At 53.6% G+C, this 61,610-nt stretch overlaps 2 protein-coding genes across 2 annotated transcripts in view; both read right to left on the bottom strand.

Moving 5' to 3' along the window:
- LOC140902467 (dnaJ homolog subfamily A member 1) overlaps positions 1-5,810 on the bottom strand; it is an 11,618-nt gene extending 5,808 nt beyond the window's left edge. Inside the window, exons 1-3 of the mRNA XM_073322571.2 lie at positions 5,745-5,810; positions 1,303-1,451; positions 1,032-1,221 (exon numbers count right to left, since the gene is read on the bottom strand). Coding sequence (XP_073178672.1) covers positions 1,032-1,221; positions 1,303-1,434 — 322 coding nt within the window. The 5' untranslated portion in view covers positions 1,435-1,451; positions 5,745-5,810. The remainder of the gene's footprint in view (positions 1-1,031; positions 1,222-1,302; positions 1,452-5,744) is intronic.
- Positions 5,811-30,232: 24,422 nt separating this feature from the next.
- NES (nestin) lies at positions 30,233-52,364 on the bottom strand. Its single transcript, XM_073323039.2, has 4 exons — positions 51,498-52,364; positions 44,081-44,205; positions 38,926-38,999; positions 30,233-36,558 (listed from the first exon to the last, which is right to left on the bottom strand). The coding sequence occupies exons 1-4, from the start codon at positions 52,299-52,301 to the stop codon at positions 32,276-32,278; spliced, it is 5,286 nt and encodes a 1,761-aa protein (XP_073179140.1). The 5' UTR covers positions 52,302-52,364; the 3' UTR covers positions 30,233-32,275.
- Between the last annotated feature and the right edge of the window lie 9,246 nt (positions 52,365-61,610).

Below are 61,610 nucleotides of genomic sequence, written 5' to 3' on the forward strand. Positions count from 1 at the left end.
TTAACCCAATGAAGAGTCAATCTGCAGTCAATCCATTTTCCTCCAAGGCTTATCAGCCCCTGGAAACTGAGGCTGGCTCAGTCGCTTTGCAGGGCCCGTGTCTCTATCTTGGCCTGTTCTCCAAACAACTCACTGGCAACGGCCCCTCCTCCACTCCCTGCTCTCTAGACCTGTCAGTTCCCAGCCTTCGCGACACAGCTGGGTAACTTCAGCATCTTCACGATTACTAGCGCGGGTTTTGTTTCTTGGCTTCCTGCTTGCCGGCTGGGGTTTGATCTGGAACCCCTGTTCCCTACCATGGTTCCCAACAACGCTGCTATTAAGCAGACCCACCTATGCACCCAGTAAACATACCGGTGTCGTCATACAGTAATCATTTCCCATGGTCAGGTCACACGGTATTTATACATTAATACAGAGTGGCCCCTTCTCCTTCACACCCTGTAGTTAAGTGAAAGCCCCAGGGGAATTTAGAGAGTCAGGATGTAATTATCTGAGTGGGAATTTGGACAGCAGCCCGGGACTAACCTCCGTCCAGCTCCTGGCTATAGGGCTGTAATGAATAGGAGGGGCTAGGGCCTCATTTGTAAAGGGGTCACCCCTGGCAACACAGCGCCCCCTAGAGCTATGCGGAGGGACCAGTTCTGTGAGAATTCCTGGGGAAGAGAGCCCTCCGCTGACTTGCCAACGCCTCTCTAGGCAGCATCCCGGTTTAATGCAGGACCAGATCACAACCCAAAGTGGCTGTGGGGAGGCCTCACTGCCTAAGACCCCCCAGCTCAGCAGAATGAATCCGGACTCACTTATCCTTTCTTAGGTTGCCTTCAGCAGGGACAATACACAACATCAGTGCAGCCTCTTGCTGCAGGACCTGAGCCTCCGGGGGCCTCCCAGAGCCAGATCCCCACCGTTTCCCTTGAACACCTGTCCCTCCCAGCTCAGGAAGACCTGAGGGCTTAACCCTGATCTCTAGCATGGGATCCCATGCAATCAGCACCAAGCCCTGTGTCCCAGCAATCCATCCCAGGTACCTCTCCTCTCCGGCCGGCCAGGCATCCGCACCCCTCCTCCGAAGAACATGTTGAATATGTCCATCGGGGACCCAAATCCTCCTCGGCCTCCCGCGCAGCCTTCTTTCATGGCCCGCTCCCCGCCCCGGTCATACAGTGACCTCTTTTGGGTGTCGGACAGCACCTCGTAGGCTTGTGAGATCTGCTTGAACTGGGGAAGGGGAGAGGGTTAGAGACGCCGCGTGTTCCAGCGGGCGGGCGGCGCAAAGGGGTCGCTACCCTCTCTACCTACCCGCTCTCCTTCGCTGGGGTTCTTGTCGGGATGGTATTTCAGCGCCAGCCGCCGGTACGCTCGCTTGATCTCGTCCAAGGTGGCGCCTGGCTTGACGCCCAAGAGGTCGTAGTAGCCCGTTTCTTTCACCATCTTTCCCCTCTGATGCGCTGGTGGAGGAGGAGAAAGCGGGTTCAGAGCGGGCCCCCTGCCAATCCAGCTCTGCACATAGGCACTGGCTCCCCCACACTGCCGCACCCAGTCGCGCCCTGAGGTGGCAGACTATATACCAGCTCAAGAAACCTGTAGGCCCCAACACTGCAGTACCTGAGCGCCTCAAAATCTTTAACCCATGAGGCAGGGCTGTGCTATTATCCCCATCGTACTGATGGGGAAAGTGAGGTACAGAGAGGCTAAGGGACTCACTCAAGGAAGTCTGTGGCAAAGCTGGGAACTGAACCCAGGACTCCCAAGTCCTAGGTTACTGCCCTAGGCAGAGGACAGACCCGCAAATGGGACTCTAGGGCTAGTGGCAGGATCAAGAGCCCTGGAGGCTGGAGTCCTCTGTTTATGCAGACAGCAGGACATGCTCTCCCTGCCCTCCAGTGGATCTGCTGTCACCGCTGGGCCAAACCCAAGTGGCCCTGCGACCCCACATGGAACAACCCCAGAGTGGGAAGCTGGGTCCAGCCCTGCAGAACAGGAGCTGAGCCACCATTGCGGGTTCACTCTGGCCTCCACCCATGGCCTCCCCGCAGCAGTCATTTACTTGGGAAGAGAGGGGAGCCTCAGTTTCAGATTTTGCCCCCAAAAACCTCTCCGCAGCCCTGCTTCTGGCCTTGAAATCTACCAATGAATACCAGTGGCAATGGTGGTTTTGGCAACATGGATACCTGCCCGCTGGGAACTATGGTAAGTCCCTCTCCGAATTTCCTGCCTACACGAGCCACCAGGCAGGAATGCCTTTTCAATTACTAGGGACCAGGGCTAATTAAGGTTGGGTTATCTAAAGGCAAAAGGCTCCATACCCTGTTACCAGCCCAGCTAGTCCCTGTCCTTGGCAATATGCTGGAAACAGACAGCATCTGCTGCCCTATGGACTATTGCAGCCTGTGTCTTTAAGCACTGGGGTGTGGCGTTTTAAGTGTGACCAAGGCTCAGAATGGGGACATCCCTCCCTTTTGTGTTCCCCTATTTAATCCCTCCCCTGCAAACCAGGGCTGCTAAGCCTGTTTAGTGCCTACGTCCAGACTGCCAGTGGAATAGAAAAGGCTCTTGGCTCAGGTAATTAAAAAAGCGGACCACCGTGACTATTAGCAGCAGATTGGCCCAAGTCAGCTGCGCTCGCAGCACCACGAAGGAGCAATGCAGCTGACCTTGGGCACTGGAAAATCCACTGCGATTATGTTACCAAAGGGGGATGAATAACACAGCACTGGCAAACTTTGTTGCCTGATTCTGTAAGAAGCTGAATGCCTCCCGATGGGGGACAAGCACCCTCAGCTGCTCCGGAAGTCCACAGGCGCTGAGGGTGCTCAATAGCTCCCAGGAGATGCTCAGCTGCTGGCAGGCTCAGACCCTAGATTGGGTGCACTGCTTCTGGACCCGCTCCCAGAGTTCAGGTCAGACAGAACCCAGCTTTGACCGAGTTTGTGGGATTCCTAGATCTGTGCCCTTGTTACAGATCCCCGGCCCAGGATGCCTGAGAAGGCAGAGGGCACGGTGTAAATTACACGCCCACTAGCTTGGACAGGGTAAGTCTGAAGCCAGCGTGATCTGTTCCCTTGACCCGCACCCCCATCCAATCCACACAACGCATTCCGAAGCTCACGCCCTTATCCCAAAGGCTGCAGCAGGAACCTTGGTTTGGACCAATTTAAACCGGCTTGGCACCAGTGCAGTCTTCCAAGTCCACGTGAAGCCCCCTCCCTAGTAGGGTTAGACCCTTGCCAACTTCAGCCATTTTGAAACACAGTTTAAAGGGCAAAGAGACTGCAGCGCGGGCTACAAGCTTCCTTCCACAACAACGGGGGCCAGATGTTGGAAGATTCACCACGGACAGGTTAAACTGGCTTGCCCAGGACTAGGTATGAATGATGGTGAGGCTGCAGGATCAACGCCCTGGTGACGGGCCCGGCAATCCTCAGTTGTCGGCAGTTTCAGCAGGGTGCTGTCCCTGGACCCGGCTGGGGTGTAACTGCCTCGGGCTAGCAGAGGACTAATAAGATCAAAGCTCCACCATCCTCCACTTGCTGGTAAGAGTTTACTCTCTTCTCCTCACTCCAGAGCCTCTTGTCCACTGCAAGTGGGGAGGGTCTTCACTACTGTACCCCTCCACCCCAACCTCTGTTTTTAGGGTTCCCTTCCTCCATGAATAGCTACCGCACCTCTGCTGCTCCTCAGGGCTCTTCTGGGCAACAGCAAATCCAGATCACCCACACAGGGCTCTGAACAGCAGTTGTGAAACTGACCGGAATCTTGTTAATTACAGGGTCAGCAGAGCTCCCAGCCACAACTGGGAGAGGCCTGTCTGCAGATTCAGGCTTTGTTCACACTTGGGTGGTTTCTCTTTGTAACTTTAAGGGCTGGAAAAGTCTGTTCAAATGAAAGCAGAGGGTGTTGTGCAGATGCTGCTGGGGACAGCACCTTCAGCTCAGGGGGGTGGGGCTTTTTCAAGATAACACTGGGAGTATCTTAGGACAGCTCTGCCAACAGGTGCTCGGAGACGAAGGTGCTGAGGGCCACATAAGAACCTAAATAGAATAGAACACCCCTCTCGCTCCACAACAGAGACCCTGAATACCTGCAGCACAGAGCTAGCCCTGCAGAAAGTACAGTGGGCCCAGCAGCACACAAGAGTTCAACCAGGCCAGAATTTGGGGCTGGGGCTGGGCCTCCCCCCTGCATACCACTGTAGAGGAGTCTACGGGCTTGACTTCACTGCGGCATTAGATCGAGCATCACCCCCAACCTGATGCCCATCCACACACAAAGATCTTTTGCTCGAGTTAAGTGGTGTTTTAAACCCATGCTAGCTGGCCCAGCGGGGTGGGTACTTGAAGCTGGAGTGGTGCTGATGAAGTGGGGACTCTGTTCTGTTCAAGTTATTTCACAGTGTGGCTGCTCTCACTTGAGCTAGGCTCACTCACGGTGGTGCAAACCCCGATATGGACCCCCTTATATCGGTTTAAAACTGGCTACGTCAGTTTAACTCACACGTGTAAATCTACCAACAGAAGCGAAACCAATAAGAAATAGTTTGCGGGCAGTTACACCGGTTTAACTAAATCTGTTTAAAAATGCAACTTTAATTAAACGGGGGCAACTGTGTGCCTAGTCCAGGCCTTATTCTAGTTTCAAATGGAAGCGACACCACAGCACAAAAGCATTTCTCAATTGGCAGTGTCAGCAGAGAGCGCAAGGGCAAGGCAGGGCAGGGGTCACGGGCGAGATGCTAGCAGGACGGCATTGGAAAGCGCGTCCTGGTGCCAGCAATACTGCATCGTTTCTGGGGATGAACGAAAGATCCCAGTTTCCAGGGCTGTCAACTCAGAGGGAAGTTCACTAACTCCAGCGAACTCTGCAGTGGGTACTTCAGAGGCTCTGAGAGACAGGGCCCAAGCCCCCGTGGGTTGGGGGGCGGGGAGGCACTGGTGAAGAATGAATCTTCTAGCCATACGGAGCAGGGGCAGCGCCGATCAGCCCCATCCCTGACGCTGGAAGGCGAACGGGGCGCTCGGTCCCCGTGGCCCATTCGGACATTGGCCTCTCTGCTCAGGGTGCCAACAGGGAAGGTGATGGTGTCCCACCCCGCAGCACCTGTCGCAGGGTGGGGCTGCCCTGCCTCTCCCAGCCGCCCTTAGCATGGGGTGCTGATCTCTGGGGTGACACAGTACACAGCCCTGACCCTACCTCGGGGTGGGGGGCGGCTGGACCCTGGGATGGGGGAGGGACTCAGGCATCTAGGGACTGGCCATATCAATCTCTGGGGTAGGGGAGGAACCTAGGGGACTGTCTGGGATTTTCCCCAACAGGGTAACAGCCCCTGGGGTGGGGAAAGGACCCAGGCGTCCGGGAAGGGTGTAAATCCATGGGGTGGGGGAATGTCTGGGGGGGGGGGGGGAGGAATCCCACGGGGGAAGGACCCAGGCGTCCGGGGAGGGCTACTCGGAGATCGCAGACCTGGGAGGGGAGGGACCCAGGCGTCCGGGGGGCGGGGAAGGGACCTAGGCATCACGACGGGGGGGAGGGGGGACCGACGATGTGCAGGGGGGGAAGGGACCCAGGCGTCCGGGGAGGGCTACTCGGGGATCGCAGACCCGGCAGGGGAGGGACCCAGGCGTCCGAGGGGGGGGAGGGACCCAGGAGTCCGAGGGGGGCTACCCGGGGGCCGCAGTCCATGACGGAGTGGGGGGAAAGGACCCAGGCATCCGAGAACCCCCCCCCCCCGGTAACTCACCCACCTTCAGTCTTCAGCTTCTTCCACCCTTCTCTGTCCGAACTCTCTGGAAGCCCGGACACGCCCCCTCCCCACCCATTGGCTGCAGCCCAGCCCCGAGACCCGCCCCTCACGGCGCCCGCATCGCCCATTGGCTCGAGTTCCACCCGAGCTCCGCCCCCAGGAAGGGGACGGCCCCGCCCCCTCTCCTCCCAGCCACCCATTGGCTGGCGTTCCGGCTGGGCTCCCACCTCCCTCCCCCTCCCTGCAGGGAGCTTGTGACCCCGCCTTCTCCCTTCCCTGATTGGCTGCCGGGCTGGCCTCTCACACTGCCGCATGCGCCCCAGACACTGGATGCAGCCACGCCCCTCCAGCGGCATGAGCTGCTCTGATTGGTGAGACTGCTGGCAAGGCTCCGCCAATCGCATGGAAGGATGGCAATTTCAAACTCTTGACTGGAGCAGGGGGCGTGGGAAGGAGGGGGAGGGGAGGGGAGGGGAAGGAGAGGAGGAAGGGGAGGGGGAGGGGGAGGGGAAAGGAGGGGAGGGGATGGGGAGGAGGAAGGGAAAGGAGAGGAAGGGGAGGGGAAGAAGAAGGGGGAGGAAGGGGAGGGGGAGGGGAAAGGAGAGGGAGGGGGAAGGGAGGAAGAAGAGGGGAAAAGGGGAGGGGGAGAGAGGAATGGGGTGGGAAAGGGGGATGGGGAAGGTTCAGGCCAGGGCTCTCCTAGGCTTCCCACAGGCTTTACTCTGGCCGGTTAAATGTCATTGCCCAAGCCCCTCTCTGCGCCCTGTCTTTCTCTTGCTGGGGGCGTTCCCTGGTTGCTGATTTAATGGTGATCCGATAGCTGAAGGATCCTGAAATTGTGAGCACAGCAAACGCAGAACGAAGCGGTCCCAATGGCTGTAACGTCCCGCAGCCCAGGAGAGGCGATGAACAGCCCAGATCCAAAAAAAGGAAGGTGTGGAACTAGACAGCTGCCCCCATAGTTAGTTTTTATACTTACATAGTTAACAGTGAAACTCAATGCCACAAGATATAAAAGGCTAAGTCTTCAGCAGGATTTTTTAAAAAAAAGGATTAGGCATTTATATGGATAATGAGAACACCCACAGTTAAACAGGATACAGGTTTAGAAGCGATATAAACCTTCATGCTCCAGGGCATCACACAACCACCAGTTGCCAGGGATCAGGAAGGAATTCTAGCTATGGGCCTGGCCATTCCATATTTGTCCAAGAGGGGGTTTCTTGCACCTTTCTCTGCGGTGGCTAGTGTTGGCCCCTGTGGGAGCCACGATACAGGGCTTAGATAGACCACGAGTCTGATTCAATCTGGCAATTCCTTGAGACTGAGTTTACAACCATCAGTAAACAGACGAAGGTGACACCACAGGGCAGCTGGAATGGAACAAGAATGCTAGCAACCCGAGATATTGCAGGAAAAATGCAGCCGGCAGCCGCTATTTGCACAGAGCAACAATATGGTGAAATGCCAACTGTTTCGCTATGCCCTAGCATGCTCATTGTGGGACTCTGTGAGGTCAGTGACCAGGGAAAGCTGTCTCTCCTAGGCTGAGAACATTTTTTTAATTAACTGGGCTCACAAGGAACATAGCAACTTTAGAACAGGGTAGGAAAGATCAGGGGAGGGAGACGTAATCCGTGGTTGACTGACAGTTCCCTGGGAGAAAGGCTGCTTTTTTAAACAGCTTGCTCTGGCAGCGTAAAAGAGCCTTCAGGTTGGTGGGAATGGCCCCCTGAGAATCTGCACTGGCTGGGGGGGGCTCCCTGGTGGGTGTGGAGCAGAGGTAAGGTCGTCCCCTGCATCAGCCCCTCTTCCAACCTCCAGTGTCGATGGCAGATCAGGAGCGCAGTTGGAACTTACTGCATTGTGGCTACTCTCTGCTTCCCAGTAGCCCTGGTCCAGAGTAAGTTAGAGCACCCCTGAGACTGCTCTTACTTACACCAGGATCCAGGGAGGGCCCTGCAGGCTCCCAGAAAACAGGGGTGCAAAAGGGATCTTAAACCCACCTTAACGCCCCCACCCTTCCATATCCCAAGCACAATAACTGAGAATATTTGTATAGATGTAAGAATTACTGCTGGAACTAAAGCTGGAATATAATAGTATTGCTCACACACTGCAGTGGCAGTCACATTAGAAATAACTAATTTAGACAGCTAGGTTAGATTTGGTGGCATGGCTAGATAGAGAGATCAGATTATCTCCTCTCAGCTACAGGAGGATGGTTGCAGAGAGAGAGAGAAAATTGATTACTTTACATTTCTATAGGACCACGTGCCCCAAAGCGAGGGCAATAAATTGGCTGGGCACAGGACTGGAACTCAGTAGACCTGGGGGTCTCTTCCTGGCTCTGCCACTGATTGGGTGATCTGGGGCAAGTCACAGTCCTGCTCTGTGCCTCAGTTTCCCCATCTGTAAAACAGGGATAATGCTACTGGCCTCTCTCGTAAAGCAGTTTGAGAGCTATGGAGGAAAAGTGGGGAATAAAAGCTAGGGATTATTATTCTGTATCAACATGTATATTTTATAGGGTATGCTCAGCACCGCAGTAAGATTTGGCCTTAGAACAGCATGGGCGATATAGTGTATTTGGATGACAGTAGCAGTCGGGTACATCTACACACAAAACCAAAACAACCTGCAGCAGTGAGTCAGAGCCTGGGGCTACAGACTGGAGCTTGCGCTAAGATGCTAAAAATACCCATGTAGACACTCTGGCTCGGGCTGGAGCTTGGGTTCTGATGCCTGGGGAGAAGGGTGGCTTTCAAAGCCTGGGAGGGAACACCTGAGGAGGTGAGGCTCCAAACAGCCAAAGGGTGGGGGAAACAGATTATTAGCATCCATTGTACAGCTGGGGAACTGGTACACCAAGAAACGAAGTGACTGGCCAAGGTCTGTAGCAGAGGCAGGAATTGAACCCAGGTCAGTGTCTTAACCAGTGGCCAACCTTCCTGCACACCTGGCGGTGGTATTTAAATCAGACCAGACAACCCCCCACCCTCCTTCCTCAGGCTTTTGTTGCAAGTTGGACCCAAACCGGAGAGAGGCCCGTTTCCTGGCTCCGGTTTGTACGCCTGGGAAATCCTGCCAGACGGCCGATCTTGCCAGACTTCAGCTGCTTTCATCTGAGATCTCCCAAGAGTGCTCCCGTCAAATCCAAACCCTGCATCCCAGCCTGGAAGCCCAGCTCTCTTTCCAACCTGAAACTCCCAGTGGTGCCATGCAAAAAGCATTCCCGGCCTTTGCAATGTGCTGTCAGAGGCTCTAGGGGGTGCCCTGAGCATTGCCTGAAACAGGGCCTGGCAGCTGTCAAGGCTATTGCTCCAACAGCTGTGACAAATCCACAGGAGGGTTTTAAAATACCTCCCGTGGCCAGGCAAGGCAACTGGGCCGAGAGGCAACGCTTTGGTTTGGCTTATTTATTATTATTCTTTTTTAATTTCCCTACTCGGTGTCTGCAGAAGCGGATCCAGAGGAGGAAAAGACAGACTGGGATGGAAGTTGCTTTATGGCAGCATCCAGGGGCCTTCAGTGAGATCAGGGCCCCCGCTGCGCTTGGTGCCGTACGTCCCCACAGTGAAAGACAGTCCCTGTCCTCAAAGAGCTTCCAGTCCAAGCAGACAGAGGAAGGATTATTATCCCTATAGGACATTATCCCTATTATCCCTATAGGGGGAAACTGAGGCACAGAGTGATGACATGGCTTGCCCAAGATCACAGAGGGAGTTTGAGATGTTGAACCCAGACCTCCTGAGTCCCAGCCCAGTGCCTTAATGGCAAGGCCAGAAGGGCTGCTTATAGCCCAGGGTGGGTGTGACAGTAATTTGCCACTAGCGCAGCTGCTCAACAGCCTATGTGAAATGAGTTTGTGGGATCTCCTTTCATTCTCTAGTGAACAGATCAAGGCCTTTACCCCAGCTGGGGGTATGTCTGTACTGGAAAAAAACAAAATCCTGCAGCAGTGAGTCCCAGAGCCCTAGTTTACAGCCTTGGGGAGGGGACTGGTTTCCAGAGCTCAAGATCCAGCCGGAGCAGGAACGTCTACACAGCTGGTTTTAGTCAATCTGTAGATCCAGGCTCTGAGATTTGATGCCGCTGGGTTTTTTATTTTTTGCAGTGTAGACATACCCTTGGAGACAAAGGATTGAACAGTCCATGCTCAGTGAACTCCCTCCTCTGTCCTAAACAGGGTGCCTCCGGGGATGGCCGGGGGGGTGGGGGGGGCTGATACACAGGTTGTGGGGGAAACGCCACCCTGCTTCTGCCCATGCTGGACCTAGAGAGGAGACTTCCTGCTCTCTGAGCTGCAGCCCAGATCCCCTTTTGTCCCCCCCCCGTCCCCCCCGCATCCCTGTAGCTTCTTTTTTTTGGGGAAAAAAAATGGTGTGTGTGAAAAAACTCCCTTCCCGGAGAGAAACATCTTCTGGGTCAGCTGTTTTCCACCTGCAGCAGAGTGGGGTGAGAGCTTAAAATAAACCCCTCAATTCCAGCCCTTTCTTTCCTCTTGCGCTAGCTCGTTATTTGGAGAGGCTGGCTCAGGAAAGAGGCATTTCCGCTCCCTTTCAGAAAGGTCTTAGTCACCCAGCACCAGGCCCTGATGTCATTTCATTATCTGCAAAAGCATGTCTGGCGATAGGGCCGGCAGAGAGCAAGAGCCGAGGCTGTCTCTTCCCTGCACGGAGAGATACGCTTTGCACACAGAGATCCCGCATGAGCTGTACAATTCTAGTGGCTACGAGGCCCAGGTAGCTTCTACCTGGCCGCAACTAGCTCCAGGGCTTAATTTATGCTAGGGCTGAGCCCCGGCACTTCTGGGCCGGGCAGTTCAGGGCCCCGGCACCTCTGGGCCTGCTGCATTAGTTACAAAAGTAAAAAAATTGCTGGTGTCCTGGCACCTCTTTCGTCACAAATTAAGCCCAGTCTAGCTTCGTGGATGCCTTGTCTCCACTAAGGTTTTGACACTGAGATGGCTTTTGGGATGGGGAAAAACACACCCTCCTTTTTGCAGCAAAGTCGAGGGGGAAAAGAGCGAACGAGAGAGAAAGCACCCGAAAATGAGAGGGGCAGAGAGCGATGGAGAAAGAGCCAGTTGTTCTGTCTTCCCAGCACTCTGGAGACTGGTGCTTCCCCCCCACCCCGAGCTGCATCTTTACCCCCGATTAGAAGCAGATGGAGAATCTGGAAAGAACTGGATTTTCCCCCCTCCGTGGGTCGGAATTTGGTTCCCCTGGTCTCCGCGGGAGGTGGGAGTGGGTCAGAGCCAGCCAATGGGCGGCTGATGGAGGGGGAGACCCTGCCTGGGAAGAGAGGGGGAAAGAAATGCTGTACATTTAAAACAAAACGCAGAAGGATCACAAAGGGAGAGCCTGTAGGTTAGCTCTTTGAGGGGAGCTGGGCTAAGGAGCGGAAGAGGAAGGAGGTGGAGATGGGGGGTGGGGAATAAAAGTGCAGCCTTTTATTTTTATTCAAGTGAATTTAGCGATGTTGTATTATGCCACCGTGGGTGCTACTCACCTCAGCAGTTACCTTTCCCACTTGTGTCAGATCTAGAGCTTCTAGGAACATATGAAGACCAGGGAAAGTAACACAGACAGTCACAAGAAAAATATCTCCTGTCCTCTATCAATTTTATTAACATCACTAACAAAGTTATAACTATCCAAGCACAGAGAAATCCTACCGATATTCATGTACAAGTTATAGGTACGGCCAGACTCACATCCTCTTAGGTGGTCTCAGGGTGTGAGGGGTCTCTCGTGGATTGATGAGCAGTAGAGGGATGGTTCCTGCTGGAGTTTTCCCCTAGGGAGCTCAGTTTCCAAAACCCTCTTTTATAATGGGATTCTGACTACACCTCGTACCCTGCGCACGTGCGTGAAAGTGTCAGGTACCCCCTTTTCCAGAGGTTGTGTATCGTTCCTTTTATTCTCATTAGCGTTGACGCACAGCCTGTATCCTGTGGGGAAGGCACTTGTTAGAAAAATAAAAATGCCTCTAGGGCATCTTGTGATCTAAAATTAATCTTATTGCGAAAACTTCACCCTATCACCCATTGGTACAGGTTTTCCCCTAATCTTGTGGCATTGGGTTATTCTTTGGTCACTTATGTCAAGCATTTCTTAACTCTAAGGCCTGATATGGCTAAGTTAAAATCTTAACAGGCCTCAGCCTGTAGGCCTTGCATCTTTACTTAGATACCTAATACTTACTTATCCCTTCTAACTACTGATCAATCTTATACTTCTATAATCCTCGCATTACACAATAAATGAATGATAAAATAAAGTCATTGGCCACAGGAGGGAACAGATCCCATCTGAACCAGATAAAAAGAAACGTTTTTGCGCACAATGAGCCTGTGGGACTCATTGCCACAGGGTATTGCCAAGAGCTTAGCACAATGCAGAAAGGGTTGGGCATTTATATGGATAATGAGAGTATCCAGGGCTATAACAGTGAGGGTTTAAAACATAAGCAAGGGCCTGATGCTCCTTGGCAGAGTGGTGTAAAGGGGTCCCGGTGTCAAAGAGAATCAGGCCCCAAGAAGATCTGAATTCTCCAGTTCCAGAGCATCAACCAACCTCTTGCTAACAGGGCACGGCTGTGGTAATTCCACAATTGCCCACTAGGGGAGTTTCTTGCACCTCCCTCCGAAGCAGCTGGTCCCAAGGGTTTCCAGAAGTGATTTCAGGGAGGCCACCTTGAGACACCTGAAAGGGGCCCGATATTTCTCTGAGATCCAGGCCCCCTTTAAGGTGTCTCAAGTTGTGGCACCCAAAAATTATTAGGCAGTTTTGGGAAATCTTGGCCGAGGATCCTGGTCTCTACGGCCAGCTTGTCTGAGCTGAGGATCTTTGATGTTCCTCCCGGGAAGAAAATCAGCAGAAAACCAGGCGACTTGTCTTTACTCCCAAGGCCCTTCACGGCTTCTCTCTCATTTGTTAGCGAGAGGTCACCTCCAGTCTCTGACTGGCGCCAGCCTCCATCACCTACTGGTTACATTTTCAAACAAGCCCCTTTGTGCTTTTCCCCGCTGCCCCTCACGCTCCCTGTAAATGCCCGCAAAGCTCCCTCCTTACCCTCCAAACCGCTCCTTAAAACTCTCCTGGGCAGTGATGCCAGTGGAAAAACCTTAACAGTGGGTAGGCCGCAGGTCTGTTGTCGTTGTTCCCTTGCTCTCGATCTGTCTGTACCCACCCATTGTCTCTTGTTGCTTCATATTTAGACTGAAAGCTCTTTGAGGTGGGGACTGTCTTTTTGTTGTGTGTCCATACAGCGCCTAGCATGCTGCGGGCCCGATCTGGACTAGGGCCCCCAGGGGCTGCTGCCAGCTCAATAAATAAAACAAGAACAGTAACAGAGTTGTAGGGGATTCAGACAGGATAAGATCATCTGGAAGCCGACCCAACAACTCTGAACTGGACTCCCACCTGCATCTAGAGGGAGATTATAAATCTCTATTTCCTGACACTCCTGATCTGAAATCCAACCCAGCACCACAGCTGTCAGCCAACTGGAGTTCCAATGACCCCCTTCTCCCCTTTGCTAAATGGGGCAGCGGGGTGGGGAAGGAGCTGGAATCTGCAGAGAGTTCCACTGGGATGCTTCTGCCGGCTTGTGATATACGGCAGAGGGGCTGGGAATGCCCCCACTCGCACCATCCCGCAGCCTCCCCTTGCAGGGCTGAGCCATGCTGCAAATCCTGGTTGTTGCTGGGATGCGAGAGGTTGGATGGAAGGTGGGGTTATGTGCAGCATGGGGGCTGGGCAGGGAGTGCCAGGAATCCCATGGGAGTCCATCCCCTGGAGATTTCTGGGCTTCAGTCTTAAGGGCTGGAACTAGGGGTGCGGGGGGTGCTGCAGCACCCCACCGGCCTGGAGTGGTTTCCATCACATACACAATTTACAGTGTGGTTCAATGGCTCTCAGCACCCCCACTATACACATTTTTCCAGCAGCCCTGCCTTCAGTTCCACTCATAGGTTTGGAGATGCAGCTGAGTTTGGGGGTTTTGGAGACGCAACCTTGAGTCACTGGATGAGAGGCAGCCTCCCAGATCCCCAAAGGTATTTAGGTATCTGAGGCTCTGGCCAGTGTGCTTTAGCAGAGGGAGCTGGCTCGGAGCTCAGGACACCTGGGTTCTATTTCCATCTTTGCCACCAATCTGCTGGGTGCCCTTGGACAAGTCACTTCCTTGCTTGGTGCCTCAGTTTCCCCTCTCTGCCTTGTCTGTTTAGATACGGAGCTTTTTGGAGACTGCCTCTTGTTCTAGCTGCGCAGCACCCAGCTGTACTATGGTGCTACTGGAATCGACAAAATGAAACTTGCCTGCTGTACTTTACTCCCCTGGGTGCTCTCAGTCACCGCGCTCGCCTTCACTTCCCATCCTAAACTGGGCAACGTTTATGATTCACATTGCAGGAACATCTAGGAACCCCAGTCATGGGCCAGTGTGTTAGGTGCTGTACAAAGAACTCCATCTGCCTGGTACCGATGGCTACATCTGTGCTCAGATAAATCATAGAAGGCAGCCGAGGTTTGGCCGCTGGGTGGGAAGTGCTTTGGGAACCTCTGGGGGAAACACCCCCCGAGAAAGGCAATCCTACAGCCACACAGGTTTGAGGTATGGAACCCCCCTCCCATGCATCGCCGGTGGGACCTTCGGCACTAAAAACATGGCCCGCTCCCACTTGGATCTTCAGGAACTGACAGCTCCATGCACTGGTCCATTGAGGCCTGGGGGTGCTCAGTAATCCTGCCGAGCCCTTAAAAGCACAGTCCCCACTCCCACAATGGGAGGTGCCAGGGGCGGGCTTCTTATTTATCTTGCGCCACCTGTGAGGAGACGGGGCCAGAGAACAGCTGAATGGCGAGGAAGGAAAAGCAGGGGCTTTGTCCCGGCTTCCTCCTGCAGATGCTGCGGAGGTCACGGAAGTCAGTTCCGTGCAAAGAAACCTCGGGCTGCTCCCTGCCAGTTTCATGTCTAAGGCCTGGCCTCTCCTGAGCTTGGTTTGGTTAACCCTTTGGGTGCTGCGCCAGTGTGCGCCACCCAGACGCTGCCCCAGGGTCACTTCAAAGCCGCTCAGATCCGGCAGAGAGGATCCAGCCTTCGCCCTGCACCGGAGGCCAGTGCCGCGAAAGCCCTAATCCGGGCTTCTGCTTCATTGGCCCCTGTGGGCCTTTGCCGTGGTGCAGGATAACCAGGGGGCACAGGCTGGCCCCGCTTCTCGCTCCGGAACGGCTCCCTGCCGCGCCAGGGCTGCGGGGGAATTGATGCCCTGCAGGGGCACAGGGCAGCCGTGGGTCAGGTCCCTGGTGCCTCTCTATGGCCACACCTGCACAGCAAACTCAGGCCTCCTGCACTTGCCTCCACTGCTCCCCTTCCTCCCCCTCCGCCCTCCTTCGTTGCCGTCTGTCTTGAATCCGATTTCCTCCCCTAACAGCACATGCCTGGCCCGTCCCCGGGGGGAGGGCACTCCGGGGCCGCATTCCATCCCCTCCCCCACCATCAGACTCGGGGGGCGGGCAGCAATCAAAAGGCATCAGTTGTACTGTTATACCCCACCCCCCCCACATTTCTCCTGCTGGCCCAGATCAGCTGTGGCGACTCTGATGGAGGTTGGACAAATACAACCGAGTTGAGCACTGCTCGGCATCAGAACAACATGCGAGAGGCAGGGTGGGGCTCTAAGGGGCCACCGCTCCCCCTGGGGACACCCAGCTAGGGGCTGGTCTGAGCAGTTAGAGGCAGGGCCCGATTCCCAGATGGGATGGGAGGGCAAGGGGGTGAAGGGAGCTTGAAGCCACTTTTGCACTTCCCTTTGACATTTTTAGGGGTCGGCAAATGACAAAAGTTGAAAAAAACTGTATTAAGCCACCTTAAACCACTTTGGTGCTCCCTCGCCCCACTACTCTTAGTCTGCCCAGACTTTTCCAAGCCCCTGGGATAATTTAGAGCAGCCCTAGGGCTGCTCTAACTTACACTCTGCTCCACGTGGCCTCTGGGAATAGCCACATCGCGGCGCCCACCGGCCACTCCCCCGACACGCCACCTACATTGCTAGCTGGGAGCAGGGCCCTTATGCCCACTCCGTAGCGGTCAAGGATACCCCCTGCCCAGCATGTGAGTTCTCAGGGGCTCCTTTCCACCCACTTTGAGGCCCCTTGGAGCTGCCGGAGCGGCCTCCGCGTTGCTAAGAGCCAGGCCCAAAAGCTCTGAGCTGCCAAAGCACCGGGCCCCATAGAAATGGCCTGAGAAAGGAGGACAAAGAGCCAGGGATGGGGGGAGGAAGAGGATGATGGAGGATTCCAGGGGGCTTTGGTGCAGCCAGGGGATGATGTCATTCTTTCCCTCCCGACTGGAGGCAGGGGATAGGGGAGGGAGCTGCTGTTTTCCTCGTTAATTACCAGCTTGATGGAGGGTGGTTGACCGCAAGCCAAGAGGGTAGGGGGGAGGCAGGGGAAGCCGCATGATGTAATTCCTTTGCCCCCCACACACGCTAATTAAAACGAGACCGTTTGGGAGGCTGGAACAATGCTGATGGAGAAGGGGCCTCTGGGCTCTGATCAGCGGCTCTTGGCAGCCCCTGCTTGTAGTCTGCAAAATAGCCGAGGAGACCTGCAGGGCGCTGGGCCACTCTCCTCCTCGCTGGTTCATGGAGTTTGTCAGCAGCAGCTGCTGCAGCAACCTGCTTGGGAAAGTGGAATGCACAAAAATTGCACCCTGGGGCCAGTGGCCCGCACAGCGCCGGGGAAACTGCACCTCACTTGCATCGTGGTGCCAAGTTGCAGCAGCCACTGCTGGGGCGGGGAGCGGTGGCGGTTTATACAGGGATCGCTCACCTGGCGGTCAGATGCAGCCACTGCTGGGGCGGGGCGCGGTGACGGTTTATACAGGGATTGCACATAGGGAGTAGGGCTCCTTTCCAGCTTTGTTGGTGCCGTCAAGCTAGTCTCCAGCTCCCGACCCCATGCCTCTGGAACACACCACCTTTCACCCTCCCACTGATCCATTATCTCCCTTCCATCCATGCCTTCCTTGCACCTCAACCCTGCACGCCCTGCTCTCCCCCATGGCCCAGGCTTCCCTTCCTGTGCTCAGCAAGCTTCAGGTTGCTCTAATCCCAGCCCTGGGGCCCCTTCTGCTGTTATCGGCCGAGTTCAACCACAGCCGTGGCGTTCACTGCTTTGGAAATGGCTGTTTATGGATGCCAGGGCTAGACTGGCTGGGTTTGCTCATCCCAGCCTCTGCTTACCAGGAACTCTTCCTAGACGGAAGAGGTTTGCAGGGGGCAGGGTCATTATTTGTATGCTGGTAGCGCCTCGAGGCTCCATCTGCAAGCAGGGCCCCACCGTGCTCGGTGTGGCACAGCCTAAGAAAGGAGATCGCATGGAGCAACTGGAATGAAGTGACCGTCTTGCCCGAATCCATTGTCCTCGTGGGAGAGCTCATCCCCTTAACTGACAAAGGGCAGGAAGGGAAACAGAGGCAGAGAGTTCACCCCTCTCACCCCCCCCCCAAAAAAAAACCACAGCAGCTGGGAACACCACCTCCTGATTCCCAGCCTAGTGCACCGACCACTGGGCCGCGCTGCCTCTTATCCCCTTCCTTAATGTCATCCTCACACCCTTAATTACAACCTTGACTTCCGTCCTAAATAACACCCCCCCCCCGCCTTCGGGTTTATCCCCTTCACAAGCCCCTGTAGACACGTCCTCCCTCAAAGCCACCCGTGAACCAAGCTGTAGAAATATCTAGCTCTTTGAATCTGATCTTAAAACAGCCCCGGCATGGACCCCCCACCCAAAACACACGGGCCTGCTGCAGCAACAGAGCGTGACCTGCAGGGGGGACGCACCGTTCAGTGGTTAGAAATCAACACTGGGAGTCAGGACACCTGAGCTTTTATTCCGGACTCTGCTGACCTTGGCCAAAGCACCGTGCCTCAGTTTCCCCATGTGGAAAATGGGCTTAGATCATTTGGGCTTAGATCATTTGTGTCGAGAAAGTACCATGAGATCGTTGTGCAGAAGGACAAAACAGAAGATTCTTGGGGTGCTCGAGGGAGGGTGGCTAAGGGGCCGGGATCCCACCGCGGGCCAGCGCTACGAAATCCAGCAGCAGCGTCTCGGAATGCGAGAGCAGCAGCCGGCGTGACTGGTTTTTGTGTAACATGAGCCAGCGCTGGCCAGAAACGCCGCTCGGTTATTCCAGAACCCCCCCTTCGCTCTCTGGGTTCCCCCCCCGATACATCCCACCTCTGATGGATGGCTCCAAACAGACATTCCAGCAGCTGCCCCCATCCCCGAGCTGACAAATTTAATCTGCCTCTGGTCAAAGGTCCCGCCGGCTGCATTCTGGGGTGAGAGCCGGAAAATCCCAGCTTGCTGTTTTCAGACTCGTGCTGGCAACAGCTGTGACGGTGGTGGTGTGGGAGTGGGGTGGGGGGGACGCACCGAACAGAAGTATTAACAGAGCAGCTGCTGCTGCTGAGAAAGCCCCCCAAGTAAGGGGAGATCTTATTATAGAGCACGGGGAGCTGCCTTTCCTGGCTCCGACCTGGGTTATTCTCAGCTGTGGCCATCGGGGGCACGTGCCCAGCCGGGGCGGCATTGAGGCAGGGGCTTGGGGGAGGGGCAGGAGGAGGGGTGAACGCCAGGACCTAGCTGGGAACCTCTGAACGCAGCGCTTGGGTGGGATAGAGTCTCCCCCCACCCCAGCGTTGCCAGCCATTCTGATTTTTAGGGGTGCGGGTTGTACTAAACTGAGAGCACCCACTGAAGCAGGCCCGGGGGGTCAGGGGTCAGATTGGTGTCATCAGGGGATGATGCAGTGGCTGATGACATCACGGCATTGCCGGGTTATGAGGTCACCTTGCGCCATGACATGATACGATGGGATCGCGCTGGGCTGGGACAAGCCAGGATGGCCGGGGGCAGATCCACATCATCCCATGGCGATGCAGTGACACATGGCAGGGCGGCTTTATGGCCACCCCCATACAAGAGGATGGGGTGACCCCCAGTGGAGGGGATAACAAACTAACTCACCAACAGGTGCACCCCCTCGTGGCAGGGTGGGGCCTAGCAGGGTCTCCTCCTCAGGCGCCCACCCCGCTGACAGCCGCTCTGGTCCTGCAGTTGTCTGGTTGGTGGGACTTGACCCACCAGCTTGGTGGCTTGCAGTCCTATCCCTTCTGGGGTAAACTGAGTCCTGTGTGTCTATAACCCAGCAGGGTCACCCCAGATCTCCTGCCCACCTCCAGAGCCATTCATCCTTTCTAGCCTTTGACTTCCATGCCCCCTTCATCAGGGGGCTGGGCAGGGGACCGGGACCCTGCCCCTCTTTTTACTCCAGGTTCCAGCTAAGGTCGGTCTGCCTCTAGGCCTTTCCACCAGGCCCTTCCTGGGCCCACTCCTCCGCAGAGCCCCAGAGGGAAACCCGCAGTTCCAGGGAACACAGAACAGTCCCACGGCAAGCCTACCTGCCCCGAGGAAACTCTAGCATGCAGCAGTCTCTAGCTGTCCTCTGGCCCCAGCCAAGCCTTCTTTCAGGGGTTTAGCATGAAGTCCTCTCCTCCTCCCACCAGCCCCTATTACCTGGGCTTCCCCCCTTCCCCACTCCCTTTTAACCCCTCTCTCCAGGCAGGTGAAGCAGGTTGGGGCTGATTGAGCCCACAGGCTGCCATTAACCCCTTCCTGCCGAGCACAGGGTTGGCACAGAGGATCGGGGCCGTGCTGAGATCCCAGCATGGCGTGGCCACTCGATGAGCTCACCTTCTGCTGTGACACCATCACGGTGAGATGGGGCGGCCCAGGATGCTCGGGGGAAGCGGGGGGCCGATCTGCGTCCTCACATGGTGCGTTGACGTCACTGCCCGGCATTGCTAGTGGGTGGCAGCACCCGGCACCCTGATGGGATGCGACACAAGCCTGCGGGGACGGGAAGGCTCAGGCTTGGGATGATGGAAGCCCTCTGGAAAATGGCCTGTTTTTTGTGGGGCTCACTGACAGGGACCAGTGACATCCTGGCTCCATTGAGGTCAATGGGAATTTTTAGTGGGGTTAGGATTTCACCCACTGGGGCCCTGGGGACCATCTGAGAGCCTTTCATAACAGGATCTCCCACCCGCTTAACGATGCACCAGTGAATTTAAACTCCCAACCTGCACCCCTGCTGTCACCTCTCTGTTTTGTAGGTGGGGAAACTGAGGCACAAAGAAAAAAATCAACTTGCCCGAGGTCATGCAGTGGGCCAGCGCCAGAAGCAAGAATGGAATGCACATCTCGTAGTACCCCTGCTGCTCCAACCACCAGGCCGCACTCCCTCCCCAAGCCAGGGACAGCATCCAGGACTTCTACCTACCAGATCCCTCGCTCTAACCATGAGACAGGGCCTAGAACCCAGGCGTCTGGATTCCCATCTCCCCCTGCTCTAACCACAAGACTCCACCCTCATTGCTCATGCCCACCCCACCCAATGCTCTCTCTCTCTCTCTCTCTCTCTCTCTCTCACACACACACACACAACTAAATTGGAAAAAAATAAAAGTTTTTTTAAAAAATTATTATGTGTATCGATTCTCTCCCTCGCCGCATTCCTTCGGGGCTGCAAGAAGCCGCCAGCGTGCTCCGCATTTCCTCGCGTTCCAGCCAGGGCCTTCCATTGTCTCTGGGAACACAGCGAAGTCTTTGGAGTGGGGACAAAGAGCGGGAGAATAAATAGAACGGTGACATACACCCATGATGCACGCAAAAAAAAAAATAATAATCAATTTCATTCAGTTGCAAAAGGGGCCTGGGCCAGGCACTTTATATTTAGGCTCCCCAGGGAGACCGGGGCTTTTTTTGGTCGCCCCATGTGGGAGATAAGAGAGATTTTTTGGTCCTTCCCTTATAAGGCTTATGGGGAGCTGTGCAGAGTGAGGTCACCCTATTGAGGTCATCCTACCCCCCCTCCCCTTCCCTATTGGCCCCACGGCGAGGCTTTGTCTGGGCTCGATTGAACCAGTCATCTCAGCCCAGCCTTAAAGGAAACAAAACCCTTAATTATCTGGCTTGGAGCCAAAGGGCAGCCGGGAGACACAGAGCAAAGAGAGGCAGCTGTCTGTGGCCTCTTAAAGGAGCAGCATCACCACTATCCTCCCGAGCTTGCTTCCAAAGGGCACGTCTACATGACAGCGGCGCAGTTAGCCGAAGCGTAGACGCGGCCTACGTCTTTGGAAGGGGTTTTCCCATTGCTGTAGTTAATCCACCTCCCCGAGGGGCCGTCGCTGGTTTGATGGCAGGGTTCTTCTGTCGGCCTAGCCGCATCTACGCTCAGGGCGTGCCATTTTTCACAGCGCTGTAGCTAGGTCGATCTAGCTTTTAAGTGCGGCCCAGGCCTAAGGGAAGGGCTTGCTTCCACGAAAAGTGGAACCGGAGTAAGGAAATGGAGTGTGAATTAGAATCATAGAATATCAGCGTTGGAAGGAACCTCAGGAGGTCATCTAGTCCAACCCCCTGCTCAAAGCAGGACCAATCCCCAATTTTTGCCCCAGATCCCTAAAGGGCCCCCTCAAGGATTGAATTCACAACCCTGGGTTTAGCAGGCCAATGCTCAAACCACTGAGCTCTCCCTCCCCCCAATTATTGTTGCCGCTTTAGCGATGTCCATTCTCTTTGCCCAGGTGGATGGGCCCCGGGGAGGGTCTCTTTCGTGTCCTCGCATGGGCCAGTGTTGTTCTGGTTCGTTTCATGCAGGGGGAGAGTGCTGGAAAATATTCACCATATGCATGCCTGCGTGTGCTCACGAGAGAGACTGCCTCTGTGACTGGGCTTGTGCATACGTGTGAGAGAGACCGGGCGTCTGAGCAAATGCGCCGGAGCGTTCGTGCACGTAAGCGCCCGAGAGACTGTTTGTGACCGTGCTTTGTGTGTATGGATTTGCATGTGACAAGGCGCGTGTGTATGTCTGCATGTGTGACAGTGCGATTGTGCTCGTGTGTTGGATCGGTGTGACTACATACCCAGCATGCAAAGGTGTGTGTGTGAGAATATTCACAATGTGGGTGCATATGAGCATGGACAGTGAACAACACCAAAGCTCTGCCTTGCGCATACCAATCCCCCCCATAAAAGACCCCACAGTCCCCCAATTTAGATTACGTGTGCTCCGCTGACTAGATTTAACAAGGCCGGATAATTACGGCTACAAGGACGGGAGTTAGATTTGGGCCAGTGACTTCTTGTCAGTTACAAGTTTTGGGTGTGTTTTGACTTAGTTTCAGGGTCTCCTTGATACAGTCGGGAGCCTGGTGTCAGGTGTGGTCGGAGCTGCTGTATCCAGGTTGGGTCTTATCTAGCCCTTCCCACCAACAGATCTCAAAGCGCTTTACTAAGCAGGTCAGTATCGGTAGCCCCATTTTACAGATGGGCTTGCAGGGAGTCCCTGGAATAAAGGGGACTGGGAGAGGGGCACAGGGAGAGTTTGAGGGGGATATGGAAGGATGCCCAGAGAGGGATATGGAAAGGGTTTGCAATCAGCACGGCCCACAGAAGCAATGGAGTATGCGAGCCCCAAGTCAACAACAGACCTAAGACTAGGGAAGGATCAGGGAGGACTGAGGACAAAAGCTTAGGGAAAATCAGAAGGCAGCATCCCCTCCCCTGCCTCTGGAAGCCTGCCAGGGAGGTGACATGAAGGAGCTGGAAGGGGGAGGTGGCACAAAGAAATGTAGCAACAAAAGAGGCAGAAATTCCTGGTGAAATTAAACACATTCCTCACTGCCCAACTGGTGACAAAAGTGGCCAAGTGGGGCCAGATGGTGGAACCAGATCTCCATCTCCCAGGAGAGAGGGAACGGCAATCAAAGGGATCCCAGCACCGGGGTTGGCTGGCACAGGGCGAAAGCCAGATAAGATGTCTGGGGGCTAGAACCACATGGACCCAGCCCCAGAAGGCGGTGGAGCCTAGGGATTCAGCTGGGCGGTGAGTGCATGGCTGCTGCAGCAGCTGGTGCTTCCAGGGCCCTAAAGGGGGTGTGGTTTGGCAGACATGGGGCATGGTTAGTTCTCAGATTGGCCCTCCACACACCCTTTCACACACAGAAAGCATGCAGCAGCAACAACAATCATCACCCCCTCATTCTTATCTAGCACGTTTCGTCAGCAGATCTCAAAGCGCTTTACAAACAGGTCGGTATCATCACCCTCTTTTTACTTATGGGGAAACTGAGGCACAGAGCAGGGAGGTGACTTGCCCAAGGTCACCCAGCAGATCAGTGGCAGAGCTAGGTTTGGAACCTGTGTCTGCTGAGTCCCAGTCCAAAAGCATAAAAGCATTACTCACAAAGTATGCAGATGGCACAAAGATTGGGGGAGTGGTAAATAAAGAAGAGGACAGGTCGCTGATCCAGCGTGATCTGGATCGATTGGTAAACTGGGCCGCAAGCCAACAATATGCATTCCTAGGCAGCCGCGTGTACAATCACGCACCGAGGAACACAGAACGTGGGCCATACCCACAGGACGGAGAAGTCTATCCTGGGAAGCAGAGGTTCTGCTGAAAACGACTTGGGGTCGTGGTGGATAATCAGCTGACCATGAGCTCCCAGTCCGATGCTCTGGTGTGAGCCTGGGATGTACAAACGGGGGGAATCTCGAGTAGGAGCAGAGACGTTACGTTACCGCTGTATTTGGCTCTGGTGCAGCTGCTGTTGGAATGCTGAGTCTAGTCCTGGCGTCCGCAATTCAAGAAGGATGCTGATAAATCAGGGAGGGTTCAGAGACGAGCCAGTCCCCCCTGCTCAAACCACTAGACCCTACTCCCCTCCCAGTGCTGGGCCTAGAACCGTGGCATACAGACTCCCAGTCCCCTGGCTCAAATCACTGGACACCCCTCCCCTCCCAGAGCTGGGTGTAGGATGCAGGGTCAAGATTTTTGAAAGTGACTAGAGGTGAGATGGTTTTTCCTTCCATTTTCAGGTGCTCAACTTGAAGTGGCCTGGTTTTCAGGCAGTTCTGAGCCATCAACCCTCTAAAAGCCAGGTGCCTTTAAGGCATCACAAGTGCCCCAAATCACTAGCCACTGTGGCAAATCTTGGCCTGCCAGCCCTGCCGGGGTGCTGGCCAGGTCTCGCTGCCCTAGGGTGGCTGGTTTTTGTACTGCCTAGCCTGGTGCCGGTGAGAACGTGCCGAGTGCAAATTTGCCCCCCCGCCACTTTACACCAATGTTCCCTCTGTAAAGCTCAAGTCACTACTGCACGCACGTCTCATGGCGGGGAGGTTGGTGCCTGGCTGGCATGGCACCTGCGTGCCAGGCCCTCAATCTACTGAAACCACGGCCTCGCCTCTCGGTGCTGGGGCCCGGGAAGCGGGATGGACCCAAAGCCTGCCATCAGGGAAGGGTAAGCTGTGGGGTGGGGCAGGTGGGGGCTTTTTCTGAATCTCAGCAGTGGTAACCCTACGCCGTCTCCATGAGATGCACCATGAAACAAGGCCCCGAAAACAGGCATCGATGTGACTCCCTGCACTCAGGCGTCTGTGTACCGGCCAGGAGCTGGAAAAGCGACTGTGGCCAGCTTGTGATTCAGTGCAGGCCGTCTGCCTGAATCAACGACCAAGGGTTTGTTTTTTACCATGATTATTATTATTATTTGGTTACCATCCCAAATTGTGAATTTGCCCTTAAAAGGAAACAGCTGGGCTGGGAAGGCCAGCTAAATATTAGCCCTTATCAGACTTTGACTCCAGCCTTCCCCACAACAGCTGGACGGGGGCCGTTGTTGGTTTAGGCCTCTCGCTGCCTCCTAACTAAATTACGAGCGTGGGCAAGGAGGAGGAGAGACAGCCGGGTAATGGGCAGCCAGCCAGGCAGGGCCGACGGCCGCCATGCATTGCCTGGGCAAGGCTGTGCCCCTTGGGGGAGCACTGGCCTAGGGAAAGGAGAAGCAAGCCGAAGGATCTGCTGGGGCAGGGGCAATGGCTGGAGAATGCCAGATTTAGCGGCTCTGGTCAGAGGTGGGAGAGATGCTCATCTGAAAAATTGGTCCAGCAGTTAGAGCAGCGGACTGGGAGTCAAGACTCCTGGGTTCTCTGGGTAGGCAATGTGGTCTAGGGGTTACAGCAGGCAAGCACTGGCAATCTGGACTCCAGAGTTCTTTCTCCTGCTCTGGCACTGGAGGGCTGGGTGACCTTGGGCAACTCTCCGGCCCTGAGTGCCTTCATTTCCCTGTAACTAAACTGGGGATGATATGCTAATCATAATAATAAACATGATGTCAAAGCGATTTGTTGCTCGGATGCAAGGGGCTAGTCAGATAGTTACGAAGGACATATGGCAATGACGCGGAGCTCTCTGGCTCACGCGCTACCCTTCTCTGGTTTCTTACCAAAAAATGAGAACGTTGCCGGACTAACTTAAAGGACTGCTGTAGCAGGGCCAGATTTCCTCAGGCCCACCCCAGGGACTCTGGGAAGCAGAGAACAGCCACCACGCAGTTTGCTCTGGCTACGCACCCCCATCTGCCTCCCCGAGAAGCAGAGATTAGCCCGTCCCCGCCTGGCAATGCGCTCTGGCCACACCCTGATCCGCTCCCTATGCCAGGGGCCGGGAACAGGCTGGATGCAGAGCACTTATGCCAGTTTCACACAGGGCAGGAAGATGCACGGTACAAAGCGCATACAGACTCAGTGGCACATGCTTTCAACTCACAACCCAAATGCGAGGAGCCTGACTTATGCCCACACTGGCCTCTCTCCAATGACCTGGACTCTGGTGCCGGCCCAGCCCATCCGTGCACGGACAGTGTGTACCCATAAAGCCGCAGCGTCAGTGGTGACTATCGGGCCTGCGGGTGACTCAGCCCTCTCGCCCTCTGTCTCTCCTCTTTGCCTCGCACAAAGACCCCCATTCTTCTCCCTTGCAGGGACAGATTTTTATGGTACTCACAGCCTGTGTGTGGTGGCTCAGCAGATAACGTACAAAGGCCCGATTGACTTGGACCATACCCTGGTCTTGGCATTTCAAGCCCCAACGGGCCAGTGGAATGAGGGCGCAAGATGTTGGCGCCGCAAAGAAAAGAGCTCGGGATGTGAGTAGGCCAGACGCTGCCTCTCGAGGTACAGCTGGGATGGCTATTCGCTCGCCCACAAGTGCTGGCCTTGTTAAATCAGATCTCTCTAAGCATCCAAGCAGGAGTTTTCCAGCAGCTCTTGAAGATCAGCTTGGTAGCCACAGGTAATAATAATCCTATTTTAAAGGCCCTTCTGCTAAAGGGTGTCTAAGGTTTGTTTCTCTCATTCTGCAGGTGGGGAAACTGAGGCACAGTGGGATTTTTTTTTTAAAGTGACATGACCAAAGGTCATAGAGGGAGTCTGTGGCACAGCTGAACCCAGAACCCAGGAGTTCTGGCTCCCAGTCCTGTGCGCCTACCCATGGCACAGATGGGGAAACTGAGGCACACGGCAGTGGAATACAACATTTTTCAAATGCGGGTGCCAATAGGTGGCCACCAGAATCCAAATCCACACCTCGGTGGCTTGATTTTTCATGGGCACTGAGCACTTACTGCTTTCCTTGACCTCTCCGCAGCAGCACAGTGGGAAGGAGGCAGGCTGGCTGGAGCTGCCTGCATAATTCCTGGGGGTCTCTAGCCACATCTCAGCCCCTCTCCACTGGGCACAGCAGGCCCCTAGTTACCAAAGTATTTATATCATGTCATGTGAGGCGCTAGCCTGCAGCCACTAAAGGGCATCAGCTGGTCTCCAGCGTGCTCATTTATTTCCAGTCACTAGACGCCCCCGAGGAGCCATGTCCTGCCTCCGTTCCTCATTAAATAAAGCAGAGTTTTGCTCACGGCCGTCTGCCACCAGGGAGCGGCCACTTCTTTCCTTGCAACAGCACCCCTTCTGCCCCTCAGCCTGCATTGGGCCCCATTAACGCCTGCTCCCCTGGGCAATTCCTCTCCGGCACTGGGTGCGTTGCCACAGCCCACGGCAGCAAGCCTGAGACCCCGGGTTGAGAGCCTCAGGCTGGTGCTACGGAGCTATAAACAGCCATGTCGACGTTACGGCTTGGGCTCTGTGACCCTGCCCGTCCCCGGCCTCAGAGCTGAGTCTGGCCGTCTACATAGCTATTTTGTAGGGCTGTAGTGTTAGCCTGAGTCTGCACACCCAGGCTCTGAGACTAGCTGCCATGTGCCGTGCTGACATCCCCACTCATGCTCGTCATGGACACATGGGAAGGTTTGCTGGCCAAGCCGCAGGCCCGGGTAGCAGGACACCTGAGTTCGATTCTCCGGCTCTGCCACCGACTCCTTGTGTGACCTTAGAGTCAGCTGAGCCAGGGAGAATTAAAGAGCAGTAAAACCTTCCTCCCGGTGAGCCATCACTTTCTCCCTGGGTGGTTATATAACCCCCCATTATCTGAGCCCTTCTCAGATGTTCATAAATCCATCGTCCCACCTCCGCTGTGGGGAAGGAAACATCACAATCTCCATTTTACAGCGGAGGGAAACTGAGGCAGGGTGCGGGGAAAGGGACTGGCCCAGAGTCCCCCAGCGAGTCAGTAGCCAAGCCAGGAATAGAACCCAGGAGTTCTGCGGGCTGCCCAAGCTGCCTCTCCCAGGTAGAGCAGAGATTCTGGCTAGGGGTGACTCTGGGGCAAGGTGCCTCGCCATGGGGCTCGTGGTAGTAAACACTGAGCGCCTATAATGGTGGCTGGAGCTGCAGATATTCAGATGTTCAGAGCCCCCCCTACCCCTCAGCAAGGAGATTGTGGCACCTCCCAGCCGTAGCCTCCTCTGGCTGGTTTGCGAATACAGACTAACACGGCTGTTACGCTGAAACCAGGGGCAAGTGGTGGAGGCCACATCCGGGGACAAAGTCTCTGGGACTATGGTGCAGGGAACATGGGAGGAGCAGCGGGGGAGGAATGGAGCCAAGGAGCGAATGGGCCTGTCGCCCCTGGGCACAGCACAGAAAAGGGCTGACCCTCGAGGAGCAACTCATGCTGCCCAGGTATTTAGGTGCCTAACGCCCCTTGACGGCACCTAAAAGCATTTCAGGACCAGGGCACGAGTCAATTTCCCACCACACTGCAACTAACCCCGGTTCTGTTTGGTCCTCGGGCTCACACGGCCCATCTGAGAGGGTGGTACCCCAGGGATCGGACAACTGGAAGGCAGAAGGGAGTTTAGAGTCATAGGCCGCATCATCAGGCCTGACCTCCTGTATATCACAGGCCAGAGACCCTCACCTAGTTACCCCTCTGCTCCAGCAGCATCTTCTCTCCTGCCAGGGGGATGGCCGAGGGGAGGGGAAAAGCGGAATCTCAGTGATCTTCTTGCCTCTTAAAATACATCCCCGCTCCTGGGGGAGTTGCGTCAGCCCATCCCAGATGACACATCTTGCAGGCAGCCGGTCAGGCATCCGTAGAAAAAGCAGCTGTATTCTGCTGTCTCATGGCTAAATCAAAGGCACCCTGCCCTGGCGCTTCCAAGCGGCGCTCACAAATAGCTGGGTTTGGAATCTCCCGCCCGCCAGTCTCCGCTGGCTTGGCATTCGATTACACCGAGGGTGATTCTGCAGGAATCCGTTTGGCTCAGGGATCAGTGAGGCAGCTGCAAGTCCCAGCTGCTCTCCTTCATCGGTTTCTGGATGGAGAGGGAATCAACAGAGTAGCTGAGCTCCTCCTCCAAGGATTCCCTGACCACACCTCTGAGAGGTACCATTGCCATTCCACAGTAGTGAAACTGAGGCCTGCCTTCTACACTAGAGGCTTGTCTACTAGGGCAACTACTCCTGATTAACTCCATGCGTTGGTGTGCTTATTCCAGATTAGCTTCATTCTCTTGGGAAGAGAGGTGGAAGTTAACACCAGGAAGGGCCAGATCCGGATCCGAGGGCCTGCCCCACGCTCCTGACCCCTTGAGCGACCCAATGGGCCGCTCCAAGGATTGATGCCTAAGCAGGGCGATGACTGGGAATTGAACATCATCGATATGTGGGTGTGAGGCTAAGCGGGAGGAAAGATGGTCCAGTGGCTAGGGCCCCAGCCTAGGAGGTGGGATACCTGGGTACAAGTCCCTGTTCTAGCACACATTTCCTGTGTGATCTAGGGCAAGTCACCTGCAGCCCAAGGGAATCAGGGGCCTAAAGACATGTGAAGATCTCTAGGCCTTAATTGCTCCATCTATAAAACAGGGATGAGCCAGTGAATGCATTTAAATTGTGAGGTGTCAGATACTGTGCTGATGGAGGACAGATAAATAAGGGAGACACTCCAGGAGAGGCTGGGGTAACATGCATCAGCTGGATGGAGGAGTACAACCAAGCAGCCCTGCCCTGCTTTGGGTGAAGTTATGCTGATGGCAGAATTGGGGCAATCCCTCTGTGTCCCCAGGCCTCTTGGCTGGGTACCAGGGATGTTTCCCCAGCTTTCAGGACAACGCAATGAGCTGAAGCAGGTATAAGCTCAGTTCTGAAATCCATCTAATCCTCCTGTCTCCAGCTCCTGCATGAATCTGCTCAGACATTGGCCCGCTGCAATAAAACATACAGTGGTGCATTGTGCCAGGTTTCTTGCGCCAGGTGGCATCACGTGGGATCACTGCAGCCCGGGCCGCACCCTCTACGATCTTGCTACTGCTCCAGCCTCCCCATGCCCGGAACAGCTCTTGGCCTGCCTTAAAATCCCTCGGGCACTGGGAAATTAAGCTGAGTCCTGGAATTGTCCACAGGTGGCACCCCGAAGGGAGAGCGTGGGAATATTCTCTAGGTACGTCAATAACCAGCCCTTTGTCTCTGCTCCCTAAACACAGCAGATGTCTATGGGCTGGTGAAGGCAGCTAAACATTGGCCGCTCTGAGAGCGGAGGTGGGGGAAGGATTACTAAGACTCTTTAAAGAGGCCGTCACTTGCAGAAGATCAAAAGACAGAGATGACTTCACCCCCAGATGTTAGCCACGTTCCATTCAAACTCCATGGAGCTTTTCCCAGGGCTCTGAGCACAGAGAGTGGAATCCCGCTTCCGTCTCCTCCCCCCGGGCCCACACAGAATAGCTGCACTTCAAGCGAAAGCCTTGCTGGGCCGGAGGATGCTGCAGAATCATTGGTGACTTTCACTCCGCTTTGCCAGCAGCAGTTTTACTGAGGGTTTGTCTAGGCTAGAGTTTTTGCGGCTGTTTTAACTCAGCTAATTGATTGCCAAGTCACCCAACTTTAGCCCATTGGGATTTCTTACTTGTATTGCACCAGTACCCTGGGGGCCCCAGTCGTGGCCCAGGACCCCATGGTGCGAGGTGCTGCACAAACACAGAACAAAAAAACCAGGCTCTGCCCCAGAGAGACCGCTAATCTAGACACACCACAAATGTTTACAATCACGGCTCAGCCTCTGTGACTTGGAACAAATGTCTATGGAGTGTCCAGACTAGCTCAGCAGGTTGGTATATTGCTTTGAAATTTTATGGGACAGGTGGCCAAGTAAAGGGCAAGACACTGAACCATCGAGGTGGGAAGCCGGTTGCTTTATTAAACGATAGACGAGGCACAGAATACATTGCGCGGCTCATCTGGCACGTCTCAGCTGGTGTTACGAGCGGAGAGGACACGGCAGCAGAGCAGAAAGCTCGGTGGGAGCGGCCGATCGGCGCCGTCCGCTTCAAAGCCGTCAGCGAGGATTCAAAGCAACCCGCCTGCAAAGGAGTCCACTCGTCTTTGGGTTACACTGTATCATCTTCATATACGTCCCAGAACCGACAACAGCCCTGCATGCTCCGTGATAGCTCAGCACAGGGAAGAAAAAAAAAGAAAGTCTCATTCTTTCTCAGATCAGGACTAGCAATGAATGAATTAGACAAACTCCATAACAGTCATTTCCTCCCTTGGTGAAGAATTTGAGTGACCACCATCCATTCATGGTCAGTGGGGAAGAGGGAGCTAGCCCTAAATCAACGTGATTAGGTTGTTTAGTCCAGGATCTTTGTTAGATCAACAGGAGGGGAGGTAACGAGCCATTTTGGATGTGTTGGGCCATATCTTCAGCTGGTGTAAATGGTTATTTCTCCAAAGGCTCTGATGGAGCAGTGCTGATATACACCCACTGGGGATCTGGCCCATTGACTTCAAAGGAGGTAGGATATACACCAGCTGAGGATCTAACCCTGTGTATATGCAGGTCAATGTGTAGACCTAACCAGTGTGCAGTGTCTCTCTCATCCCCACAAGGCACACATGGCATAACTGTCGGATCACTACAGGTAGGGGGTGCAGGTACACAGGACAGATCTAGCAAGGTGTTCATAACAGGGAGGAAGATGCCCTGGAAAAAGTTTGCCTTCCAGCTTAGCTGAGTTCCTGATGTCCTCCTCATTAAAACTAGAGGCAACGATACAGGTGGTTGTCTCAGCTGTATCCTGGATTGTTATCTTGGCCAATACCCAACCACGATTCCTGGGAACACTCTTTCAGACGTAGTATGTTTCAAGGGGGAAAAAGGACCATGTAGAATAGAGCCCTTTTTACTCTGGGTGATGATTTCTCTCTTGGCTGGTGTATTTCACATCTGATGCTGGAAATAGACAAGACAACCCCAGCTCAGAGGAGACCTTCATTGCTCTAAGAGCAGCGCTGTCCTAAAAGTATGGCGGGTGGTTCTCTAGACCTGGCGTGTGAAAGCAACCTCAGCCTTTGCAACTCAGTAACCTTTGCAAGTGCTGTCAGAATGTATTTCGCTGTGGATCGAGGTCATTTTCCCCACTCACAAGCCAATGGACCGTAGTCATTTAGATTTAAAAAAAAAAGGCACTGAAGGTCTTGTAAAGACATTGCTTTGTTTACAAAGGTATTTAATTTACATGCTAACAGACAAACCAGAAGACTGAAATTAAACAATTCTAGAGCAGCCATGGAGGAGGAAAAATGAGCCCAGTTCTTATTTACTCTAAGGCCTGCTCATGTAATGGGGCCTTACCATGGATGTGAATTATAGTTACGCACTGCCCGAGTGGTGTAAAGGGGCCGTAGGATAATTGAGAGTCAGGTCCAATGCGTATTTGTTATGAAAAAAGTAATTAAAAAATATGATGGGTGTGTTCCTCCCACTCCTAAATGCCTCCGCGTTGCACCCAAGAGGGTGAATTTTCCCGGGTGTGGGAATGGATGTAGCCAATGCATACAGCAGTGCAGAGCTTGTGTGTTACTCTCTGTGAACTGTGTACCCCACGGAGACAGGGCTGAACCCCAAGCCCCTGATTCTACTTTGCTACATTCTACAGAACACTGGAATTTAATTCTCAAGTGTTTAAAACAAAAATCCAAACAAGTGTGTTAAAAAAAAAACCATTAAAAATTGGTAAGTGTTACAAGGGTCAATTTCCTAAATGCTGCTTCCGATTGTCAATAGAAAATGGCCTATTTTAAGTTTAGAAGGGGGCCAACTATTAGAGGAGACTGGGGTGAAGATACCACATCTGCCCTACAATTACATGGTTTCACTTGAGCAGAAGTAACAGCTGTGATGTGTCTGTGGTCAGCGTGTTCCTGGACCCCTTCAGTCATCTTCTGAAGACCACGATTCTTGGTCATCTTTGAGCTGGAATTTCAGATGCTGGCTGGGTCCCAGGTGAAAGACATCGTCTCCAAAAGGGGATGGGACAGAGATGGTCTGAGCCTCAAGGTCCTGTCTTTGCATGTGAGCGCTCTGCATTATGTCAGTGAATTTGCTGTTGTCGGTTTCATTGGAGACCTGGCCTTTCTTGGAGTGTTCTTCTCCAGCTCCATGGCCTTCTTCGTAGTCTGGCGTTTGCAACAGGCTCTGGCTTAGCATCGTTTCCGAGATGGGGAAGGCCTCTGGGTCCTCTCCCTGTAATTCGTGGGTGATGGTGACCTTCCCAAAGAATTCATCCCCAGAAGACCTCACCTCGTGCCCTCTGGATTTTGCACAGTCGGTCTGATCGGTGAGTGGCTTCAGGTCTGAGATCCCATTCAATATCTGCTCTCCATGCAGCCCATTCAGTTCTCCGTTGGTGTTGCTCTCCGTCCAAATGTGGCTGGACGTCATCAGTTCCTTGGCATGCGGTGAGGAGTCTGGGAGAGTCTCCTGCAGAACCCCTGTCTCACTCATGCCGCCGTCTCTCCCAGCCTCTTGGGTCTGGTCTGACGTGTCAACCCCGCCTGCAGCCTGCTGTTCATCTCCAGCATGCAGCTCCGAAAGCCTCGCGCCCAACATCAGCTCTTGGTTAAACTCCAGAGCTTGCTCCACAATCTCCAGGATGTCCGAGTCTTTCATGACATCTGCCGGAATCTTTGCTACTGCCTCCACGGAGTGGTCCATGCCACTTTGATTTATCTCTGTAGCATCCTTTGGCTGCCTGGGGTGAAGTCCTCCGCTGGCCTCTGGATCAGAACCCAGATGGGACTGGGTGACATTGGGTGACTCATCCTCAGAGGAGAGAGGGCTGCTGGAATCTGGGCTTCCTTTCTGGCTAAGAGGCAATTGCCCTTCCAACACAATCTCCCCTAGGTCAGCCGTGCTGGTCAACGTAGAAACCTTCTGAGCATCTTCAGGGTCTAGGTCACCAGGCTCAGTAGCATCCAACATTCTGTCGCTCTCCGTTTGAGTACCACCTGCAATGATGCAGCAGTCACTTGCTTTGGTTGGGAAACCATCCTCCTTTTCTGGCTCCTCGGTGAAATCGGAGCGGTGGGGCTTGCTCTCCTCCGGAGGAAACTCTCCACCCTCGCTTTCTTTGCCCGCATCGCTCTCCTGTTCGATGGTTCCTTCTGCCTCCTCCTCCGATTCAGCCTCAAAGAGTCTCTCATCCCTCGGCACTTCAGCTGGCGCCATGAGCATTTCTGGATCGTCTCCCGCGAGATTTGATATATTGACCTTGATTTCTTCGAAGTCCTCCGAAACCTCAGCTTCCTCCAGACTGGGCACCTCTTGGCTGGGCGCCGAAACCATGAAATAACCTCCTTCTTCCTCCGCGCGCTCTGATGTTCTTGCCAACACCAGGCCAGATCCACCCTCCTCATTGCTTTCCTTCTGTTGGGAGCTTGTGGGTGTGGCCAGGCTCTCTAGCTGTCCTACGTCGTCTGGGGAAACCGCAGAGCTTTCGGGGGCTGGTGGTGAATCTCCACCATCGTCACTTCCTGGCGGCTTAGCCAGCACCTCCTTTTCATAGAAGCGCAGGGGTGTGCTGTCTGGCAGCGTTTCCTCCAACATAATCCTCTTGCCGCTTTCCAATTCCTCCTCCATCCCTTCCATTTTCTGGGAAGCATTGGGGGAGACATCCTCCAGGGATCCCAGGGAGTCCTCAGATTCTGAAGAGTCACCTGGTGCCTGGGAGGCCGTGTTTATGTTCTCCGGACTTCTAGGTTCTTCACAGAGTTCTTCCCCAGCTTCACCCACATTGTATACCTTCTCCCAAGACTCCTCCAGCACCTCGGTCAGTTCATTGCTGATTTCATGGCTTGGAGAGTCTCCAAACTGCGGGGCAGGTTGGCTCTGGAGGTCCTCGTGCTCTCTTTCGCTGCTGCACTGGTCTTCTTCCATCAGCTCTGTGCCGGGGCTGGCCTCCTGCTCTGCTTCATTGTGTGGCATGGGATGCTCACTGCCTATAAAGTGACCTGCATCATCATCTTCAGCATCTCCCATTATTTCTTCCATCTCTGCACCCAAACTGCTCTTTACCTGCTCACGTTCATTTTCTGTTCCTTCTGTGCTGGTCATTAAAGTGTCTGCCCAGGCTGGCTCTTGCAGAGCAATGTCAGCAGCTTCCCCTGTCTCCGGGTAGCCCGCTGCATCTTCCTTACCCTCCCCTTCCTGCTCCTTTGGCAGGTGCCTTTGACAGTCTTCTGCCACTTCTTCCTCTCTGCCCAAGGACTCCAGTCTCTGAACACTCTCCAGATCCTCATGCACCAGCGTAATGTCTTGTTCAAAGCCGTTCTCTTGCAGATCCCCAGCCTCCTTCTCCAAGGTTTCTTCCTCCTGCTTTAAGTTTTCATGTGTCAAGGCGTTCTCATCTGCGCCGAGATCCTCGCGTCCCAAAGTTTCCTCTTCCAGCTTTACCTTGTGCCCTTCACTGTCCCCTCTTGTTCTGTCCAGGGTCTCATCCCCCAGGATGTTTTCTTCAGCCTTTGACACAGTCTCCTCCCCAAAGATGTCCTCTTTGGTGCTCAAGAGCTCATGGTCAGAGAACACCTCTTTCTTCCCTTCCTCTCCTACTGCGGCATCAGTCTCATGAAGTGACATTTCCTGCTGCTCAAACTTTTCCTGCTCAGTGCCACTAAGATGCTGTTCTTGGGGGCTTTCCACGACCAAAGCTGGGTGACTTTCCATGGAAAAAGCGTGAGTTGCTTGTATTTCTGCCTGCAGAAATTCACTTTCCAGCATCTCGGCTTGGAAGTTGTCTTCTTCATTCTCCCTGGAAGGGCTCCAGAGCTCTCGCCTTTCCTCGTCTTCTGACAGATGCAACGCTTCTGTGCTCACCACCTCAAGGTCTTCTTCACCTTGGTCAAACTCTTCCACATTCCCTTCTGCAGGACGTAGGTGATTGTGGCCACTTATTCCAGCCTCCCAGCTCTTTCCCTCTGCCCCCGATAAAACCAGCCCACCTTCATCTAATGGACTTCCCCGCTCTGTGCTCTTGCAAACTGTATCAGTCTCCCCGCACATGTCTGCGCTCTGTGACCCTGGTGTCTCTTCTTCTTGACTCTCATTCTGCTCGCAAGATTTCACTTCCTCCCGGGTCTCTATTTCAGGCTTTCCCTCCGTGACTAGAATGTCAGGGATGCTTTCTTCATTCTGCTTGGTGGAAGGACCTAGCCCTGACTGTGACTCCTCTCTGTTCTGCTGAGCAGAGCTTTTCACATCCGGGAACTCCTGCATGTCTGCTTCCCTGGTCTCCTCTTCAAAATGGGGCTCCAAGCCACTATCCATTTCATCTGTGGCTTCGGTGTCTTTGACTGCCTGGAGCTGCTCTGCTGGATGACTGGCTTCCATCTGGCCTTCATACTCCGTCTCTTTTCCTTCTTTCCATACCTCTGTGCTGGGAGAAGCAGCTAGTCCGTAAGCCTCTTCCAGAGGAGCAGAGTCATAAGAATGCACGTCATTTGGGGCCTTATCTGCTTGAAGAGGGCTGGAGGCCACAGCTGGTTCGGAACCATCTATTACTTCCTTCAGTGCATCTTCCAATGCTTCGTTGACCAGCTGGCTGGGACAGAGCAAATCCTTGGGAGCCAACTTCCCAGATGGTTCTTCACTGGGATCTTTCTCAACATCTTTCCTGGCTTCCTCGTGACATTCATCCTCCTGGCCAATGTCACCTCCTTCCACCTGGCTTGCGGTTGGATCTCCACCTTCTGCTGCCGGGCTCCTGCGTTCCGAGTCTGAATCGGACCGTCCCAATGGCCGTGGCTCCGGCACGGCAGAGCGCATGGAGTCAAGCCTCTCGAATGGCTCCCGGGACAAAGAGTGGGCCACCGTCTCTGCTTCGGCAGCTTTGATCGTCTCTCCGTCGTGGGATGAGCCCAGTGTGACGGGGACTGAATGGCCCAGAGTGGTGGTATCCCTCACAGCCTGGGCACTTTTCAGGAGTGGGGACTGAAGGACTGAGTTGATTTTCTGGAACTCTCTAGCAACGGGGCCATCACTCTTGCTCAGCACGGCGGCAGCTTGCAGCTTGGGGGAATCGATTTGATTCCTCAGTATCTGCATCTTGCTCTCTCCCTTCTGGAAGGTGGTGGGGCTCAGTCGGTGGTCCCAGGAAACCAGTCTCCTGCTCTCAGGTGTCATGGCTTGGAGTTTGCTGTTACTCACGTCCAGCTTGGCATCTGCAAAGAGCACAGAGGAAAACAAGCAGAATAAATAACCAGAAGAGTATCCCCAGGGAGAAAACATCAGCTACTCAACGGCTAAAGAGCTAGCAAAGAGAGGTAGACTGGGAACTGAAGTCTGGAGGCTGAAGCTGGACAAATTCTGGTTAGGAGGCATGGAAGCGAGGGTGATTAACTGTTGGAACAAACTACCAAAGGAAGTGGTGTATCCTCCATCTCTTTTTGGAAAGATGCTTCAGTCAGATGCATGACCCCAATAGAATTGCAGCTGCTTATACCATGGGGATTATTCTTATTTAGCGTCTTTCAGAGGCGCTAACTTTCAGATTTCCCCTGGGGTGCTCGACCCCCACTCCACCCCAGACCCCGCCTCCCACTCCTCCTCTTTCCCCAAGGCTCCAACCCCCGCCTCTTCCCGCCCCGCCTCTTCCCGCCCCCGATCTGCTCCCCCTGCCTCTTCCTGCCCCCTTCCACCCTCTCCCCCAAGCACGCCCTGCCCTTGCTCCGCCTCTTCCCGCCCCCCCGCCCTCTCCTGGACATCTGATCTGCGGCGGACGGGAGGCGTTGGGGGGGGGAAGAGGAGGAGCTGATCAGCAGGGCCCACCGATGGGTGCTAAGCACCCACAATTTTTTTCTGTGGGTGCTCCAATCCCACAAAATTCACACCTCAGCAGTGGGCCAGCACCACGCGAGTCTCAATTATTTTAAAGCCTTAAGTGGGACTTAAGTGGTGCAAAGTACTTGTTCTGGATGCTGGGCACAGGGATGAATTTCGCCCCCTATGCATTCAGGAATCGTCCATCATTGGAATGCAGCCACTTCTGGGGTGGAACCTAACAGCGGTGTGACAGCGCACAGGAACGCTACTCAAGCAATTAGGTATGGGATGGGAGGATTGAGAGCCAAACACTACCCCCCCCCTTGCAATCCTATTGACATTTAACAAGGTGGTACAGCTGTAACTAAAGCAGAATATGTGGATAAAACTTAAAAATCACATATTTTTTAATACACAAGGACGACGACTCTGTCTTCCTCCACATCAGATGGGCATAGTGGCAACTTGCTACTTAATAGTAATTGAAAACAAAAATGCGTAAGATCTTTTAAAAATGTGAATGATGCCTACTCTGCGTGCTTAGAATTACACTGCAGTATTTCCCCTAGACGCTAGCTTCAAAGACTTAATAGCCTTTTCATGCAGATTGTTCAATGAATGAATTAGAAACACAGGGCTGATTACAGGGCTCCAGAGGAAGCCAGACAATAATAATACCTTGTCTAGTATCCTCCACCCGATGTACTTCAGCATTCAACCCACACCTATTACATCTCCCAACACCCAAGGTGTGGTTGATGACCACTCCTGCAATATTATGGCAAATCTTATGATACCTGGTGTTTTTCTTAAAGCCCCAGCTTCAGGAGTCCTGTGATTATGTGAGAATCTCAGCTTTCATTCGGGAAAAAAAAAGTTTCCATCCTTTGTAGTTGCAGAGACAACCTTGGAAACATGGGCCCTAACGACTCAAAATCCAGAAGAAGAATACAGAGAACCTCAAAAATATTATTTACCAAAAATAATCATGATTTTAAGCCAATCTCATGATTTTTGCGCGTGGAGAGGCCTGACTCCTGGGTTTTGAAGGCTTGGGGACTGGCAATTTTACAAATGGCGGGGGGAGGGGAACTAGATGAAATAATTGAAGACCCCCTTTCTACTCCCTGTGCCCCCACCCTGCGTCTCCTCCGCCGTGGGGGAACGTTACAAGGGTGCTTCCCAATCGGCTCCTCTGAAAATCCCACAGGCTTTGTTCGCACTCCTCGGGGATGAGATGCTACTGCCCCAGAATAGGAAAGCATGCGTGTCCAAGCTGGTCAGTGTACGCTGTGTCCCCCCCATCTGCGACCGATCCACAGAGGATACGTAGCTGCCACCTATGGGGTACGTCTACACTGCAATCAAAGACCGGCGGCACGGCCGGCTGTCTGGGGCTTGGGCTGCAGGGCTATAAGATTGCAGTGGAAACATGGAGGCTCGGGCGAGAGCCCGGGCTCTGGGGTTCCCATGAGGGGGGGTGGGGCTCAGAGCCCGGGCCCGAACGTCGCCAATGCAATCAATTTTTAGCCCGAGCGCCGCGAACCTGAGTCGATTGACCCGGGCTCCGAGATTTGGCGCCGCGGGACTTTCGATGGCAGCGTGGAGGTAGCCACAGAGCCTTGGCCGGCGAGGTCAAGCCGCAGCAGCTCACGCTGCTAGCTCTGGAGGCCTCTGGTTCACGGCTTGGTGTGGCAGGGCTGGCCTACACAACAGGCACAGCCCAGTCGGCGTATGGGAGCTGCGGGAGGAGGAAACCTTCTTACCTCTGAACCCATTGACCAGTTTGTACTCTGCTGAAGGCATTTGCAGCCTGCTGCTCTCAGCTTCCAGGAGCGTCCTGCAAGGAACAGTCAGATGCTGTATTATTTGTGGAGATGGAGTACAGCAGCTCCCTGAAGCCCCACGCGAGACCAGGCCCTGCTGTGCTCGGCGTTGTACATAGACACTGTAAGAGGCCTGTATAAGCTGTGCCCCGACACGCTCCTTTGTAGCTGGGCAGGGAGGGGCGAGTGCTGTCTCCTCTCCAGCCATCGCAGGGCTGCGGGGCTGGCCCAGGACCCAGCGATGGGCCGAAGTGATCAATAGCAGTAATGAAAAAAACCAAACCCAGCTAAATAAATAATGAGCCGTCCTCAGGCGGAAGAATCATCCCAGGGGGGTGAATCGAATACAACGAGCTGCCACTGAAATTGAAAGGGACATGGGGTGAAAGGATCCGGTTTTGCTCCGTTTCATCAAGGAGGAAACTGAAGCCCAGCGAGGGAAAGTAACGGGGGGACGGTCAGCCGCTCCCCTTACAGCAAGCGGAGGGGTTGTAAAAAAACCAGTAAACCGAGGAAGGGGTTGTCCGCCTTCGCCCTGCTTCTGTCTGTCGTATTGACGTCACTGACACAGCCTTCCAGATTGGACCTGGCCTTAGACACGTATGAAAACTCAGAGCAACTTGAAGTCTCACATCCCTCCACACAGCGAGGCAGGGCAGTGCGACACATGGGGAAACTGAGGCACAGAGCAGCTACGTGACTTGCCCAAGGTCACCCGGGGAGTTTGTGGCAGAGCCAGACATCGACCCCAGGGCGTCTGAGTCCCCGGCGAGTGTTCTGACCACTAGACCATCCTGCCTCTCATGCTGTCTGCTAGCTGGAACGGGCCCAGATGGGGGGGTCTCTTGCTGCCCCCCCCAAGATCTTCAATCCCAGCCAAAGGCTGAGGGCTGATGGATGTGCTGTGACCTCTATAGCACCATCACAGCCCCCACGTTCAATAACACTGGGGGCCCTTACGCGCTGGAACGTGGCTCATAACAGGACCCTGAACCCGGCAGCTTTGCCTGAGGGACGCGCTTTGCAACGCGCGCTCCATTGCTCCCTTTCTCCTTTGCAAAATAGACCCCTCTCCTCCAACCGCCGGCCCCCGCCCCGCTCACCCGCCCCCTTTCATCTCCCCACAATACCACCCGTACACACAACCCTGCCCCGCTCCGCAGCACTAGGGGAGAGCCACCTATTCTTGAGACCCAGGCCCTCGATGACATAATGACTAGTCCTGGAGGGGCTCCCTGCTCTCCACGGAAGACACTATTCTCATGCTAATCCCTCCCCCCCAACTAGACTTTTGTCTGGGAGCCATCTGGATGGGGAAGGGAGGGGGCAGGAATGCAGCTTGCCAGCAGGTTCCCAGGGAATGTCCTTTGCGGAAGGAGGGAGCAGAGAAACGGACAATAAAGTCAAAGGCGCCTTTTGCAACCGGCCAATAAATGCCACGTTTCATGTATTTATTTATTTCTTAATCCCTTTGCAAAAGGGGCTTTTCAAAAAACAAACCAAACCACCCAAACTCTTGTGAGGTACGGAGGCTCCGTATCTGCGCGTGCTTCATTCTCACCCATGGGGAGTTGCCACTCCTGGCTTATTTCACAGTCTCACCCCTCCAAGGAAGGCAGCTTTAGGCCTCGGGTACAGTCCTCAGGGGTGTCTGAGGACGTCGGGGCCAGGCCACGTCTACACTGCGGGTGCAACAGTGGGTCAGATGCTTGCTATAGCGACGGAAGGGGTTTTTCCGTCAATGCAGTTAAGCTGGCCCTCTGAGAGGCGGTAGCTAGGGCAACAGAAGAATTCTTCCATCAACCTAGCCCTGTCTACACTGAGAAGCAGGTTGGTTTACCTCGGCCCCCAAGGGGGTGAATTTTTCACCCCCCCGAGAGCCATCGCTATTTTGACTTTTAGGTACCAAGAAGGCCTGGCAGAGCTCCGTAGTGTAGACGCAGCTTCTGCCGACATAAGGGGTTTTTCTATGGGGATAGGAACACCGTCGGGAGTGTGGTTTTCTTCACACCGATGGAGGCATACCGACCTAACATTTCTGTGTTGACCAAGCCTTGGAAGGCTTAATAGGCAGCAGGTTTAAAACAAACAAAAGGATGTACTTTTTCGCCCAACGCACAGTCAATCTGTGGAACTCCTTGCCAGAGGATGTTGTGAAGGCCAAGATTCTAACAGGGTTCAAAAAAGAGCTAGATACATTCATGGAGGATAGATCCATCAATGGCTATTAGCCAGGATGGGCAGGAATGGTGTCCCTAGCCTCTGTTTGCCAGAAGCTGGGAATGAGCGACAGGGGATGGATCACTTGATGATTACCTGATCTGTTCATTCCCTCTGGGGCACCTGGCCTTGGCCACTGTCAGAAGACAGGATACTGGGCTAGATGGACCTTTGGTCCGACCCAGTATGGTCGTTCTTATGCTTTGCCAGTATAGCCGCATCTGCGCTAGGCGGGATCAGATGTCTCCCCAGCCCCAGCAGACAGAGCTATGCCGGTAAATATTTGTAGCGTAGGCCTGGCCTATGTGATTTAGGAGCCTAAATCTGCACTAACTCAGTCCTGGCCTACACTTAAAATGTAGATCTTCAGGGGTTTGATCAATTCACCCCCCTGAGCACCATCGTTAAGCTGACCTAGTCCCCAGTGTGGACACAGGTAGGTTGACAGGATTCTAGTTACTGCCGCTCGGGGAGATGGATCCCCTACATCGACAGAAGAGGGTTTTCTTTGATCTAGGAAGCGTCTACGCCACAACAGCACAGCTGTGGCCTGTCAAGAGAAATTTGGGGCCTTGGTACATCATGTTTGCTGGAGCCCCACCCCCTCCCATTTCACCCCAGTTACAGAATCTTGGGGGGCCCACTCCCCTGAGCTCAGGGCCCTAGTACAATAGTTCCTCCTCCCACCTCATCAGCCCCGGCCACTAGAGCACCCGTAATGTAGACATGGCCTCAACACCACACTTTGAAAGCATAGTACGGATTGCCCAAATACAGCACTTTCAGGGCGTGCAGCAGGTCATGCTCAAGTCAGCACGTCCTAAGTCCCCCTGTGTAGACAAGCCCTTAGGCACTTGGGAGCTTGAAAAAAAAATCAATGGGATGGAGGTTCCTAAATCACTCAGGCTTTTGAAAATTTAACCCATTTTCCACCCTGGAGCATTTTTTCAGTATAACATATGCCATGAAATTGCCAACATGGTTACACTGGCATAGCTCCACCCTTTCATACACCTCCAGCCTGTGTGAACACGCTTCGTCCAGTATCCGGATATGCGGCAGATGGAGGCAGTGCGGCCCATGGGATAGAGTACTGGACTGGGACTCAGGGGATGCAGATTCTAGTCCCTGTTCTGCGAGGTGACCACGGGCAAGTCACCTCCCCTCTCTGTGCCTTAACTTCCCCATCTGTAAAGTGGGAATGACGCTGCTTTTCTACAGGTGAAAAGGGCTAGGAATTGTTATTAGGGTTTAACCTCTGGTCAGAGCTGAAACTTGCTCCTGTTTGGTGGCCGACATAAGCCATTTAGTTTTGGCCAGTTGCCCGGGGGAGAGTAGTCCGGGTGGCTAACACAGCTGGCACTGACCAGCTGCCTCGTCTTAGCAGACGGATCAAGGGCGGAACGGGCCCCGGAGACTTAACTCCCTCCTCATTCCTCCTGTGGATAAACAGCTGACAGTGCCCCCAAGGGCTTGCTAGACCAGGGGGTCCTTAACCTGTTTCTTTCTGAGGCCCCGCCCCAACATGCTATAAAAACTCCACGGCCCCCCCCGTGCCACAACAACTGGTTTTCGGCATATAAAAGCCAGGGCCGGCCTTAGGGGGGTAGCAAGCACGGCCCCATGCCACAGGGGGCACCACGAAGCTACATTGCTCAGGCCTCTGCTTCAGCCCCATGCGGCGGGGCTTCGGCTTTCCTGGTCCTGCTTGGCGGACCCCCTGAAACCTGCTCCCGGCCCTCCAGGGGCCCCCGGAGCCCCGGTTGAGAACCACCGCGCTAGACCGTGACCGGGGGACACAGGAGGGTTGGGTGGAAGGAGCAGAGCAGTGGCTGTCCTACCATCAGCACCCTGGAGCCTGTGACACTCTGTTCCACCATCCTCTCCTTCCTCACCCAGCTGATTCCCGAAGCCACCCGGCCTGCTCGGTACCAGCTGACTGGCCTGGCCCGGCCCGCTGCAGGAAGGGGTGGAGAGCAGCCGAAAACACTTGCTGCTCCACGTGCATCCTCGCTGAGCCGCCCTGGCCTCGTGAGCTCGCTGGCCCCGTTAACGAGCCGTGTCCTCGTTAGCAGGTGGCCCAGCCCAGCATCTGCCTTTCGGCCACACACAAACAAGAGGGAAGCAGGCGTGAAGCAAACCGGCGTTGGCCTGCCCCAAAATCCGTTCTTTGCAAAGAGCTGGTTCAACTCATTACCAGCTGGGCTGTGCACCCCTCTCCCCCCTTGGCTCTGCTTCTTCAGAGCTGGAGGGTTTTCATGGGTTCGTAGACGTTAAGGCCAGAGACTCTCACCCAGCTACCCCTGACCTGAGCCCAAAACCTCGTGTTTGGCTAAAGCAGCTTCCCGAGATGGGAAGATTTCAAGAGGTGAAGAAGCCTCCACTTTCCTAGAAGTTGGGTTCTCTGAAGACCCTCTCCGCCCTGGTTGACCGGCGTTGGCTGGGAGACTGTGCGGACGACTGACGCGCCAGGGCTAGCTGACACCTGGGTGAAAGGAGCTGGCAACGCTCCATTTCCTAGTGCAGGGGTCCTTACAGGCACCAGATTGGCATCCTCAGCACGGACTGAGTGGCCTGTGGGGGCAAAATGCTCCTCCAACCCCTAGAGTTAGCCTCTGAAGCGCAAAGTGCGTGTGGGGCGGGGGGGACATTGGGGGCCAGTGACTAGGGTCAGACCCGGAGCCTTCGGAAGCAAAATGACCTCCCATGCTGGGGCACAGGGGTCAGTAGAGATTCAGAGGGGAGAGCGCCCCCTACTGACGCACCCACCCCGCTCCCTGCAGCACGGTGCCCCCTAGCGCCATGCTGGGGCACTGCGGCCAGCACTGACTCAGAGGGGAGAGCGCTGCCGGTGGCCCAAGGGGGAACGACTCACCTGTAGGTCGCCACCTCCAGACCGAGGGACATTTTCAGGTGCATGAGCTGCTGTCTCTCCTCCAGGACGTGAGCAATCTGGACTCCCAGGGCCTCTTTCTCCTGCTCCAGAGACTCGAGGGCCAGCTAGAAATGACAAGCAGGAGGGAACAAAGATCAAGACGCTGGTGGGTGATCCCAGCAGTGGGACTGCGCCTACTAGCTCCCGAGACCAAAGCCTCCCATTAATGAAGATCTGCTCGACTGGAATCGAAGAAACTAACCCAGCTCCCCTTCTGCTGGTACCTGAGCACCTCCCAGTCTGCAACATACGTTTGCCTCTCTGGGAGGCAGGGCCGGGCTGCTCTCGCCATTGGACCGACGGGAACGGAGGTGCACAGAGGCGAAGGAACAGTGCCAAGGTCATGCCAGGAGTCTGTGGCAAAGCAGGGACTTCCACCCTGCTCTCCCAGGCACTAGGCTAGCACCCCGCCCGCTGTCCCATCCTCCTTGCAGTGCTTTGAGGATACACTTAGCAACGGCGTTGGGGCTTAGCTCTGAGCACCCTCAATCTTCAGCACTGGGCCCCCCGGCACTGGGAGGGGGAGCTGCGGTGAAACACAATGGGCAGGGCTGCTCCATCAGACAGCAGTGACTTGGGGGGTAGGTGCTGCCACTTCGTCTCTCCCATTTCAGGCGGACCCATTGGCAGCTTCCTCCCCACTGCAGGGGTAGTAAAGGGATCCCGTCCGGCCCCACCCCCAGTTTTAGATTCCCAAGCCAGAAGGGACCATTGTGTTCATCGTCTGACCTCCTGGATAGCTCGGGCCAGAGACCTGCCCCAAAATAGTCCCTAGGGCGGGTCTTTTAGAAAAATATCCCATCTTGAGTTATACATTGCCAGTGATGGAGAACCCACCCCGCCCCGGGATAAATGGTTCCCGTGGTTAATTACTGTCATGGCTAGAAACTGACACCTTATTTCCAGTCTGAATTGGTCTAGCTTCAAATTCCAGCCATTGGCTTGTGTTCGACTTTTCTCTGCCAGATTGAAGAGCCCGTTAATTCCCCATGTAGGTACCTGCAGACCGTAATCAAATTACCCCTCCCACTTCTCTTTGTTACCTAGAGACTGACACCTTGAGTCAAGCCCATCCCATCCCATTCCATCCTCTCCAGGTATTGAGGTTTCCACCACCGACCATGACCAAGGACATTAAAGGACACGCTACCATTCGGGGCCGTGTGGCTTTCAACTCTCGCTCACGTCACTGGGACAGGAGAGCTCTTAGCACCACCCAGGATCGGGCCTTATACGCTCCGTCACCCCCAAGCCAGATAAGGGCAGACATACCTGGGGATCTCCCCACCCCCACCACAACCCCAACAAGGAAACAGTGTACTCCAGTATATAAAGCATCTGCCTGGGATGTCAAAGAACTGGGAGCTAGCCATTGCTCTGCTGCGGATTTGCAGTGGGACCTCATCTAAGCCCCTCCATGCCTCAGTTTCCCCAGCGGTACAATGGGGGAGGCTAATACTACGCCCCCACCCATGGTGTAAAGAGCTTGGAGAGCTACAGACACAAGGAGCTAGGGTTTATTATTACATAGGGAGTGCCAAGCTCAAAAGCCACGGACCGTGGCATGTGAGGGGTTAAGGCTGGACCTAAGGTGCGGAACGGCATTCTCCCAGTCTTGGGGCACCGGCCTGGCCTCGGAGAACAATGTCCGGGGGGGTGGGCGGGGAGTGCTGGAACCGTCTTTTGTAGCCACCAAGTGCTAATTAGCATCTAAATCAGAAGCCAGAGAGTGAAAGGATCAAGAGGTCAGTTCGGCTCCTCGCATGCCTCAGTGGGCTGCCGGGCGTGCGGCAACGCTGGCAGGAGACCGCAGCGAAACAGGAGTGAGGAGTAAGGAGAAACACAGAGGCCAGTGTCTCAGGCGCCCCCATCCCAGGGCGGGGCTCCTCCAGTTCCGATCTCTGTTGTGGGGGGTCGTCCCCCTCTCAGGTAATTTACCCAGTCGCCATCTACGATCATGAATGAATTCATCCCTCTGCAGCAGGGAAGTGCTATTCTCTCATTTTATAGATGGGAAGCTGAAGTGCAGAGAGCCAGATTTCCAAAGTGACTTCGGTGTGGAAAGATAGCGATAAGCCCTGGCTCCTAATTAGAGCTTCTCCATCCCTAGATCTCAAAGCACTTTACAAAGCAGGTCAGTGGCACAATCCCCGTGTTACAGATGGGGAAACTGAGGCACAGAGCAGGGATGTGACTTGCCCCAGCAGCGACAGGAATCGGACCCAGGGGTGACGCTTTCTCAAAGTGCCCCACCATGTAAGCCCCCTGCCTCAGCGGGAGAGAGATTTGTTGATGCTCCACTGGGTAACAACTCCCTGTCACCCCAGTCTGTTAGTCACACCAGACAAACTTCTCAGCCCTGTGCCAGCCATTACCAACCTGCAAAGAGACAGTGTTCACACCAGCTTGTTCGATTCAACTAAGAAGTCACATTAGGCTTAATATTCCAGCACTGAGATCTACTTATGATAAAACAAAGAAGTCTACTAGCAAAGACAGTGTTAAGGGATATGGAGAAAGGCCAGTGGAAACAGAACTGGTGACAATCAAACAAAAGTAAAACAAGCTTCTGGGAGGATAAACGTAATGTTCGGAAGCTACGCTCATTTGCAAAAGGACTTTGAGGGTGAGAAAACTGCTCTAGCCAGAGTTTGGATCCTGATTTGACAGAAAATCAGCAGGTTTTTCATGACTCACTGCCCTCCGCCTCGGGGAAATGGATAACCCAGTGCCTTTTTGCTTCTCCTTCTCTTTCCCCCAAACTCACCGTTTCCACCCAGAGACAAGACAACCCCAATTGCGTTTAGTCTCCAATGTCTGCCCATGCTAATTTCACATCCCTTCCCCCAGTCTAGCCTGGCTTTTTCTGTTGACTTACATGCAAATGGAGTTTGCTTTGTGTTGGTTTCCCAATGCTTAATTTAGCGTAGAGGCACCCATGCTCCAGGTGTCAATACACCTCCAGCTAGCAGAAGCTGGGACTGGATGACAGGGGATGGATCACTCGAAATTGCCCTGTTCTGTTCATTCCCTCTGGGGCACCTGGCATTGGCCACTGTCGACAGACAGGACACTGGGCTAGATAGACGATTGGTCTGACCCAGTCTGGCCCTTCTTATGTTCTTAAGAGAGAACTATCTTCCCTCTTGTCTGGGACAAAAACCCTGATTTTCCCTGTGTTTGGCAACAGACTTCAAAGCATAACATCAGTGAGTATCCATAATTCCTCTTGCAGCTTTAATACATACGTGTCACAAAGATATTCATGACCAGTCCCATGTGTCCCACCAGATCTCCTGGGTCCCAGTCCAATGCATCATCTCCCATGCCCCCCCATTTCAGTAGAGCCTAATCTGCTTAGACACATCTGCAAATCCCATTAGGCACCTAAATACCTTAGAACACCCAACCCACCAAGGCTAAATGACTTACCCCAGATCACACTGGAAAGCGGAGCAGGGAAATGAAACCGGGTTTCCCCAATGGCAGGTTAGGACACCAGCCACTGCACCATTCCTTCACCCAGTGCTGGGCTCTCTTCCTTCTCTCTGGAGGTTTTCACACTTGGGCTTTCAGGCCCTTCCCTTCCCTGCTGTCCCAAGGCCCTACCTCCAGTCAGAACCATCGATGGAGCTGTCCTTATAGAGCAAGCCTAGCGTACAGCTGCCAAGCCAGAGTTCACAGCAGTGCCATATAGGCTGGTATCAAGCATGGGGGAGGCTGCACCGGCAGATCTCAAGGGAGGCTGGTGTCATTATCCCCATTTGTTAGCTGTGGAAACTGAGGCACAGGAGGAGGGAGTGACTTGCCTGAGGTCAGGATGGTTAGTGGCAGATCTGGGAATACAACTTAGGAGTCTTGGCACCCAGTCCTCTGGTGGGATGGGTCCTTTGCAGTACACGACCCTGCCACTCCTGCCACTCTCCTCCCCCTGTTCCATTGACAAGTCACAGAGTCTCACTGGAAAAATTTGTTGGGAGAGGGAATAAAAAAATTTCCATTTTGAACCCTGCAAAATGGAAACAACTTCAAAGTCTGGACCAGCTCTGGGTTATACACACAGCATGAGAGACAGTCCCTGCCCCAAAGAGCTCCCAGTGAACATAGACAAGGGGTGGGGAAACTGAGGCACAGAGCGGTGCAATGATGTAGCAGGTCAGTGACAGAGCAGGGTGTAGAATCCAGGTGTCTTGGTGCCAATTGTAACCAGCCCTCTAGGCCCCATGCCTGTAGCTGCCAGAGCCCATGCCCCTGAAACACCTCCAGCAAGCCCTCTCCCCAGCTCAGTTTATAGCTCCTCTGTCTCGAATGGCTGTTTCCCATGTGCCTCTTCGCTTGCACTGGACCCGCCTGTGCAATCTGGGATGTGGTTTGCATGCAAGCCGCTGGTCCAAAGCCAAGTTCTCCTATCAGATTTCTCACCATCCTTTCCCCACATAGGAAATAATCACTCACCCTTCCTTCCCGAGGGATAGCAATGAGGGGACCATAACTCATCGCTAATGATCTCTTCCTTCCCAATCCAATGGGGTGGGGGAGGGAGGGGAAGAGACATGCTGCCTGGTCTAGTCAGGTTCTGCCCCAAATGTGAAACCGACAAGGCTGCCGGACCCCCTGATCCAGTGACACCAACATCTCGCTGAGAGTGACATCTTCCCGCATGGGCATCAGGGCAAACCAGAGAGCCAGTGGTTTCTTGCTCAGAGGCATTAGAAAATACTACAGCAGTAGGTTTAGAAGCACCTAAAATAAATTCTTCCACGCATGGATTAGGAAGAGAAGAGAAGGATGAATGAGAAAAAGGCTGAAGAGAAGAATGAGAAAGAAAAAAAAAAAGAAGAGCGGGAGGAAGGAGAAAGAGAAAAGAAAGATCCTAAAAAAGAAAAAGAAAGTAGAGAAGGAAGATGAGTGAGAGTGAAAAACAAGGAAGAGAAAAGAAAGGTGGAAGAGAAGAGTGAGAGAAGAAAGAGAAGAGAAAGAACCGGTTTGGAGTGCTAGGTTGCTGATGAAGCCGGGCTGTGGGGGTTCAGGTGTGTTTTGGGGGAGCCAGCAATCCCAGAGGGGAGTGGAGAGTGAGTAGGGTAGAAATCTGCTACTAAAATCCCAGCAGGAGGAAGGCTATAAAAAACCCCCCAGTCAGCTTCCCCCTGCATGGTTCTAACCCCATTCCTCCGTCATGAAACAGCCTCCCACCCTGAAGCCTCTCACACACCAGGCTGAGGGCCGCAGGATGGGGGGAATTCCTGGCTCTTCATATCAGCAGCCCCTAGTAATATTTAGCTCTGAACTTTCACAGCATTCCTTGACCCTTTTCCATGCTGATAAAAACGCAGCGACATCCCTTCTCCACTGAATTATTGTTGCAGCTGTTCCGCGGTACAAAGCCAGGCGAGATTTCTTTCCCTCCCCTTGTCTGACCACAGTTACCTGAACCAAACAGCTGCTAGGACAACTGGGACTAGAAGATGATGGGGGCATATGCAGGCCACGGGCAACTTGATCTCTTTTCCAAATGAGCTCTGCCCTCTGTCAGCAGGAGTTCATTTCGAAGCATTCTCCATGGGGGTGCAGGAGAGATCGGAGAATCGAAGAGCTGGGGCTGTGAAACTGGGACAGATTCCAGTCTCGTGAATCTAGAGAAACTCCCTTAAAGTCAACAGGGTTACTCTGGATTTACACCAGCGTATCTGAGATCAGAATCTGGCCCTAACTCCATTAAAGTTAGTAGAGTTCCTGCAGATTGGCACAAGTGTATTTGAGATCAGAATGTGGCCCTTGGACTTCCAAACCAGAAACAAACCCATGTGAAATCCTCGTGGCCCAAACACACCTCTGCACGTTGAAGGTGTTTGAAATCTGCACCAAGATCTGAATTTTGGAAACAGGAGCTCAGCCAACCTCCTGGATCCCAAACCTGATATGTTGGGCCTGGTTCTGATCCTAGTTACACTGGTATAAACGCAATGGCATTACTCCTGCTTTCCAAGCAGCCAGATTCTGGCTCCTGCTCAAAATATCCCAGAAATCTGAGATGCTCACTGCAGACTGCAGCTGCCTTTGTTCCACAGAGATTTTGCGGTGGGAGGAATTTTTTTTTCTAGACAGCAACACTAAGCAATCGAAGCATCTCTCATTTCAGAATGCTTGGAAAAACTCTTCCCCCAGAGTCGGCATGCCGGGTCCCTGGCGTTTGTATCCTCTCTCTCATTCTGAAAGGGACAAGCCCAATAACTGGGGTAATGTTTTATCCAGAGTGTGAGAGCCTAACTTGCATACTGTGATGACGAGGACTAGACGGAGGAGTAAACTGATCATCTACAACTGAACAAAGCAGAAGCTGTGTTCATAAACTCATCAGTTACGCTGATTTGTACAGGAGTTCTAAGGGGCTCATTTATGGACCAACTCCCTGTGAACGTGGGTGATCCAAGATTTTAAAGCAAGATGCATAACGTACCTGTCAGTTTAGTAGTTAAGGTAAACATCCACATATGCTCCATACATGGAGACTGGCAAAACCAGGGCTAGGCCGGGGGCTTGCCACACGCTTTTGTTTCTGATTCCAGGAGTTGATGGGAGTTTCCCCTCACCCCCACACTGGACAGTCCCATGGTCACACACTAAGAAAGCCCCGATTCCCGGCTGCATTAGTCGCTTGTTCTTGATCGCAGAGCTCGACCGACATCCAGTTCACGGACTGTGTCCCATTCCCAGCCCCATCAGTGCCACCCTGTGAATGTTAATTGGACTCTCCCAGTCCCAGGGAGGGAAGTATCGTTGTCCCACTGTTAGGGAGGGAGAAGCAGAAGCACAGAGAGGGAGTGACCCAGAGGTAAAGCCAGGTGCAGGACCCAGCAGCCTGGGCCTCCAGGCCTGTACCTTAGTCACTGACCCACACACAAGCTAGTGCAAGGCTCCGATCCACAGGGGCTGGTTTTACTGGTGAGGCACACAGAGGTGGGGATAGAACCCAGGAGTCCTGCCTCCCACTTCCTCCTGGATGTAACCATTAAATCACACTCCCTGGCATAGAACCCGGGAGTCCTGGCTCCCAGTCCCCCCAGGCTCTAACCACTAGAGCACATTCCCTTTCCCTACTGGAGATAGGAATAGAACCCAGGAGTCCTGCCTCCCGCTGCCCCTGGATCTAACCATTGGAGAACATTCCCAGCCAGAGATGTGGATAGGACCCAGGAGTCCTAACCCGCAGGCTCCCTGATTCTAACCACTCCAGATCACTCCAGGAGTCCTGTGCACACCAAGCTGTCTGTAGGGAGCGAATGGCTCTGTAAGAGCAGGGTGTTTGCTCTCCCTTCCCCCACCCCCATGCCCGCCTGCAAGAAGAACCCTGACCCACCTGAAACTTCTCGGCCTCCCCTCTCTGGTCCTGCCACTGCCTGGAGAGACTCTCCTCCAGCATCCCCTTCCGTGCCTTGAGCCCAGCCAGCTCCTTCTCCAGTTGCTGCAGATGCAGCTGGTTCTGCCGGTTGCCTTCCACCGCCTTCCAGAGATTCTCCTTGGCCTGGCAGAAGGAGCTCTCCAGCTGGGAGACCTCACTCTTGTAAGTCTCCACCGCTCCCCTCCAGATCTCTGAGAGCCTCTTGGAGTAGTCCTCCACCTCCACGGGCTGGAAAGCCACCGGCACGGCACGGAAGTTCTCCAGGCTCTGGGAGAAGTTTGCCATCTCCTGCTCCAGCCCAGCTTTCTCCTCCTCGTGAACTTCCACCAGTACCTCCACTTCCTTCTCCAGCTGGGTGGCTCGTTCCCTCAGCCAGATCTGAGCCCGTCTCTCCTCCTCCAGCTCCTTCTTGCTCAGGGCCAGCTGCTTCTTAGCTTCTTCCTGGGCCGCCCGCTCCTTCTGGCAGCAGCTTTTCACATGCTGGATCTCCTCGGAGAGGTTGTCTCTGGTCAGCTCCGCCGCATGCTTCTCTCTGAAGGCATCATCCAAGGTTGCCCTCAAGGCGCTCAGCTCCTCCTCGTATTTGCACCTCCAGGAGCTCTCCGCCGGTCTGTCCTTCACGCTCAGGATCTCAGCTCTCAGCAGCTCGTTCTCCTCTTCCAGGAACTTGACCCGGGCCAAGTAGGCTTCCAGACGCTTGTTGAGGTCCCACATCTGCAGAGATTCCTCCCCTAGGGCTCGGGCTGCCAGGAAGCCCTCCATGCTCTGGTCCACTCCCGGCGCTGCTTGCCCGCCAAGAACGTGGTCTGCTGGACGGAGAGGAAACGCAAGGGAGCAAGTGGCTGGGAAGGGAACAGAGCAGAGCTATTCATACTCCAGGGCAGCGGAGTGGGAGGCCCCTGAAAGTCAGTGAGAGCATGAAGTGGGCTTTAACCCTTTGCTGCCTGGGATGGCTTTAGCCCACACAGATTTCTGAGAGGCAAGTTGGCCAGTGCTGGCTGGGGAGGGCGCAAAATCCCTTCGGTGCCAGATGCATGACTCTGCTTTGGAGCGAGACACTTTAACCGCCGATGGGGAGGCTTAAGCATGCCCCAAGCATGCTCTGCTTAAACTGCCAGGGTGCCCCAGGTAGGAGAGAAGGCTCAGGAAAGCCTGGAGGGTGGCGGGAAATCGATATGAAAAGAGGCAGAGGGCACAAGGCAACAGGCGGGGAGTCTGGACACCTGCAAGTCCCCTCTCTCTGCCTGTTTTCCCTTCCACCCTTTGACTGGCTTGTCTGTTTAGATGGCAAGTCCTCTGGGGCAGGGGCGGTAGCTCATTATATGTCTGTACAGTGCCTCGCACAATGGAGCCCGGATCAGAGACGCTACAGTAATGCTAATAATCATAATAAGCTACTCATGCCTTTGTCAATGTCCTTAGTCCATTGTTCCCAAGAGGCCAGGAGCTGAAACTCGCCCCTCTGCAGAGGGGCCGACGTGAGAGGTGCACACCACCGAATCCCCATTTAAGCCCAGTGGCTTGGATTCTCGTGGTCTAGTGTTCCACAGGCCCGGCTGGCCCTTTGCACATAGATTAATTTCACTGTAACAACCCGGGGATTTAAAGGGGGAAAAGTCAGGGGAGAAGTTCTCCGTGGACGTGTTAGGGCTAAGGTGGCGGCCATATCACAAAATCCTTAAGGCTGGAAACTGGGCTGAGAATCCAGCAGACTCATTGCACACAGGGCACTGGACATGGAGAGGAAAGAACAGTAGCGCATGCGTGTATACACAGAGAGAGAGACACACACACAAAATACCCACTAATTAGAGCAGGGCAAAACAAAGTGGGAGGAAATTGGGAGCCATTTTCCAAGTTGTTTCCCTTTTTCAAAAAAAAAATATTTCAATTAATTCCTAAACTTATTTTTTTGAAATAATAAAAAAACCCAAACATTTGCCCGGGAAAAACCTCATTGATGATTTCACTGATTTTATTTTCAAATTTCAGTCTCATATTTCAACCAGCCCACCCATTAATCCATTCATCTCTCCATTCCAGCGACTTATCTGGCCCTCGCTGCCATAATGCGTAAGGTGTTTATCTGCACAACACCGCTCTGAGGCAAGGCACTGCTGTTACCCCCATTGCATAGATGGGGAAACTGAGGCACGGAAAGACTAAATGCCTTGCCCAAGCTCACCCAGGGAGTGCACGGGATCCCAGGTCTCCCAAGACCCCTGGCTAGGGATCTAAGCACAGGATCATCCTTGTTAATTTGGCTCCAATCTATACTCTTACGGAGACAGTGCTGCCTAGTGGATAGAGCACTGTTCTGGTTTCAATTCCTGGTTTTGCTACTAGTTTACCGGCCTTTCTGTGCCTCAGTTTCCCCCTCTGTAAAAGGAGGACAATGTGTGCTGCTAGAAAAGCTTGAGCACACTTGCAAAGCTCTTTGGAAACACAAATCCCTAAGTATCCTAATTACTTTGCACATTCTTTCCCCCCCAAACTCAGAAAAATTCCTTCTCGCCACAAAAAAAAAAGTAAAAAAAAAAGTCCGGCTTGCAAACGCCACAGGGAATTCATCTCATATGGCCGCGAAGCTGGATCGGTCGATACTATTCTTTAGCACCCTTCCCCTTTGAACTTTGAGTCAGCCCTAGGATCTGCAGCTCTGCGCTTCCGCATCTCTTCGAGCCACGCCAGTTCGGAACTGCTCCTCCGAGCCTCTGAAACTCTACCCCCTTTGCAGCATTGCCGGCCCTGCCTGAGGCCTCTGGAGTGGAGAGCCCCTCCCCCCATCAGCCCCCCACTTCCCAGGGCGGCAGAGGCCTCTTACAACAGGGAATGGGAGCAGCTTTCTGAGCCGTCAGGATCCTAGAACAGTTGCCTGTCTCTGGGCACAAGAAGATCAAAAGGGGTTGCTTGGAAACAACCACTGGGAGTGGCGGGGATTGTTACGGGGGCTGGGGGGAAGAAAGAAAGGAGAAACGTTCCCCAACAATTGCGGCAGAATCCCCACTCTGCTCTTCTGGTCCAGGCAGGATTAAGGCCATTCACAGATCCCACCCTGGGCTGACAAGGCCTTCATGCCATGCTTTCCCTCCCAGCCACCGCCTGCTTCTTCAAATCCCGTCTCCTCAGCCACAGTGCCCCCGGGGAAGCAGAGAGCCTTCGAAGCCCTAAGACTGGGCATGTGCCATAAAGCCTGGCAGACTGTGATCTTGGGAGCACCTGATGTTGGCGGCTGAGCTTGCCCACCAGACAGCGTTCCCTAGGGAAGGGAGGTGGATGCCACTGGGAAAGCTGCAGGGCATAGCTGGAGAGCCAAGGAAGCCCAATGGCAGCAGAAAGGGTCAATGCACGCCAGGACCCGCAGCGACGTGGCCACCCTCAATCCGCAGGGGTGGTCCATCGTTCAGCTGGGATCAAAATGGTCCCTTGTGTCTTGGGACCTGCAACCACTGCAAGCGACTTGCTTTGGGATTTGTGGGGAGGTCTCTGCACAGGAAAGATGAGGGAATCTTGGGCCCCACCGTATCATACAAACCAGGCATGACCTGGGGCCTCCCAGCCAGTGGCTGGCATGGCTCTAGGTTGCAAACTTTGGGTGCCCCTGCAGCAAAAAAGACAGGGAGAGGGCTCATCCCTAGTAAAAGCCTGTCCCCCCATACTGTGCATCCCAGCAACATCCAGCTGCAAATTCCTCTCCATCCAGATCTTCCAATGCTGGTAGCACCGAGACAGAGACGAGTGGAGCTGGTCAGGAACTTAAATGAGTCTATAAATCTTTTTGGGTTTCCATTGAAAACCTGGAAGAAATTTTGGTTTTGGGCAGCCCAAAACTGCAAAACATTTGCCAAAAACATTTTTGTTTTTCAAACAGTTCATCTTGGGGGGAGGGAATTTTCATTTTTTGTTTGCTGTTCAATGCTGAAAAATGTTCAGTGCTGCCAAGAAACCCTGGAAGATTTTGTTACAATTACCAACAGACATTTCCACGTGAACCAAACAACCCAAATCCTCTCCCAGATCTAACAGAGACCATTGCAAAGATCACACCGGTGTACGGATTTCAGAAGGGGGATCATGTGATCAAAACACTTGGGGAGGTGTATCTCTTACAGTCAGGTGTATCCTGAATCTGCTAATCCCTCAAAGTGAAAATTCAAGAACACAAGAAATTTGCACATGGAAACAAAAGCATAACTGGGCATGGAGTGGTTGCTTTCCCATAGGTAATCAACACTGCCCTCTGCTGGGACAGATAAGGCAGAGCACTGTAGAGGGAAGCTGGAGGTACCCACCCATCAATTAAAACCCTGTTCCCCTCCCTTAATCACATTTTGGAGACCTCATGGACATTTTGTCTCATCAAGGTTGGAGAGGGTTTGCCCCAGAAAACTTAGAGAAAAGAGAGGAAAAAACAACTCTTGTTTGACCAAGGGATGGGGCCCAAGCCCACCCCTGCCTCTTGGGCTGTTCAAACATCTGGATTTGCACCCTGGTCTCCCATTAGGTCACATCTATAGACCGTTATTTATGTACGTGCATTACAATTCAACTAGAGGCTGCAGCCGCAATCAGGGCCCCCTTGTGCTAGGCACCGCACATACATGTACTGAGAGACAGTTCCTGACCCAAACAGCGAACAGCCTGTGTAGACGCAGGGTGGGAGGGGAAACTGAGGCACGGGGAAGGGCCGCAGCAAGCGGAATCAGTGATTTCTTACAGTGCATTGCCCAGTCCAATTTTCAAATGGTCTAAACCCGTGAAGCTTTGCCACTTCCCTTGGGAGTTGATTGCAGACACTAAGAGCTAAGGTTGCCTAATGTAATAAATACATTAAAAGATCATGAAGGACTTTGAGATCTACGGATGAACAGTGCTATATAAGAGCTAGGGATTATTATTAACGTGTAGTCATCTGTTAATTTCACCCAACCTCCTCATTCTATCCATCCTGTGCCATTCTACCAACCCGTCTCCCTGCTTGGCATTTGCGCCCCGCAGACACACATTTAACTCTGTTAGTTCCTCATTCGCTCTCTGGTTCTTCTATCTTTTCTTTTTTTTTTGGTCCCTGTCCCGTCCCCCCACCACTTCACAGTAGCCTTCTGCTGTCGAGCTGTCCAAAGAGATCGGCCTGGGAAGCGAATGGAATTTCAGGAAAGCAGCAGAGAAAAGTTTGACTCTTCCTCCTGGCTTGAAGAGGAGGAGGACATACAGGCAGGTAGTCAGATTTCCCAAAAGGCTTTGTGGGGAATAGCATTCTCCCTCTCATGTACGTCAGTCCACTGGGCTCGATTTATTTTCTAGTCTGACCTCCTGTATAACACCGGCCAGAGACCGTGCCCGAATTCAGTCCTGTTTGAACCAGTGCAGACCTTCCAGCAAAGGCATCCAATCCGGATTTAAAAAATTGCTGTGCAGGAAAATCCACCATAGCCCCTTAACCGTCTCTGCGTTACACTAAACAGATGGAGCTCCCTGTGTCTCTCATGATCAGGCCAAGCTTTTAATCATTCGCGGGGCTCTTCTCTGAGCCCCCTCCCATTTATTGACATCCTTCTTGTCCTCGTTAGCTGACGGCGACGTCCCTTTAGGCCGATCAAGGGGCCTTAAAGTGGGCTGAAACAATCCCCCTTGAGAGTCCCGCCCCATGCAGGGGTCCTCCCTGGCTGGTGCAGAGCCCTGCACTAGGCTGACCAGATAGCAAGTATCAAAACTCGGGACGGGAGGTGGGGGTAATAGGTGCCTATGTGAGAAAAAGACCCAGAAATCAGGACTGTCCCTATAAAATCGGGACATCTGGTCACCCTACCCTGCACCCACCCAGCCCCCAGCGTAGGGGAGAGGAAATAGGGAGTGTGGCGGGAGTGCACTGCATTGGGGCTACTCTCTTCCTACGAGCCATCTCTGAAACGTACAAAGCCAGCCCCTCGGGGATGGGCTCCCTCTTCCTTGGTTTTGGGCCTGCTTGGGCAGTGCTACTTAAAGATCCTCTGCTTTAAATGCAGCAAAAGCTGCTCCCTGCAATCCTCCCTCCACCGCTTTCTTCACTCGAGAAGGAGCCTTCTCTGTGCATCCCCTGGTCCCTCACCAACCTCCTTCCAGCGCCTTGAATTTCCACCAAATCTCTGCCAGACATCCTGTCTGGCTGCCCCGATCTCTGGTTTATTTCAGTGAGTCAGTATTGAAATGCCATTAAGCGATACGGATGGCTCTGACCGGCCCAAAGGGCTTGTAATTCATCTCCAGAGCTCCAGACGTCGAGAGATGGGTCTGTGCAGACGAGGAGGAGGCTATAGCTGGGAAAAACATGGCTGAGGAATTGGGGTTGATAGAGGTGGAGGTAGGGGTGAGGACTGTGGAAGCAAAATACAAGACGCCCTCGTGAGCTGAGAGATTAGTTGGTCCAGGTGATGTGCAACCAGGAACTGTACTTTTTGCTGCTGGTTCAAGTCCAGGCCGAGGCAATGAAGGAGCCGCAGGCCTGGCTCAGGACCCGTTGGGCTGGGTGCTGCACAGAAACAATCACCACAGTCCCCAGCTCTTCTCCTCCATAGATCACAAAGCACTTTTCAAAGGAGGGCAAGTATGATTGTTCCCATTTTACAGATGGGGAAACTGAGGCACAGAGCGGGGGCGTGACTTGCCCCAGGTCACCCAGAGGGAAAGAGAACCCAGATTTCCCAGCTCCCAGACCAGTGCGCTATCCCCTGGGCCCAGGGATTTGCACGCTACGCCTAAGACAAGAGACAACAGGTGGATAAAGTCCACGTCTCAATGACTTATAGGAGTCACCCCCAGCTAAGGCACAGGGCTGATGAAGTGTCTTGTCCAAGGTCACACCAGGAGTCTGTTGCGGAGTCGGGATCTGAACCCGGATCTCCTGAGTTCCAGTGGTAGAAAGGGGGGGTGGGAAATAATCCTTCCTTCATCTGTCCTGTCTATTCAGATTGTAACCTCGTTGGGGCAGGGACTGTCTCTTCCACGGTGTCTGTGACAGCAGGCCCGCAATGTCAGTCAGGGCTTCTGGATGCTAGTGTCATGCAAGTAACAACAGTGCTGGGCCCGACATCGATCAGAACGGAGTGACTCCCGTTTACACGAGCTGAGGATCCAGCTTGCCTTGTTTGGGAGCAGGACAGACTCTGGAATATGGCAGCGAGCGGGTGCAGAGAAAAAGTCCTGTTTGCTCTATGAAGTATTCAGCAAGGAATGTAACCCAGAGGCCAGCTGCCTCTGCCCTGTCTGGGGCTGACATCATGTGGCTTTATTGGAAGGGCGAGCGGAGCTTTGGATGCTGATCCCGAGGACAGGGGCAAACACAGACAGGCCTTCTGAGGGAACTGCAGCAATTGACGCAGACAATTGAAAGAGAGGAGCTCATCGCTGCGGTAACTGTGGGCCAGATTGTCCAAGGTATTTAGGCATGTAGCTCCCAGGGGAGTTAGGCACCTAAATACGTTTGCGGATCCGGGCCTGAGCGCCTCGTTTCATACGACTGATGTCAATAGAGTGCTCGGTGTCTCTTGGCAAGACAGGTCCTTACCAAAAACACAGCAACTCTGTCCTAAAAAGCGTAGTCCAAGCCAAACAAGGAGGGGAAACTGAGTCAAGGAAGGCCAGCTGGGCAGTGGCGGAGCCAAGACGGGAACCCAGGTCTCAGTCCAGTAAGTGCTCTATCCACTACACTGCACTGCCTCTCCCACCCAGTCAATTAATGACTCCCAGTTTACACCAGCACCGGGGACAGTGCAACTAGGCCCCTGTGTTTCTTCAGATCCAAACTTTTGCACTTGGTTGGAGCTGTTGGGACTTGCAGCTTGCGAGGTCAGTTACACTTGTGCTAAGCCACTCCTGACCGGTGTCACTGAAGCCAAGGTGCATGGCAGGGCCCTGCTAGGAGGCTGATATTACTCAGAGTTCACAGATGCTTCTGATGTGCCTTCCGTGCCCCAGGGGTTGCTGCCAGAGATGTGATGGGGATGGTGGACTCAGAGCCGCCTTGTCTACCAGACCTCACGTAGAAACTCAAAAGCACTGGCTCTCGGTGATTCTATCTACCCAATGGGACACAGTGCTCAGTCTAGAAGACACCATCAGAGATGCTTAGTTTTGCAGTTCTTAAACTGTGGATTTGTGTCTCCAGAGATAACATGCATTAAAAAAAAAATTTCATTTAACTATTTTACTTAAAAACAATTTTAACAAAGACAAACCTAATTTTTAAAAAACGTGAATGTTTAACTATTTCAAACATTCATATGCTAGTTTTGTTAAAATATTATTTTTGCTGTTGAAGAAACAAAATCCAGAACACATAACGTTGTTGTTTTAATTAAATAAAACAATGTAAATATCTGTCTGGTGATGTTCTCCTCCTAACACAGCATGGCAAGAAAATCCTCCAAATATTAATGATTGACCTGTTGAACTGGAGATAGTTCACCTCCCAATGACTTCATAAATATCTGCTTCAATTATTTTTGGTAAATGAAATAACCAAACAATCATTCATTTTCTGATATAGCTGTAAAACTAATCTGAAAATTTTCAAAATAAATCACTTTAAAATGTATAGTGTGTCCCTTCTAAAAATGAAACCTAAATAATCTATACAGAAGCCCCTGGAACCCCATAAGATTGGGTCCCTAATCCATGAACTAACTATTGGAACTCATTTACAAAACTTATCTTAAACATTACATGAATATATTGTCTCATACTATAGAATTAGAATTTATAATCCCTATTCCATGAGGAGATATCTTTGAGCTACAATGTATCTTAATTAAAACTATCTTTAGAAAGTTTTTTCCTCAAAAAGACTTTTATCAAAAAAATCCAATTTAAATTAAAAAATTCCGACTTTTTTGATTTAAAAAAGTCATTTATTTTTATCCACCCGGCGCACACACATGCAACCCTCCCCCTCCCCGATTCAGCGGCGCATCACACCCTCACATTGCATGGGCGTAAATGACAGCACAAGGCAGAAGGCGATGGGGAAATTGGGCCTTAAATATTCCTCTCTGCCACCAGGAGGCCCTAGACTCTCACAGCTGAGTTAGCAGAGCGGCAGCAGGGCTGTACCCATCCAGCCTCTTCTCCTTTGCGGCTTTCCTGTGCCCTTTCATCTTCTTTCACCCTACTTTGCTTTCTGCCATTCCCCTGCAGGAGAACGACCCAGGATCTTGCCGGCCAGAGAGTTAAACAGAGGTTCAAATCCCCGTTTGGGACAGGGGGCGAGAGAGACCCAGCTGATCCCAAAATCCTGCCAGCAAAGGAAGACTAACAAATGCCCCACCAGCTGAAAAGACCCCCCCGGGCTTTCCCCACCCGGAGGGAGCCCACAGACAGGGTGTGGCAGGGGAAGCTGAGAGCCAGGGATACTTCATGGGAGACCAGGAGCCTGTCCAGTGCCTGTTACAGATGCCCTGGGGAGAGTACATGCACTTAGATGCTGTGCTTGTTGAAGAAACCCAGGGCCAGCTCCAGCTCCTGGCACTGGTGGCCAATGCCCCTGCTTACCCCAGGGCTGGATTTGGCCCCCTGGGACTGATTCTCCATCAGCCTGTACCTTGGTTACACCAGTGCAAGGTGGGTGTAATGCTTTTTACACCCAGTGTGGTAGCTGGCCTGATTCTCTTACATGCTGCTCCACAGTGTAAAGGGGCCTTAAAGGAGGCCGTTTCCACGCACAAGAATCCCCTCGGTGCAGAGGGTTTCCCTGGTGGGCATGGAGCTGGCCTAAGGGCCCTGCTCCCAGCTGCTGGTGTGAAGCATATTGGGGGTATGGCTGGAACACATGGCCCTATGGGTAGTCACTGCTTCCCAAAGGCCAGAAAGGGAAGCAGAGCATAAATCAGAGCAGTTCTGAGGCTGCTCTACCTTATCCCACGGACCCAGGAAGGACCCTGCAGAGCTGCAGAGTACAGGAGGCCCAGTTCTCAGTTACACCAAGGCTCCATTCCAGGGGTTAATGCCCCAGGGGGAGTAAAAGGGTCAGCCCCTTCACACTGCCAGAATGGAGAAACGGGGCTTTAGAGTAATGGAGGCTCAGGCCCAGGGAGCGCT

The sequence above is a fragment of the Lepidochelys kempii genome, chromosome 24 (assembly GCF_965140285.1).
Source record: "Lepidochelys kempii isolate rLepKem1 chromosome 24, rLepKem1.hap1, whole genome shotgun sequence".
Lineage (NCBI taxonomy): Eukaryota > Metazoa > Chordata > Testudines > Cheloniidae > Lepidochelys > Lepidochelys kempii.

Excerpts from the sequence above, each read along its gene's own strand:
- NES (XM_073323039.2), bottom strand. The coding sequence starts at position 52,301 with ATGGAGGGCTTCCTGGCAGCCCGAGCCCTAGGGGAGGAATCTCTGCAG. Across the intron at positions 44,206-51,497 it reads GGGAGGCCGAGAAGTTTCAG|CTGGCCCTCGAGTCTCTGGA; the intron begins GTGGGTCAGGGT and ends TGTCATTTCTAG. Across the intron at positions 39,000-44,080 it reads CTGGAGGTGGCGACCTACAG|GACGCTCCTGGAAGCTGAGA; the intron begins GTGAGTCGTTCC and ends TGTTCCTTGCAG.